Raw genomic sequence first — 72,089 nt, 5'->3', positions numbered from 1 at the left:
TAGCCCTCCGTTGCTCCAGGTACAATATATAACTTAGATTATGAGCATTATGGACAGTGCAAAGTACCTGCAATAGAGATTGTAAACCGCATTGTCACCTCAAGGATCACTAGCAGTATTATCAAGTGCTAAAAATAATGAAAATTTTAAAAATGAGCACATATTTTGGAGAACTGCCCCGCATGTGACTACCTTTCTTCTATATTCATGTAGTCATTCCAGGGGGTGGAGCACGGGTAGGATGGGCACTTATGCATGCCTATTATTAAATCACTATAAGCACTAGTTATGTGGTAAAAAAAATGCACATTCAAACTAGAGGGATCACAACTACTATCCCTCCACATAAGATTCTTTATATATTTGAATCCTCAGATGGTGAAGCTGATACAACTGTTATGCCAGCTGATCACCATATTCCTCACAGGTCCAAATTTACTTATATAGAGGGGTGTAACCAGATCTTGAAGTTTGGGGGGGTCCAGAGCCCAAATTGAGGGGGCACATTTTGGCCCTCCTGCCTGCCGCTCCCCGCCCCCTCCCCACCACAACATCACATAACTTGGCTGGCGGAGGTCTCCAACCTCCGCCAGCTGAAGTGTTTCTTCAGCGATGCTCTCTTTACATTGCCCCTCTCCTTCCCCTCACATTGTGCATGCCTGATTTTAATGGAAATGAACTCAGTTTCACTAAAACCAAGCATGCATGCAACATGAGGGAAGCAAGGTAGGCAACGTAAGGAGAGCAGTGCTGGAGAAACGCTTCAGCTAGCGGGGGGGGGGGGGGACCCCACCAGCCAAACCAGGGGCTTTGGAGCCATTTGGGGGGGTCCAGGCCCCCGTGGCCCCCTATAGCTATGATACTGCTTATATAGGGGGTATTTTACAAAGATGCACCAGCATTTTTAGTGCACACTAATGATTAGTGCACGCTAAATGTTAGAGATGTCCATAGGAATATATAGGTATCTCTAACATTTAGCACATGCTGATTTTTAGCGCACGTTAAAAATGCTACCATACCTTTGTAAACGGACCCCATAGTGACATAGTAAATGACGGCAGATAAAGACCTGAACGGTCCATCCAGTCTGACCACAGTGAACAACTGGCACATGAAACTGAAGTATAGAAGAAAGTGGGATGTTTGACCACGGAAATACAAAACCTGGAGAGATGGATCTTAAAAACACTTGTTTATTGATGAAAACAAGACTCAACACAACCGTTGTGTTTCGGCCGTTAGGCCTGCATCAGGAGTCTACAAAACACATATATACACATAAACATTAGATAAAAGCAAAAGAACATATGTAATCAAAAAACCAAAAGTTAAAAACGCTAAAAACAATTTGTAATGAATAATATCACAAGATAAAAATATCACAAGATACATGTTTCTTGATCATTGTATCATCTTATTAGTCTTTATCTTGTGATATTATTCATTACAAATCAGGGGCATAGCCAGACAGCAGATTTTGGGTGGGCCTAGGCAAGAAGTGGGTGGGCACCAAATGTTCTCTCCCCCACCCCCACATCAAAAAAACATCTCAGCTGGTGGGAAAATGCTTCTCTCCAGTCTCCACCTTGGTAGTCTGCAGCAGGCATGCGCTGAAAACTGAGCATGCAAAGGTGCCAGTATTGTGGAGAGCAGCATTTTCATTACCATGTGCTACTGTTGGATGGGCCTGAGCCCTAACTGGGTGGGCCCCGGCCCACCCAGGCCCACCTGTGGCTACGCCACTGTTACAAATTGTTTTTAGCTTTTTTAACTTTGTTTTTTTGATTACATATGTTCTTTTGCTTTTATCTAATGTTTATGTGTGTATATATGTGTTTTGTAGACTCCTGATGCAGGCCTAACGGCCGAAACACAACGGTTGTGTCGAGTCTTGTTTTCATCAATAAACAAGTGTTTTTAAGATCCATCTCTCCAGATTTTGTATTTTCGTGGTCAAACATCCCACTTTCTTCTATACCTGTGTTCTTCCAGGGGGCGTTCGAGTTCTCCGCTTGACGGCGGATCTTTTTGAACATGAAACTGAAGTGCAATAGATAAGACAGATCCCTTCAATAAAGAGCTTACCACAGATATGGGTGACCCAAAGATTTGAGGATAGGGTCAGGTCAGCTACAGGACTGATGTGAGAAGAAATCAGAGAAAAGGGGTATTATTAGAGCAAAGAAACATTGCTCTAAAAAAGTGCCACCCCCATCCTCCCCAGTACAGCCACATAGGTCAGATGAGGAGGGCTTTCCTGAGCGCCTGGCAGCACACCAAAGATACAATTTATTAGTGAGCAATTAGGGTATTAACTGACTCCATTAATAATTTGCTTTGCTGCTGTCAGCTGCCATAGCCTTTTCTGTGTTTCTGTTAAGGAGTTCGTTCATTGCCTCTCCTTACATATGCCTGCCAACCCTCCCTTTTTCTTGTGGTTTTGGAACCATAAAATTGTTTTCTTCTGCTGACTGTTTTTGCCCCTTATTTTCAGTGGATAATAAGCTACATAAAGCAATCTGAGTATTGACAGAATCTGACCCCAGAGTCTAAATACAAAATTTAAATGGCTGCAGGAAGAAAACTGTGTTTTATATAATTTATTTTAAAAACCTGGGGCCCGATATTCAGCCAGTGGTAATCAGCATTTTTATTTTAATTTTATTTATTTATTAGGATTTATTTACTGCCTTTTTGAAGGAATTCACTCAAGGCTGTGTACAGCAAGAATAAGTCAAACATAATCAATAGACAAATACAGCAGGAAAAATATTGAAACAACAATACAAAGTATGGCATAGTATTATACATCACAATGCCAACATAATACGCAATAAAACATTTTTAAAAACAGCATAGGCCCAAGGGTATAAACAAAGATGGAACATGGGACTAATTTAAAGAGAGTTTCAAATGAGTTCAGAAAGGTACTTGAATATTATCTTAGCTAGGGTAGGAGTAGATAAACATGTCCTGCTACGTTATGTGCAGCTGGTGTCATTCCGTGTGTGTGTGTGTGTGTGTATGTATGTGTGACTACCAAGTTAGTTACTTCTTCCATTAAAGGCCTGTTTGAAGAGCCAAGCTTTCACCTGCTTCCTGAAGTAAAGATACAGTAAAAGTCCAAAAATCCAGATTCCAGAAATCTGGACCTCTAAAAATTGTGAGTTCCACATTGCCCAGAAATCCGGACTCCCCCCTGCCCTGCCTGCTTGCTCTCCAAGCCCCCCCCCCCCCCCCCCCCCCCCATGACTGCGCCTCCCTCCCTCCCTCCTTCCTTCCTTCCTTCCTTCCCTCTCTCTCCAGTCATGCAGAGAGGGAAGGAAGGAAGGAGGCATAATCATGGGGGTGGGGGGGGGGGGCTTGGAGCTATTTTGCCCTCAGACAAACATTTTTACCCCTTATTTATTATTTTTTTTTCATTAGCTGTTGGGTTGGAAAGAATAAAAATTTAACAATAAATGAAGGGGAAAGTCAAGATGGTGATCTGAAGGATATGTCCCTTTCGAGCTCTGCATACCTTCTGCTCTGAGTTCTGATGGGGAAATGCAAGGCTGGCTAAAGTGATCTGTTCCAATGACCTCATCCAGAACACAGCTAGTTCATTAGATATATGGTGGGTGGTGATGGCCAGTTTGGACTGATGGGACACAATAAACCCAGGGATGCCACAGGACAGGCCTGTATCTATCAGCAAGCAATATACTGACCCAAATCTTCTATTGCAGAAGGGACTAAAGAGCAATAGCAGCAACTGCTGAAAAGTGGTGAATCTCTCCTTCTTTGCCCTTTTTCTTTTTCTCAAAAGTCCATGGTTAGGCCAATGTGCCATTAGCCCTGTGGCCACAACTCTTAAATCCTGAGCAGTAGTGAGTGCTGACAAACACAAGGGAGGCAGGAAGAAGGAGCTGGGGTCAATATCCATTGCTCTTTTCAATCACGTGCTCCCCCCTCTACCTTTCAAATGCCCAACTATTGAGTAGAGATTCCCAGAAATAATGCTGACATATGATGGTCAGCTGAGAGCACCAAATCTGGCAAGCTAAGCCACAAAATGCCAGATGTGGCCCCACCCCTTCTATCTCTGGCACATTTGCCTGTTCAGCTCTTTATTCCTTATTTTTGGATAACAATGGGATACAAGAATGCATAAATAAATTCTTCCATAAAATGTGAATTTTAAAAGTACTGCCTGAGAATCCAGAAAATCCAAAAATCTGGACTGACCCGATCCCCGAGCAGTCCAGATTTATGGACTTCTACACTAGTCTTGTGTTAAATGAAGCCTTTCAGGAAATGCATTCCAGAGTGAGGGGGCTACTCTGGAGAAGGCTCGCTTTCAGGTATCACATCCTGTGATGTCCTTTAGAGAGGGTTTGGTCAGGGATACTCCTAGTGAACATGGAGGTCTGTAGTGGGAGATCCTGTTCTTCAAGTACTCCAGACCATTTCCTTTAAGGGCCTTGAAGATCAAACATAGTTTTAAATTTGGCTGTGTATTGTACTGGTACCCAGTGAAGTTGCAAAAAATGGTGTGATGTCACGTTGCTTGCAGCCTTCTATTAGTCTTGCTGCAGCATTCTGAATCAATTGGAGCTGGTGCAGGCCCTTTGTAGTCAGACCAGTGTAGAGTGTATTACAGTAATCCAGTCTTGATGTTATCATGGCATGCACAACTGAAACAAAACTTGTCTTCTCAATGTAAGGAGAGAGGCAGCGTAGTTGTCGCAAGTGATAGAAGTAGCTCCTGAAGGTTGCTCGGATTTGGGGGATCAGAGTAAGTGTTGAATCTAACTGTATTCCAAGATTCCTGACTTGTGATTTCAGGGGGAGTTCATATTTCTGAAAAGGGATTTTGATGTCAGGTATGTGCCCACTTGTGTTAGGGATCCATAGAAGCTTGGATTTATTTGGATTCAAGCAAAATTTGTTGTTGTTTTTCTTAATTGATGTTAGACAGGTAGTCAGTTTATTCAGGGCTGTGGGTAAGTCAGGTTCAATGGATATGAGTAGCTGCACGTCAGCTCCATAGATGTAGAACTGAGTGTACATCGACCAAATCAGCTTGGCTAGTGGCTTGAGGTAGATATGGACAGGGGCGTAGCAACGGGTGGGCCTGGGTGGCCCACCCAGCAGCTGTGCACCATTGCCAATGCTGGCAATAGGAAGCAAACTAGGGAAAATTGTTGGGCATGGGGTGGACAGAAGGAAAGATGTTGCATGGGGGAGGGATAGGAGAGAAGGAAAATTGTTGGGCATGGGGGTGGAGAGAAGAGAAGGAAAGATGTTGCATGGGGGAGGGATAGGAGAGAGGTTAAATTGTTGGGCATGGGGATGGAGAGAAGAGAAGGAAAGATGCTGCATGGGGGAGGGATAGGAGAGAAGGAAAATTGTTGGGCATGGGGGTGGAGAGTTGCTTGGGGGAGGGATAGGAGAGAAGAAAAATTGTTGATGCTGCACGGGAGTAGAAGAGAGGGAAAATTGTTGGGCATGGGGTGAGGGAACAATTGTTGGACATGAGGGGGAGAGAAGGAGAGATAACTATTGGATGTAGGGTGGTGTGGGGAGGGAAGGAGAGATGTTGCACAGGGGAGAAAGGGATGAGGGAAAATGTTAGATGTGGTAGTGGAAGGGATGAAGAGATGCTGCAGGGGGGCGAGAGACGTTAGATGAGATGCAAGGAAGATAGAGAAATGGTGGACAATGGGAGAAAGGGAAGAGGAAAAAGAGAGGGAACAATGTTGGACATAGGAGGGGGGAAGAGTGCACCTAATCTAGATATACAACTCAGCCACCAGAGCAGACATTACAGGATGTCATGTTTGAAAGTTGGCCCAATAGAGCGGTGGTAGAGAGATTTTCAGTAGCATAGAGCGCCACTGAGAATTCCATAGATAGGGGACTTATACATTTAGCAGCATCTGATGAACGTATGTCCCTTTGAAAATTGATGTGACTGTTGGGTATTAGACATAAATATGTATACAAATTGTTATGTGAGCTTATTTTTTGAAAGAGTCCTTATGTATAACAGTTTGCATACTACCTTTCTGGATTAACCATTCAAAGTGGAATATATTGAACTTGAAACAATGAGAGCCCTATATACCCAAGCACTCTGGTCATGACTCTGGTGCCTGGAGAAAGTGCCACTCAGAGCTTAAAGGGCCAGTGTGCCATAGGCGTTGCTATAGGGTGGCAAGCACCACCCTAAAAATGGTTTTTGAAACCCCAGTTTCACTAAACATATGGTTCAGAATTTTCTACCTACCCTCCCCTGGACCAGCATCTCTCCTTCTCCCTCTCCTCCAAGTACCAGCATTTTCTCTCTAGTCCCCCACCCCACCAAGCCAACGGTTCTATCTAGTCCCTCCTCCCCCCAATGGTTCTCCAAAGTTCTGATACGTTACCAACAGCAACAGTGATTGAGGCACCCACTGCCAGGCTCCCCTAGTCTTCTTTCTGCCATGTCCCGTCTCATCTGATGCAACTTCTTGTTCCTACACAGGTAGGATGCAGCAGAGAGAAGACTTCAGGAGCCATCTGGCAGTGGGTACACTGCTAGTAATATATCAGAACTAGTGGAACCAAGCCCGTTTCCTCAACAATGAAACGGGCCCTTGGAAGGCTGTCTTGTAAGCGATTTTTTTTTTCTCTCTCCCGTGCCCTCCCATCCATGTCCAGCAATTCTCTCCTCTCCTCCCCTCCCATCGATTCTCCTCTGCTCTGCCCTCCCCTCCCTGCCCTTGATGTCCTGCTATTCTGTTCTTCTTTGTACCTGAACGTTCTCTGGATGGCTGGCTTAATTCCGTTTGTAACATCCCCTGATGTCAGCTCGCCTCCAGCGTTCCCTTCCTTCTCACAGTTCTGCCCTCTGACGTCATTACGTTTTGATGCGAGGGCGGGACAGTGAGGGGGAATGGAATGCTGAAGGCTGGCTGACGTCAGGAGATGTTATGAACCCAGACAGCCAGCCAGCCAGCCATGGAACATTGGAGGTACAAATTATTATATAGGATGTTGGATGACCACCAGGGGAGGGGGCCTACAGAGAGATATCAGACCATGCAAGGGTGAGACGGGAAAGATGCTGTACTTGTGGGAGGAAGGAAGGAAACAAACAGATTACTGACTACAGGAGTGGTGGGGAGGAAGAGAGATTGGAAGGTGTAGTGAACAGAGATTCAGATGAGAGGAGTGGGGGAGAGAAGAGAGATGTATGCTAGGGTGAGGGAAGGGGTAAGCAGACGGAAAATGTAGCTGGATAGGAGAGAGGAAGAGTGGGAGAGACTCTGGACCTAAAGATGAAGAGAGGGACAAATACAGAGAGGCTGGATTGCAGGGGCAGGGGAGAGAGAGGGAGAGATGCTGACCGTGGGATGGTGCAGGAGAAGGGAAAAGGAGGGGGAAATGGGACTTGATATTCTGCCTTTCTGTGTTTTTTGCAACTACATTCAAAGTGGTTTACATAGTATATTCAGGTACTTACTGTATGTGTACCAGGGGCAAAGGAGGGTTAAATGACTTGCCCAGAGTCACAAGGAGCTGCAGTGGGAATCGAGCTCAGTTCCCCAGGATCAAAGTCCACTGCACTATGAGAAGCTGGATATGATGAGGGACAGGGACGTAGGAGTGATGGGAACAAAAGGTGCAGATGCTGAACATGGGGGAGGGATAGGAACAGGGACACTGAATGATAAGTGCATAAGTATTGCCATACTGGGAAAGACCAAAGGTCCATCGAGCCCAGCATCCTGTTTCCAACAGTGGCCAATCCAGGTCACAAATACCTGGCAAGATCCCAAAAATGTACAAAACATTTTATACTGCTTATCCCAGAAACAATGGATTTTCCCCAAGTCCATTTAATAACGGTCTATGGACTTTTCCTTTAGGAAGCTGACCAAACCTTTTTAAAACTCCGCTAAGCTAACCGCCTTTACCACATTCTCTGGCAACAAATTCCAGAGTTTAATTATACATTGAGTGAAGAAACATTTTCTCCGATTCGTTATAAATTGACTACATTGTAGTTTCATCGCATGCCCCCTAGTCCTAGTATTTTTGGAAAGCGTGAACAGACGCTTCACATCTACCCGTTCAACTCCACTCATTATTTTATAGACCTCTATCATATCTCTCCTCAGCCGCCTTTTCTCCAAGCTGAAGAGCCCTAGCCGCTTTAGCCTTTCTTCATAGGGAAGTCGTCCCATCCCCTTTATCATTTTCATCACCCTTCTCTGCACCTTTTCTAATTCCACTATATCTTTTTTGAGATGCGGCGACCAGAATTGAACACAATATTCGAGGTGCAGTCACACCATGGAGCGATACAAAGGCATTATAACATCCTCATTTTTGTTTTCCATTCCTTTCCTAATAATACCTAACATTCTATTTGCTTTCTTAGCTGCAGCAGCACACTGAGCAGAAGGTTTCAATGTATCATTAACGACGACACCTAGATCCCTTTCTTGGTCCGTGACTCCTAATGTGGAACCTTGCACGACGTAGCTATAATTCGGGTTCCTCTTTCCCACATGCATCACTTTGCACTTGCTCACATTAAACGTCATCTGCCATTTGGACGCCCAGTCTCCCAGTCTTGTAAGGTCCTCTTGTAATTTTTCACAATCCGCCCGCGATTTACCGACTTTGAATAGCTTTGTGTCATTACTACTACTACTACTATTTAGCATTTCTATAGCGCTACAAGGCGTACGCAGCGCTGCACAAACATAGAAGACAGTCCCTGCTCAAAGAGCTTACAATCTAACTAATTACCTCACTAGTTACTCCCATCTCTAGGTCATTTATAAATATGTTAAAAAGCAGCGGTCCCAGCACAAACCCCTGGGGAACCCCACTAACTACCCTTCTGCATTGAGAATACTGACCATTTAACCCTACTCTCTGTTTTCTATCTTTTAACCAGTTTTTAATCCACAATAGAACACTACCTCCTATCCCATTACTCTCCAATTTCTTCTGGAGGCTTTCATGAGGTACTTTGTCAAATGCTTCTGAAAATCCAGATACACAATATCAACTGGCTCCCCTTTATCCACGTTTGTTCACCCCTTCAAAGAAATGTAGTAGATTGGTGACGCAAGATTTCCCTTCACTAAATCCATGTTGACTTTGAGGCATATTTTCAAAGCACTTTGGGAGGCTAAGTTCCATAGGTTTCTATGGAACTTTGGGAGGCTAAGTGCTTTGAAAATATGCCTCAATGTCTCATTAATCCATGCTTTTGAATATGCTCTGTAATTTTGTTATTAATAATAGTCTCTACCATTTTGCCCTGCACCAACATCAGACTCACTGGTCTATAATTTCCCGGATCTCCTCTGGAACCTTTTATAAAAATCGAAATTAAATTGGCCACCCTCCAATCTTCCGGTATGTAACCAGGTACCTCTGGGTGCAGCCAAGGATAGAATAATCTCCAGCCACAGGATCCCGGTACAGTCAAGAAATAAATGTCCACCAGCAACTTCAATCTTAAGGACTTTATTCCATGCAGGTTTCTAGTAGACCTGATACAGTTCCAACAGCAGCATTCACCTTCAATCTTAAGCACATATAAGCCACCTGAAAGTGTGTGGCAAATAGTCCCCTTTAAGCAGTAGGCTATCACCACATACCAGGATTCAATACAGGCTCACAGTCAGCTCCAGTCTAGGCTCTTTATCCAGTGCACAATAAACAGTAGTTCAATTCCAAATCGAAGCAGTTCATTCAGTTCATCATCACAGTTAAATCACAAAGCAGCAGTTTCTACCTTCTACTCTCTTTACCTTCAGGAGGGGTTCCATACTTTAGGGATTTCTCATACCCCAAGGGATTCCCCTTTACATTGGCTTCACTGGTAGATTCAATACTTTAGGGACCTCTATTACCCAAGGGTTTTCAGCCTGCAAATACTTTTGGGACTTTCTCACACCCAAGGGATTTCACCTTGCATCTGCTTCACTCTACCCTCTTCTCTCCTTCTGCTTCTCTCTTCTCTGGGACTCCTTCCCACCTGCCTAATCAATCCCTGGCTTCTGCTCTCACAACCAATCATTCTCCTTCCATTAGCTTCCCCCACACCCATACAAGCTACTACTACTACTACTTAACATTTCTAAAGTGCTACTAGGGTTATGCAGCGCTGTACAATTTACATAGAAGGACAGTCCCTGCTCAAAAGAGCTTACAATCTAGTAGACAAGTGAACGGTCAAATTGGGGCAGTCTGGATTTACTGAACAGTAAGAGTTAGGTGCCGAATGCAGCAATGAAGAGGTGGGTTTTAAGCAGAGATTTGAAGATGGGCAGGGAAGGGGCTTGGCGTATGGGCTCAGGAAGGTTGTTCCAAGCATAGGGTGAGGCGAGGCAGAATGAGCGGAGCCTGGAGTTGGCGGTGGTAGAGAAGGGTACAGAGAGGAGGGATTTGTCCTGTGAACGGAGGTTTCGGGCGGGAACGTAAGGGGAAATGAGGGTAGAAAGGTAATGAGGGGCGGCAGACTGAGTGCATTTGTAGGTAAGAAGGAGGAGCTTGAATTGAATGCGGTATCTGATTGGAAGCCAGTGAAGTGACCTGAGGAGAGGGGCGATATGAGTATATCGGTTCTGGCGGAATATAAGACACGCGGCGGAGTTCTGAACAGATTGAAGGGGGATAGATGACTAAGTGGGAGGCCGGTGAGGAGTAAGTTGCAGTAGTCAAGGTGAGAGGTAATGAGAGCATGGACGAGAGTTCGGGTGGTGTATTCAGAGAGGAAAGGGCAAATTTTGCTGATGTTAAAGAGGAAGAAGCGACATGTCTTGGCTATCTGCTGGATATGCGCAGAGAAGGAGAGGGAGGAGTCAAAGATGACTCTGAGGTTGCGGGTAGATGAGACGGGGAGGATGAGGGTGTTATCGACTGAGATAGAAAGTGGGGGAAGAGGAGAAGTGGGTTTTGGTGGAAAGACGATGAGCTCGGTCTTGGACATGTTCAGTTTCAGGTGGCGGTTGGACATCCAGGCAGCGATGTCGGATAAGCAGGCTGATACCTTTGCCTGGGTCTCCGCGGTGATGTCTGGTGTGGAGAGATACAGCTGGGTGTCATCAGCATAGAGATGATACTGGAAACCATGAGATGAGATCAGGGAGTCCAGGTAGGAGGTGTAGATTGAGAAGAGAAGGGGTCCAAGGACAGATCCCTGGGGAACACCAACAGATAGGGGGATGGGGGTGGAGGAAGATCCATGAGACTGAACTCTGAAGGTGCGGTGGGAGAGATAGGAGGAGAACCAGGAGAGGACAGAGCCCTGGAACCCAGTGTGGCAAGAAGTAAGTCATGATTGACAGTGTCAAAAGCGGCGGATAGATCGAGGAGGATGAGGATGGAGTAGTGGCCTCTGGATTTGGCAAGGAACAGGTCATTACAGACTTTAGAGAGTGCTGTTTCTGTCGAGTGTAGAGGGCGAAAACTGGATTGAAGTGGATCAAGGATGGCATGAGAGGAGAGAAAATCAAGGCAGCGGCTGTGAACGGCAGAAGAACATTAGACTAATGATGAGCTCCTGCACACAGGGTTTCCTATCTCTCTTTCCCCCTAGTGGCAGCCAATCCACACATCCTGCCAGCTTACACCCATGTCTTCCCCTATTGCAGCTAGGAGTCCAGTCCGGGTTCTTCATCTCACCCCGTGGCTCCTTGCCTGCAATGCCTTCTAGGACTTGTATTTAAGACTGAAACTGCCTTAACCCAACTATCCTGGATGTGACTCTATCACAGGTACCACGCTCAATTTTAAGGATAAATTACATATTTCTAACAATAGCTTCGCAAGCTCGTTTTTCAGTTCTATCAGTACTCTGGGATGAATACCATCCAGTCCAGGAGATTTGCTACTCTTCAGTTTGTAGAACTGCCCCATTACATCCTCCAGGTTTACAGAGTATTTATTAAGTTTCTCCGACTCGTCAGCTTCGAATACCATTTCCGGCACCGGTATCCCACCCAAATCTTCCTCGGTGAAGACCGAAGCAAAGAATTAATTTAATCTCTCCGCTATAGCTTTGTCTTCCCTGATCGCCCCTTTTACTCCTCGGTCATCTAGCGGTCCAACTGATTCTTTTGCCGGCTTCCTGCTTTTAATATACCTAAAAAAAAATTTTACTATGTGTTTTTGCCTCCAACGCAATCTTTTTTTCGAAGTCCCTCTTAGCTTTCCTTATCAGCGCTTTGCATTTGACTTGACATTCCTTATGCGGTTTGTTATTATTTTCAGCTGGTTCTTTCTTCCATTTTCTGAAGGATTTTCTTTTAGCTCTAATAGCTTCCTTCACCTCACTTTTTAACCACGCCGGCTGTCGTTTTTTAATACGCAGAATATATTTGGCCTGGGCTTCCAGGATGGTGTTTTTGAACAGCATCCACGCCTGATGTAAATTTGTTGACCCTCGCAGTCGCTCCTCTAAGTTTTCTTTTCACCGTTCTTCTCATTTTATCATAGTCTCCTTTTTTAAAGTTAAACGCTAACGTATTTGATTTCCTATGTATACTTACTTCAAAGCTAATATCAAATCCGATCATATTATGATCACTGTTATCAAGCGGCCCCAGCACCATTACCTCCCACACCAGATCATGTGCTCCACTAAGGACTAGGTCTAGAATTTTTCCTTCTCTTGTCAGTTCCTGTACCAGCTGTTCCATAAAGCTGTCCTTGATTTCATCAAGGAATTTTACCTCCCTAGCGTGTCCCGATGTTACATTTACCCAGTCATTATCGGGGTAATTGAAATCACCCATGATGGTGGCCATGGAGGGAGAAGAAATGTCAAAATGGAGTGGAAACCCTGGAAAGAGCAGAGAATGGATGGGTTTCAGGGGTGGGGAAACAGAAAAGAAGATGGATGGGTCTCAGGAAAAGGGGATAGAGGAACAGAGCAGAAGAAGGATGGGACTCAGAAGTGGGTGGTGAGTGGTAGAGGAACAGAGCAGGAAATGACTGGGACTTGGTGACTGAGTAGGAGAATGTGTGTGTAGGGGGGGCAGAACAGGGAATTATGGATGGGAGAGACGAAGAGGGAATTTTGAGAGAATAGTGAGGATCCGGCATTTAGTAGGTATGAGTGTGTGTGTTGGGGGGAGGGGAGTGTTGATGGGTTTGGAGAATGAGAGTGTGAAATGGGGAGTAAGAAAAATGGGATGAAGTGTGGAGAAAGGTTGAAATGTAATGCAAATGACCTGAAAGACTGGAGAAAGGATGAAAGGGAAGGGGTACTGGGGAGGGGTACGAGAGGAAGGAGATGGATCTCTGAAAGGGCTGAGTGAGGGTAGAAATGGCAATAAGAGATGGGGTAGAGAAAGAAGAATAGCCTAGAGGCATTAAGAGATGGGGTAGAGAAAGAAGAATGACCTAGAAGCAAGGGAAGGAAGGAGAGACAGGAATGGAGCTGGTGAGGGGATGAGAGGGTGAGTACAGAAGATGGAAATAGAAGACTGGGGAATGGGAGAAAGATTGGAGGGGGAGGGAATAGGAGACTGGAGAAGGAGACAGAAGGGGGCAATGAGAGTATTAGAGAGGAGATGAGAAGGAGATGGGAAAAGCTGGTAGGTAGATAAGAGGTGAAAATGAAGTGACTAAGAAGAGGGTAAGACAAAGGGAGAATTAGGGTAAAATCAAATGGGCGGAATAAATGCAGAGAAGAGAAAAATGGGGAAAATATAAAAAGAAAGATTAGTGGGATGTAGAAATGGAAAACAAAAAGGCAAAAGGAGAGAGAAGAAATAGAAAGGCAAATCTGGAGAATAATTTAGAAGACTGACACAAGGAAACTGGAAAAGAACCTGGGACCAACAGAATTAGAGAAATAAATTCCCAGAGAACAAAGGTAGAAAAGAAAAAATATCTTATTTAATACTTTAAGGACTGGAGCCTGTCTGCTTTGGGAAATTAACATCTTTTCTGTTTTTGTATTTTGTAGAGTACAGGAGAAAATTAAATTCTATTTCTCTTTTACCAGTATTGATTGCCCTGCTTACAGAGTCTGGCTTTCTTGGGTGGAAGGGAGGGGGTTTCCATTTTGTCTGCAGTCTTTTGTAGTCCCCTATTTTGTATCAGGTGAGGGTCTGTCCATGTTCTGTATGTGCAACTGAGGTGAAGGATTCTGCTAACATGTACTTTTTATTTAGGAATCTGTAACAGTTCAGCATGTTTCAGTTTCCCAGTAGTACATAAGTACATAAGTAATGCCATACTGGGAAAAGACAAAGAGGCTCATTTTCAAAGCACTTAGCCTCCCAAAGTTCCATAGAAACCTATGGAACTTAGCCTCCCAAAGTGCTTTGAAAATATGCCTCCAAGGGTCCATCGAGCCCAGCATCTTGTCCACAACAGCAGCCAATCCAGGCCAACGGCACCTAGCAAGCTTCCCAGGTATACTGGTGCTCTAGGACCTAGTGTAGCATTTATAGCACTGTCTTTTTATAGGTGGGTTAGGGCTGTTATGGTGTGATAAGCTTCCTATTTAGGTTTTGAGTGCCTTTATGTAGGGTTTTATGTTATTTTGAAAAGTGTCTGGCTCTATTTGAAAGCTTGCCCATGTTACCCAAAATAAAAATGCTTAAGGCTGGTGGCCTCCACATCCAGTAGAGTCACCATACAAACAGAAAACGGTCTGATTTTTAATCAAAGTGTCTGGCATTGGAAGGCGCATGTGCTGTTCCTGAGATAATAAATCACAAGTTGAATATTTTCTTGTATGATGTGTTGTATGAGGGATAGCTCCGTTGTTGGGGAATATGGAGTTTGTGATACAGAACTGGAGGTGCAGGGTTTCTATTGAGATTCTGTCCAGTCTTGTAGAGGATCCAGACTTCACTCCACACAGAAGATTTTATTGAATGATGCTATCAATTATAATGGTGGTTTTAACTGTTAGCAGAATCTAGCTGGAGGAGGGTTTCTTTATGTATAAATGTTCATATCTTCTTATATTGCTTATTTTTAAAAAGGGGTTGGAGAGGGGGGTGTGATGTGGTGGGCATGATATGCGTGGAAATGTCGCTTTGACTTGCCTCCCCTCCATTTCTAGCTTCCCCTACCCCCACCTCATTGCCACCCAAAATATTTCTATGTAGAGAAGCCACTATGTGTGCCGAGCCACGTTTTTCACCTCCAGATTTCCAGGGCACCTTGATTGAGTGTTGGTTTTTACCACATTACATGAAGAGATTTGAAGTTCCTTAAGAAAAAAAGCCTACCAATCCCAACAATGAGCCTGCAAATAGGCGTGGAAATGTGGGATACAAATGTAACAAATAAATAAATAAATAAATAAATAAATAAAACATGCAGAGGGAAAACTAGAACATGATCAGCCCAGCCAAAGACCTGGACCCAGTCAGCAATTCTAGACCAAGGGAAAGGGGTGAAAAAGGGCTAATAGCAGATAGTGTTTCTCCCCTTATAACTCCATTCCTGACAGCTGACACTGCTTAAATATACATCCAACTCTAAGCGGCCCCAGGACATATGTAAAGATGACTTGTCTGAGGCATATTCTTCCCAGTCGCTAACAAAGAGCAGGAGACTTATAACAGTGTTTACATACTGTCTGCTTCTCTTCCTTTGCATTTATTTGAAATAAATCAAGCATCTGCACACAATTCAAAGAAAATCTTTTTAAGGTAGATCTAATTTCAGCAGTCAGTGACTCAGCAACCAGATTCTGAATCATTTTTATCCTGTTTATGATTGCACCTGAGCTAAAATTCTGGAAGGCAGTAGCTAGACATTCTGCTCTTTAGTCACTTGATTGATCAGTCTCCTTGCAGCTCTTCTAAACTTCTTATATAACTGACACAACACTTCCTTATGGGCTGTTCCATCACTTTTTGAACTTCCTGTGTGGTCAGCAGTCACATCCTCTCTCTGCCCAGGGCAACCTTACCTGACTACACAGGAAGTGCATGTCAAGAAGCAGGAAGTGATGTATCAACTACACAAGTTTAGCAGTGCAATAACCAGTGTAACCCTGGTCTCACCCCACAATCTTGGATGCTGGCTAAACTCCTCTGGTCAGGCACCCGGGACCAGGATTCATAAAACAGGTTCAGATCTGATGTGCTGGGTGTGTTCCGGGGCCAGAGAGGGTAGGCCGGAGGTATTTGGACCCTGGTTTCTACAAAAATTCACTTTCAAATGATGACCAGCAGTCACAAGAGGTAAACTTCAATTTTTTTTCCTTTACTGGATCAACTCAAACCAAATAACAGTTCATAGAACAACCCTTCTAATTACAGTTCAAGTGCATAAGAGGCCAAAGTCATATCCGGTTAATGTCCAGTAAATATCCAGCCCATCCTAGATCAGGGGTCCTTGGGCAACTGGCGAAAGTCCTGCCAGGGTGGGGCTCCTCCGCGCTCACTTCCCTCCCGCCTGGGGTATCTTTTCCGGTCAGGCACTCCTTCCTTCCCATGATTCCCTACACCGAGGAATCGATCATAGATCCCCCTCTGCCCCCGGCAGAGGTTACGTTGGCCAGCCACACCAGGATTCACCCGATCAGCTCTGAGACTTCCCTTCAGTACTCAGGGCGGGGGTTGGGCAACCAAAGATCCCTTTCCAAACACAGTCCTTTTTATCATCTTGCCTCACCTCCTGAAGCTGGTTCCTCCCAGACCCAGTTCCACCTACCTGGCCAGCTTTTCCAACTCCCTTCAACATAGTGACCCCCAGGAAATCCTCCTACCTCCTGCATGGCAATGGCAGTAGAGACATTCTCCTGGAGGCGGGGGCGGGGGGGGGGGGGAGGGTGTCACATCAGTATCTAGGAAATGAGTGCTTCTTGTCCAGAAAACTGAAGACATACAATTTTGTAACTAAAAGGCATAAACAAAAAAGCAACACTGGGCCTTCAGGATTGAGATGATCAAAGTTTCTTGTTTATTAATTGACGGATAGTCCCAACACAGGCCGTGTTTCGGTGCACTGGCGCCTGCCTCAGGGGTCAGCTAATCCTGATCAAAAAATTGTAGGTGGTACTGTCACAGTGTAGCACCTTTGATGTGGAATGGAGTCTCAATTGCTCCGAGAGCCCAATCAGCATGGACAACGCTGTCAGTCTAAAAAAAACGCCAAATAGTGTCTGTGTAACTAAAAGGCATGGCAGCAGCCATATTTAAAGTGTTTTCCAGAATTATTTATGTAGCCATTTTTCTGCTGAGAGGCCAATAGAGTGAGTGAGTTGGAGTGTTGGGGCAGAGGATGGAAGATTTATTTTGAATTTTTGTGAGCTGCATGATTTTCTGGTTTTGCTTCTATTTAAATACAGGCTTTTGAGATCAATACCAATGTTTGTGTTTCTTGTCTGTGTGTATGTTAGTTTTATTGTGTCAGGGGCCTCTCACTTAACGGGAAGAGGGTATTCCTGGAGACATAAACTAACAGAAAAGGACACTGGTACTTAGAGATATTAGTGTGGAGGGGGGGGGGGGGGCAAAAATAACCAGTACAGCAAAAGTAAAATGGCCTGGTAAACAGGGGAGGCAAAACCTCAGGCCCTATGCAGGACAAGAAAAACATTCAGACGGATACTTAGGGGCCCTTGTACTAAATCGTGGTAAAATTTCTCGTTTCCGTAGCTTAACATGGGTATATACTGCACAGTACCTGCAAATTTTATTCAGCACCCAGTGGGGGCAGAACCAGCATTTTCTAATGCTGGTCCCACTTTAATATGGCAACTACCTGGCCACAGTTAATACAGGAGTACTTACTGCCTTCTGTTAGATGCAGTTAACTCTGCTTTAGCCAGTTAGTATGCGGTAAGTGTAACATGCTAGCTGGCTAAATCTTCCACGCCCCTTGACAGAAAAATTCAGTAACACATGCAGTTTAACACGCTGAAACACACAAACTACCACAAAACCACCTAACGTAGTCACACGGTAGCCTGTTTCCACGTGTTTACTGTGTGTTAAGCACTTAATGCACTTTGGAAAAAGCACCAGTGGTATCTCTAGATAAAACACCTTAACTGGTGATCCTTCAAATCAAGTATATAAACTACAACAGCAGAATAAAAACAGTAGTAATAAAAAAAGTAAAGTCAAAGTCCTAAGAATTCTTATTTCAAGTATATAAAGTACCTCCTCTGATACTCTTGTCTTCATCTTCCTGAGTTCTTAGCAGATACCTCAGACTTTAAGGTGTATCTGCTAAATACTTGCAAAAAATACCAAACTCCCCACTATTTGTCCCTTAGGCAGGGCAATCAATGTCTTGGGTCCGGAAAACCATTCAGAACTCCAAAAATTCTTCAAGAAAATATCACTCAACTAGAAATATCAAAAACGGGGAAATTTACTCTGCTTCCCAGGAGAGTAAAGGGCCCTTTTACTAAAGTGTAGGAAGATCATGCTTAAATGCAAAACTTAAGGTGTAGTAAGTGCAAAGCCTATATATTAAATGCAGGAAGTGTGACCAGCATCTATCTTGCGTTTAGCTCACGGGGCAGGCTTTCACCGCACAGGCCCACATGACAAGAATCAGCAGATAACATGGGTGCACTAATGCAGGCTCCAGTGCTTCCCTCAGTTAGGGTTACCATATGGCTCCAGAAAAAAGAGGATAGATTGAGCCAGTCCAGATTTTACTTCCATTGAAAGCAATGGAAGTAAAACCCGGACTGGCTTAATCTGTCCTCCTTTTTCTGGAGACATATGGTAACCCTACCCTCAGTGAAAATACTGAAAAAACCTTAGCAGCGGTGCAGCCTCCTCCCAGTCTCCCCCTGAGCAGCAAGACCCCCTCAATGGGACACTGACCCCCCAGGACAGACCAGGGCAGGGTGGCAGGGCAGGACTGGTCCCCCTCCACATTTGTACCTATGGCTCCTAGCAGTAGTCACTCCTTATATGGCTGGATGACCCCTAGCAATAGTATTACAAGACTACTGCTGAGGGTCAGGCGCCATTTTGAACCACTGCAGCCAGTGTGGCAGGAGTGGAGGGGAATCTACCACATTAGACTACCAGAGAGTCCCAGGGTCAGTCCCAGGTAGATTGGGGGATGGAGGGAGAGGTCTTGCTGGGGGGGGGGGGGGGATTCTTGGTGAGCGGAGATTCTACTCAAGGGGAAATTGGCACAAGTTGCTTCAGTTGCTTTTTGGGTGGCCGAAGAACAGAGTTGTGGTAATCCAAATGAAGCATAAGAAGTGCCTCAGCTGATAAGATGTAAGAACCCAGTTGTAGAAGACCTCAAAATCCTAGAGTGGAGGAGTGGCCTAGTGGTTAGGGTGGTGGACTTTGGTCCTGAGGAACTGAGTTCAATTCCCACTTCAGGCACAGGCAGCTCCTTGTGACTCTGGGCAAGTCACTTAAACCTCCATTGCCCCATGTAAGCTACATTGAGCCTGCCATGAGTGGGGAAAGTGCAGGGTACAAATGTAAAAAAAAAATGTGGTACAACTGTTTGTGACAACATGGAAATTCATATTTAAGGTCATTATTTTGCCATTCAGGGCATTAAGAGGGATGGGTCTTCCCTACTTCCTGGAGAAAGTTTTTTTTTTTTTTGTATATTCTTTGAAGGGCTTTAACATCCTCCTTTGAGTGACTCCTTGTGGTCCCAGACAGATCACAAGCTAGCTTAGTCCACACAAGAGATTGTGCCTGCTCAGTGATTGCTCTGTGTATTGGAACTCACTTCCTGACTGATTCTCCAGGAAAATTTATAAAGACTGGCTGTTTCAAAGATACTACATCAGTTAGGCCAGTTAGACAGCTCAGCTTTTATTATGCTTTTTTTTAATGAAGTGTTTAGCTTGATGTATGGTGTAGGTTTTATTTTCTATATTGTTATTATGTTACTTGATGAATTGAACATAGTGGATGGCACACTATGCATGGGGAAGAAATGCATACAAAGGAGGGATGCTACGAAGAGACAAAGAATCAAGGCTTTTTAGAATATGTTAGCGTCTACTTCTCTGATGTAAAAGTGGAAACAAATTCTCTTTATATACACTAGATTATTACTGTAGACTGTTGAGCACCATCAGTGCTTTCCTCCTGTCTGAGGTCATTGACTGGGAAAACCCATACTGAGCAGAATATGAAAGGAATTCACTTACTGCATGACACAATATCATGCACGTATAAAAATACAACTCATTTTTGGGAAGTACTCACAAGAGTAACTGCATTTTAAAGAGCAGTTGCTTTCTACTCAGCCTCTTAATCAAACAGATGACAACAGAATTGTGCAATAAAATACGAAGATATTTTTCAAGCTGTACACATTAGATGACATGGAAAAAGTCATTTTGTTTACATCTGAAAATCTTGTGTTTGAAATGGAAATGTGGTCCTCAGATCCACTTTCTCCCATTTGGAAAGGGATCTTGCCAGGTATTTGTGACCTGGATTGGCCACTGTTAGAAACAGGATGCAGGGCTTGATGGACCTTTGGTCTTTCCCAGTATGGCAATACTTATGTACTTATGGTTTTCAAATTATCCATATCCACAGTGTAAGAGGCTAGAAGGGGTACACATAGGAGCCTCCAGCAGGACTAGCGCTTATACCAGGAGAGAGAATCGCCTGGCCTCCCTGAGCAGCTGAACAGACTATGGCGACAAGGACTATAAGAAACTTTACGAAAATGCTGTTTCAGAGAATGAAAAATTAAAAGCAAAACTACGAGAAGCCAAAATGGAGCTGGCAGATATAAAATCCAAGCTGGAGAAAGCGGCTCAGCTTAGATTCCAGCTCTCGAAGACCTGCAGAAAGAACGCATGCCTGACCTCAGTTCTTTGAATAAATTCCATGAAGTTACCAGTTTTAGAGCAATGGAAATCTGCTGAATGTGTCCAGTGCCACTGCAGGGGTGAAAAAAAAATCCTCACTCTGGAACTGGGCTGTCAACACTGTTCTTTCCTGGTGTGGTCACAAATAAACAGTGATCTGTAATACCATTTAAAAAAAAAGGAGCAATATAAAGAAACAAGAGGGTGATGGATACGTGGAACATCCTCACAGTGGAAGAGACACAGACAATCCTCAGTGGTGGTGTGGCAGCGTGGCTGGCGGCTGGATGTAGGCCATCGCACAAATGTGACACACTCTCAAGTTTTAAATCATTATTTATTTATTTATTTGTTGCATTTGTATCCCACATTTTCCCACCTATTTGCAGGCTCAATGTGGCTTACATAGTACTGTGAGGCGATCGCCATTCCGATATGACAGATACAGAGTGATATTATGGTATAGTAAAGTTCATGTGTAACAAACACATTAGGGAATCGAAAGGAGGAAGAGTTAAGTTATGTCCATTTTGAGTATTAGTTTCATTGTGTTGCAGGATTCAGGCGTTTAAGTTGGATCGTTAGGGTATGCCTTTTTGAAAAGTTAGTTTTTAGTGATTTCCGGAAGTTTGGTAGGTCATATGTTGTTTTCACGGCGTTTGGTAATGAGTTCCATAGTTGCGTGCTTATATAGGAGAAGCTGGATGCATAGGTTGATTTGTATTTGAGTCCTTTGCAGCTTGGGTGGTGAAGGTTTAGGTATGAGCGTGTTGATCTTGTTGTGTTTCTGGTTGGTAGGTCTATGAGGTTTATCATGTATCCCGGGGCTTCGCTGTACATAATTTTATGAACCAGAATGCAGATTTTGAACGCAATTCGTTTTTTGATTGGGAGCCAGTACAGTTTTTCTCATAGGGGTTTGGCACTTTCGAATCTCGTTTTTCCAAATATAAGCCTGGCTGCGGTGTTTTGAGCAGTTTGAAGTTTTTTTTAAATTATTTCTTTGCATCCCGCATAGATTCCATTACAGTAGTCTAGTTGGCTTGTACCAAGTTGCGAAATATTTTCCTTGGGAAGAAAGGTTTTACTCGTTTGAGTTTCCACATTGAGTGGAACATTTTCTTTGTTATAGATTTCACTTGGCTTTCTAGCGTGAGGTTTCGGTCGATTGTGATTCCGAGAATTTTCAGGCTGTCTGAAATAGGAAGGTGTAGTCTGGGGTGTTTATGTTAGTGGGTTTGTTCGTGTTGTATTGGGATGAGAGGATGAGACAGTGTGTTTTTTCTGCGTTGAGTTTTAGTTGAAATGCTTTCGCCCATGAGTTCATGATGTTCAAGTTGAGTTTGATTTCATTGGTGATTTCTGTTAGATCATGTTTGTAAGGGATGTATATCGTGACATCGTCCGCGTAAATGTAAGGGTTAAGGCCTTGGTTGGATAAGGACTTGGCTAGTGGGGTCATATTAGGTTGCAAAGGATCGGTGATAGTGGTTTTCCTTGGGGTACTCCACAGTCTGTTTTCCATGGTGATGATATGTTCGAATTTGATTTCACTTGATATGTTCCGGTGGTTAGGAAACCCTTGATCCAACTTAGTACATTTCCACCAATTCCGAAGTATTCTAGGAAGTTTAGTAGTATTTTGTTGTTAACCATGTTGATCGCACTAGACATGTCGAACTGTAGAAGTATGCTTTTGCTGGTTGAAAACAATTAAATACGTGCTTATTTAGTAAATGTGTTTTAGGGATGTCTTCTTGATTTATAGAGATTATGCAGCAGCTTTTTTTTTAACCTTAAATGATTATTGGATGGAATATTAGTCAGAAGTTATTTGATGACTAGTAAAAAAGGGCCGTTTCCGAAACAAATGAAATGGGCACTAGCAAGGTTTTCCTTGTCGGAGTGTATGTTTCAGAAAGAGTGTGTGTGAGAGATGGAGCGTGTGTGTCAGAGAGAGAATGTGAGAGGCAGAGTGTGTGTGTGTGATAGACAGGGACAAAGAGATAGAGAGAGAGAGTGTGTGAGTGTGAGTGTGTGTGTGTGTGTAACAGAGTGAGTGTGTGGTCTGAGGAACCGCCTCACCCCCTCCCTCTCCCCTGCCCCCCTGCAGCCACCTATGTGCAGCGACCCTCCTCTCCCCCTGCAGCCACCCATGTCCAGCATCCCCCTGCAGCCACCCATGTGTAGCGACCCTCCTCTCATCTGCCCCCCCCCTGCAGACACCCATGTCCATCAACCCTCCTCTCCCCCTGCTGCGTCCCTCCTGTCTCCCCTGCCCCACCCAGAAATAGTGGCTTTTCCCCAAGTCCAATTTAATAACGGTTTATAGACTTTTCCTTTAGGAAGTTGTCCAAACCTTTTTAAAACTCTGCTAAGCTAACCGCCTTTACCACATTCTCTGGCAACAAATTCCAGAGTTTAATTACATGTGAAGTAAAGAAACCTTTTCTCTGATTCATTTTAAATTTACTACTTTATAGCTTTATCGCATGCCCCCTAGTCCTAGTATTTTTGGAAAGCGTAAACAGATGCTTCATGTCTACCCGTTCAACTCCACTCATTATTTTATAGACCTCTATCATATCTCCCCTCAGTCGCCTTTTCTCCAAGTGGAAGAGCCCTAGCTGCTTTAGCCTTTCTTCATAGGGAATTCATCCTATCCCCTTTATCATTTTCATCACCCTTCTCTGAACCTTTTCTAATTCCACTATATCTTTTTTGAGATGCGGTGACCAGAATTGAACACAATATTCAAGGTGTGGTCGCACCATGGAGCGATACAAAGGCATTATAACATCCTCATTTTTGTTTTCCATTCCTTTCCTAATAATACCTAACATTCTATTTGCTTTCTTGGCCACAGCAGCACACAGCAGAAGGTTTCAACGTATCATCAACGACAACACCTAGATCCCTTTCTTAGTCAGTGATTCCTAACGTGGAATCTTGCATGACATAGCTATAATTTGGGTTCCTCTTTCCCACATGCATCACTTTGCACAGTTCCCAAAAAGCACTCACAGACGCAACACACAAACCACCAGGATTCTTTATCAGTCCAGACAAGCAGGGCCAACAAACAATTATGTTTATTCTCATAAAAATATTGAACAGTGGACAGAAAAAGTGCAAACAATAACAGGTAACTGAAATATGGATCAATTATAACACTAACTAAACATTTGTTTACTATCTAAGTAGTACTTGGGAAGATCATCTAAGTAGTACCTGGGAAGATCAGGTCATATAACTGTTCTCTGAGCATCAGCAAAGGGATCCTGCTCTCTTTTCTTCCTGGCTAAGACTGAACTCAAAACCAGTAACTGCTAGTTAGCTTAAAACATCAAACCAATCAGAGCCCAGAACACGTTTCAAAAACATACTGCATCTTACCTTTTGCTTCCTGTTTGTGTTAAACTAAAGAAAAGATCATTCATTTCTCTGTAACAGCTTTACAGCAAAGAAACATCAGGTAGTGGAGCCTTCATGTAGCTTTTAAAGTTTAATGATAGCACACATGATATCAGTATGCAAGCCAATGAGTCATTATGTAGTAGGAGTGCAATGTCTTTTGGGATCTTCTATATGAACCTTAATGTGCCATTTTATTCCAGGACTGTATCGTGCCTTTGATGTTTGTTTCCAAGAGTTGGAGGGATACTTGAGCTCACAGGATGACACCTGAGCCCTTGAGAAAGTCCTTTGTGACGAAACCCACGGTCGGGCATTTGTAAAGTTTCAAGGGACACCTGGAGATAGCCTGAAGTTCAGCAAGGTTACTCATTAAAATTTAACTGAAATAACAGTTTTATTGACTGAGTAAGCAGCAAGACACGAAGAGCACATATCAGACAAGTGGTCTTTAAATATTTTGGTTTAACACAAGGGAGCACTATTTAAAAATTGGGTTTTACACACTCATTGTGGTACACTGAAATTGCCGATGAAAGAGAAAATAACTTATACCTCACTGTCAAATGTCTATTTACAGAGACGCTGTATAAGTGATTTAATGTTCTGAGGGCATTCATACTTAAAAAGGATACTGGTCCGTAGCAATTCTTCCAGCATTTTAATTCAGTGGTCGGCTTCCTACAACTCGTTAGCTAGATCTTGAGGTGGGTCCTGAACCTCTACCAGGTGATCTTTGAGGTGTTCCTTCTCTTCCCCTAGTTGAGACGCCATAGCAGGCAAACAATCCTGGTCTTCAGTCACCTCTTGGGCTGCACCTAAGGTGGGTACTCACCAGTTCCCTTTTCTTCTTTGGGGTTTCTAGACTTGGATTTTGGTGCAACCAGAACAGCTGGCTATTATAATACAGTTAACTGCTGGAGAAAAATACTGATCCAAGAGTTAAAGATACCATCCACATTTACGGTTGGAAAGGGATTTTTTTCATGGTGCTAGTGGTGGTTACAGATCAGGATCATCCAATGCCGGAATCATGCCCTGTGTGACAAGACCACTAGAATCCCTGCCTCACCCACTACAGGAAAGACAGTGGACAGGAAGCAATTTTTGCATCCGTCTCCCTTGTACCCTGTGCAGCTGGGTACACACATACACACAGTCCTTGGGATGGCCCTACTACAGATGTAGGATGACTTTCTTTGGCCATCCCCTGGATTCCCAGGCAGTGAGAGTCTGCCTGTTTGTCAACCAGAAAAGATTGGGCTGGAATATGAACCTCATCTCTTTTCACCCTAAACCAGACATGACAAATGGAAGTAGTGCACCTTCCAAACACTGCATTCAGGAAAGAATATAGTGTAAAAAGGATCACAGTAGACGTCGTGTCCCTCGACTGACTGACCTCTGGAACTTGACCGCTCCCGCTATCCTCATACCGGGGCCTCCTCTGGAGACGGACGCCTGCTCCACTCAGCTTTCTTTTCGAGTTCTCTAGTCCTCCAGAACCTTCCTGTAGTCAGTGGGCCTTTCTGCACCCTTTCCTGGGGGGATACAATTATTGCCTGTCCTTGTCTTCCTGGGGGTTATTCCACCCTCAGGACTCTCTAGGCTAGTGCCCTTTGTAAACCCCCCCTACCGGAGTCTTCTCTGGTGTGCCTTGGTCCTCTAGGGGCTCCTGCCTGGCCTCACCAGCCTTTTACCACAGGGAACCACCTTGAAACCAGATTTCTATGTGGTTGCATTCATTCCGGCCTCTAGGTTTGGTCTTCCCCTTTTCCTCAGGGTGACCTCTTCCTTAATCGGCAGTCCTGGTCCTGCCTCTCCGCTGTATCCCCTGGTAACCACCCCTCCCCTTTTCCAGCTCTCTAGGTGGGGCCCCCCAGGTCCCTCTTTTCTGGGGAGATAGCCCAGCTTCTTCAGCTGGCCCAAAACAATATGCAAATTAGCCAGTTACATGTAAATTCAGTTTATTAGCTCGGTTACAGTCTTTTCTTGGAACCTGGCTTTCCCATTCTCATTCTGACTGAGATTCACCCCCCTGAGACCATTCCCTGAGGACATCTGGGTCTCAGGGTACAACAGCCTCCTCCCCTGGATGGAACCTTCTTTTATTCACATTAACCTTACGGTCCCATCCTCCACCCCACGGCTGTTGGTTCTTCTAAACACTTTCCCAAGCTTAAAACAGTTCTTCCAGCTTATAAGTTCACTTCTTCCTACACAGGGCAATCTTCCATTTCAAACTTTTCTCCTTGCCCTGTTGCCTAAACACAGTCTATACTTCTTATCCTGGGACACACAGTACCTCTGGGTTGTTCTTGACTCCCCATCTTTTCCTTTGGGGACACACAGGGCCATAGGGCACAGCCAGGCTTTCTCCTGGGGGGAACCCTCCTCTCTTTCGGGCAAACCTCTCTCCTCTGCTAAGAGGAAGCTATTTATGAGGTGTCCAATAAACCTCCCCACCTCTTGAAACCTCGCCCCTCTGGTTCCAGAAAGATCTGGCCTAGAAGCCTCTTCTCACTCCCCACAGCTATCTCTCTGGAGCTCCCTCTACTGGCCCATACATGCCCATACTCAGCTCGATCCCTGGAGCTCCCTCTAGTGGCCAGAATGGGCATTTTCCCAATTTCAGTGGGCGAGCGCCCTCTGGCGGTCTCCTCCTGTAAGGGCAGACACTGTGGTTATCACAATAGGGAATGCCCTACCTACAGTCAGTTTTTCTAGTAAATGATTACTATGTTCTATAACATGTTGGATCTTGTGTAAGAGTGTTGTTTTTTTTTAACCCAGACATTAAACAATCCATCTTCTACTAAATTCTGTGTATTTCCTGTAACTCCCATGGGTGGCAAGAGGATCACTATTTCTTCCTGGGGTTTTCCACATCACCACTTCACACCCAGAATAAAATAAAAGGTGTGAAAATGAAATTTCAGTTGCTTCCGCTGCTTTGACTCATTTAAATGGCATTTCTTTTCTGTGATCTGATAAATGGGATGTTTTTTCAGGCAGCTGCTTTAACTATTTGTCTCATATTCATTCTGTGAGCCTTTTTGTGAAGGGGTCAGCTAAGGGATGACCAAATACAATTCATTCCAAGAAAATACCAGAAAAGTAAGGTTTTTCATGAGCTCACGCTGTGTTCAGAGGAAGAGTCGATAAGTGGGATCAGCCTGTGGCTCTCTCCATACTATACAGATGTAAGGTGTGTCCCTTCAGAGGGTTTTTACTCTCCGCTTGGCTGACTGGGGAGCAAACCTCAATAGAGGTAACTCCGCAGATGAGGGTTATTCTCTCTAGATAAACAGGTTTGGTGGGTCCAGGTCAGGGCCAGTATTACTGGGGGGGGGGGGGGGGGGGGGGCTGTTGGCAAATTAATCCATACTCTCCAGAAGTACTCAACTCAGTTCAGGTCAGAACTGGGGTTCTGAACTAAAGTGTTCAAAAACAATCTTTAAGCCAAAAATGACAAAATCACACAATAGTAAAACAAAACAGAAAGCAACAAAAACAACATAAGGCACTTACAAGCTCAACTCTCCTGGGACTCTCCAAATTCCAAGCGGCTCCTCTTTCTCTCTTTTCTCTAGTACTTATTCTGAACTGGTAGAAGTTGAAACTTGATCAGTGATGCAGTTTTCTTCCGATGCTTGACTCTTCTTGTGCAGATCTCAAGGGCATCCGCTGTGTCCTGTCTTTCTTCTCAGGCTGCTGCTGTTCTCCTGTATTCTAAAGCTTTTCTCCTTCTTCTCAGAACCAGTGGTGTGCTAGCGCCATTTTTAAAATACGGTGGTGCCAGGTGGGTGGAATAATGTCCGTCCCCCCCCCCCCCCCCCCCCCCCCCCCGCTGAGATCCGGGCAGATCCACTGGAAAACACAGTGGCACCGGCAGACAGGGAATAGCAGCAGCGCAGTGGGCAGGAAAAACATCCTCCCCCCATCAGATGCCACCATACTACTAGGTAGGACCAGGAAACGGGAGCAGTGGGGGCGTTGGCGGCTGCAGCAGCAGCAGCAGCCAGGTAGGGGGCCCAGACCACCCTCAGACCTCCCTTGCTCGCAAGGCCACCGCTTGAACTCTCGGCAGCTATATTGAAGTGGCACCGGGAGCAAGATAGTCTGTAGATGTGCTGGACAGGAAAGATGGGGCTCTTTCCTGCCCCAAAGAGGTCACTAAACCACTAGGCTACCACACTAAGGTAATGGAGGGAAGGGGAGGATAGGACACCCACCTGCCCACCAGCCAGAGAATGTGGTAAAAGCAGTTAGCTTAGTAGGGGTTTAAAAAGTTTTGGATACTTTCCTAAAAGAAAAGTTCTTAAGCCATTATTAAGATGGACTTGGGAAAATCCATTGCTTATTTCTAGGATAAGCAGCATAAAGTCTGTTTTACTTTTCTGGGATCTTGCCAGGTACTTATGACCTGGATTGGCCACTGTTGGAAGCTTGATGGACCTTCAGTGAGTCCCAGGTCTCTGTTTACTAAGCCACGCTGTTGATGCGCAAACGTTTTAGCATGCACTAATGATAGAGACACTCGTAGGAATATAGAATATACGCATGCTAAAAAGATTGTGCCCCTACAGCGTGGCTTAGTAAACAGGGCCCCCAGTATGGCAACACTACTTATGTATAACGGTTCATAAAACATATACGAATGATCATCAAGTGAAATTAAATATGTTTTAAAATTTTATTTACTTGTACATTTGTTGTACTGCATCCAAAATGAATATCAAGATGGTTTACAATAAGATAATTTAAACATTTACAAGGATATATTAACTGAAATTAACTGCTTCCATCTCCTCTGTGTCCATCTTAAAACATCTGGAAATAAAATTTTCCTTACAAAATTACAATCCTCAGACGCAAAATAAATCCATAACAAAGCATCTTTATCTTGGTGAAAAACAAGTGTCACTATTAGGGTAGATCTAGACACAATCTCTTCATTCAAACTCTTCAGTATTCCAGTCAAATCCAAACTATTAGAAGACATGTCCACCTCTGATTGATCTCCATCCAGAGCTGAATGCTTCTTAGGAATAGGCAAATAGAAAACCTTATGCAGTGACAGTAAACCTTCCTCAGAGTGGTTAAAAACTTCCTTTAAGAATCTATAAAAATTAATTCTTAGATATCTGTCAAAATCTGAAGGGCGTTTGAAAGTCTCATGTTTAAATATTGACATAATTCTCAAAGTTTTCAATTTTATGATGAAGCAATATTCTATCTTGTACCAAAGATGTTTGTGTTTGCTTAATCTGTTGTACCCAACTAGTAAGTTCTTCCGCTTTAATGGACTAAGAAGTGGCTGGCTCTTCAAGTTTTTGAATCCTCCACTGAGGGGAGTATCCCACAGCATACCTTGTACAGAGACTCCAGAGATGACCAAATAAGTGAATGCACCTCAATTTCACACCCCATGTCTGCATTCCAATATAAACCTCCGGTAAAGAGGTTGATCCAACTACTACTTCAGCTGAAATCCCTACCAAATAGACAGCACCATCCCTCCTGCAGCACAGCTAACTGTGCTTGCATCCACCACATTCTGCGGCTCCGATGCCACCATTGCTCAGAGCACCGAAGGTGCAGCTGGGCCAACCAGACTGACCGCCTTGCTCCCCAGTTCAGGGCTCTAAATCCCTCCCTGAACAGCAGATGCTATCAATGATGAGGCCTGTGGCTGGGCGAAGTTCTTAATCTGTTTATTTATTTAGATTTTGCTCACACCTTTTCCAGTAGTAGCTCAAGGTGAGTTACATTCAGGTACTCTGGATATATCTCTGTCCCAGGAGGGCTCACAATCTAAGTTTGTACGTGAGGCAATGGAGGGTTAAGTGACTTGCCCAAGATCACAAGGAGCAGCAGTGGGATTTGAACCGGCCACCTCTGGATTGCAAAACTGGTGCTCTAACCACTAGGCCACTCCTCCCTTGCGTTTAGGCATCGCAGGTAAGAGGGGAGGGCCCAACCCTAAAGAAACAGTAGCTGCAGAGACTCATTCAGCTTTCTTGCTAGGATGCCATCTTGGTCCCCAGCATCCTCTCAATTACTTCTGCTGGAAACTTTCTGGAAGTTGAGGCTGTAAAACTTCAGTTTCGTAAGATATCGAATTAATCCTACACTCATGTATTTATCATGACTGGCACATATTGTTCACAATTCCTAATATGTATAATAAACTCAACAGCTCCATTTTTATTGCAATTTGTGTAAAATTTCAATACACAATTTCTTAGACATTCCAAATGAGCAACAATCTGCTTTGCTGACTAGCTAGTTTCAGTTAAAGCACCTGTCCATTTATTCAAATACAGTGCCCTTCAGGCTAGTGTAGAAGAACACAAAGCTAGAAGTTAGACAGAGCTGTTTAAAGCATATGGCATGTCTGGCTACATTCACTCAACACCCATACAATGGCTTCCAGTTAATGGCATCTTTTCACGCTGTCATGAGCAGCAATGCCACTGGTTCACACATCATGCTATAATTGATTCCAGTCACTGTTTATATCAGTTGACTTACCTGGAATCCATGGCTAGACAATACCTTCAGTCTGAGTATCCTCTCATCATTCACTTTCATTATGTGTTCTCTAGTGAAGGGTTGCTTTCCATATGACTGGGCTGTGTGACCATCAGGCTCATTTTCGAAACAGATGGACATCCATCTCTGAGAGACGTCCAAATCGGTATAATCGAAACCCAATTTTGGACGTCTCTAGTGGAAGTCCGTCCAAATCTGAGGGGGATGTATCGGAGGCGTGGTGAAGGCGGGACTTGGGCGTTCCTAAGACTTGGACATCTTTAAGCCATAATGGAAAAAAGCAGAGACGTCTAAGACTAAAACTTGGACATTTTCACCCAGACCTGTTTTTATTACAAATAAGGCACAAAAAGGTACCCGAAATGACCAGATGACCACTACAGGGAATCGGGGATGGCCTCCCCTTACTCGCCCAGTGGTCACTAACCCCCTCCCACCCTCAAAAAACATCATTAAAAATATTACGTGGAATTTGGATGTCTTTTCAAAAGGTCCCATTCTTATCAGTGTGTGAGCCAATCACCACTCATGCACCAACAGGAATGAGGTCATTTTCCAATGAGCTGAAAATTACTAATGTGATGATAATGTGGCAGTGCTCATTGCTTAAAGCATGTCATGCTATTTTTTGCTCATTAATTTTTAGCAGTAGAAGCTGTGTGCTGAGCTGGCTCTACTGCATGGCTTTCTGCATCAACCCCACAGTAGGGCAAAGGCAAGCCCTTCCTGTTCTCTGCTGTAACCCTTCCCATCCTGTTCTTATACCCTTATCCCTAAACTTCTGAATTCTGCCTCTGGGATAAAGGAACTGGAGCAGCAACAACAGGGGATCTTTGCTCTGCAGTGTCTGCTCCAATCCCATTCTGAATGGCTGGAGGAGAGGGGCAAAGAGGAGAGGAGAGTACTGTTCTTTGCCCTCTCTATTCTAAGCTTACCGGCTCTCCTTATCTTTCTTAAGCGCTGCCTAGGAGGGGAGAGGCTGAGAAAGCTGTTTGCTGGGGCACTGTCCAATAGAGAGGGGGAAAGAGCTTCATAAGCCCATGCTTAGCCATGCCCATGACAGACTCTACCAAGGCACACCAAGGACTTTTTCAAGGCACATTGGTTGAGAAGCACTACTACGTGCAACAGTTTTTCTCCATGATGGCTCACGAACTAGTACTGTGGGAATACAAGACTTGGTGAAGAGCAGAGTGCATGTCAGACAGCTTGCTATCCTTTTTCTGGCACACCTTTTCTCAAAATGTACACAGAAGGACAATCCTCCTTGGTTCTCAGGGTCAGTTCAAACAAATAAATCTTGTCTCAAAACAAATAAAAAAATTAAAACTAGGTCTAATTATTCAGTAGATAGGCACGGCTTCTCTTCCAGCGGCGTGCTCAGAGTCCCTTGCAGTGTTTTGTCCTCGATGCGCCTAAAGATGGCGATGAAGTTCTTCCCATTGTTCCGCTGTACCTTCTTCCCTTCCTCTGTTGAAATGCCCAGACGCTCTATAATGACATCGTCTTTCTGTCAGAGGAAAGGGACATCACAGTCAGAAATTTTTTTTTTTCAAATGGCTCACAGTTTTCCAGTAGTAGTTCAAGGTATTTTCCTGCTCCTACAGTGTGTACCCGAGGTAATGGAGGGTTAATTGATTTGCCCAAGATGGTATTTTGAGCCATGGCTTCCCTGCTTCACAGCACATTGTTCTAAACTCTAGGCCAGTTTCCCCCCCCCCCCCCCCCCCCCAAATCCAATCCTGGAGTAGCCCTTGCCAGTCAGGTTTTCAGGGTATTCACAATGAATATGCATGAACTTCATTTGCATACACTGCCTCCATCTCTTTTATGCATATTCATTGTGGATACCCTGAAAACCTGACTGGCAAGGGGTACTCCAGGATTGGACCTGGAAAACACTGCTCTAGGCTAAGCCTCCTTTCCTAGTCAAAGTTCATCACCACCATCTTTGCATCCAAAACGTTAAAGTTTTTCTGGTTGTGGAATTTTGCAGAGCACTGCTGGCTTTGACCAAGGCATAACACAACCTTCTTTCTAAATAATAGTACTGGAAATGCACAGTTACATTTTATATTGCAAATATATATATATATATATATACAATCCTATCATAGTAAGAGGTGAGCTTCTGGTGTCACCTCATACGCACAATCCCGAAGACAACATGAGAAATCCAATCTTCGCCATCAATCACATTATAAAAAAATTCAAAAACTAGAATGGCCAAGATGGGGCATTCACAATTCTCCATGTATTTCACACAAGGTTCCACCCGATGGAATTTTGTAAAATACATACAAGGATGCAGGCAAACACGCATGTATCTGCCGGCACGTACAGAGGGAGCAGCCATTTCAGGAAAACAAAAAAGTGCAACATTGCTTGAGCTTAAAGGGGCAATTTAATACCTGGGTGCCCACAGACTTCCTGAGCCGGTACGTCACGCTCCATCTCTGGCAGTCTTCAAATCTAAGTTAAAACCCACCTTTTTGATGCTGCTTTTAACTCCTAACCCTTATTCACTTGTTCAGAACCCTTATTTTATCATCCTCACTTTAATATTCCCTTATCTCTTGTTTGTCCTGTTTGTCTGTCCTAATTAGACTGTAAGCTCTGTCGAGCAGGAACTGTCTCTTCATGTTCGAGTGTGCAGCACTGCGTACGTCTAGTAGCGCTATAGAAATGATAAGTAGTAGTAGTATGTGTGTGTGGACATGTACAGAATACCAGCATGTTCATGGTAAGTGTACACTCACTTACTGAGTGTAAGTGGCAGCAGTGTAGTTAGGTGGTGTAATGCCTAAATATAAGGGGAGCGTTCTTATGGGTGGATTATAGGCAGGGCTCTCACCTACAAATGATTTGTTACATGCCATTGCTGCATTTGGGTGCTCGCAGTTACAGCGGGTCCATGGCCGGTGTAACTGAACTCTCCTAGATTTTAGGCACCCTGCTACGGGGTAAAGCTAGCATTCTATAACCAAATCCGGGCACCATAATGCTGATATAAAATATGATCTCGTCATGCGGCATTGGGTTTACCTTCTTATAGAACTGGCCCTATATACATGCGTATGCCCCGGTCCTCATTTGCATTAGTGCTGGAATTTACAAAGCTACACGTACTAGTGGAGTCACTTAAGTAGCTGAGTGAAACAGCTCAACTGTCCCCCAATTGCTGGTGAGCACCCCAGGTCCAAATGATCAGACAGCTGGCATGTAAGCATGCCTCGTAGCAGGTGCAAAAGCCATTACACTATCTCCACACACACACACACACACATATATATATATATATATATATATACAAATGCCACCTAAATTAGGCCCCTTGCAACCCTCTGTCTCAGAGCACTTTTCTGAAATCACCATCTCCACATGGATGCATTCTATCCCCCAACTTCTATAAACAGTGTTCAAAACTGCGCACACGCTCAATTGGAGTGGAGGATTGGCCTAGTGGTTAGGGTGGTGGACTTTGGTCCTGGGGAACTGAGTTCAATTCCCACTTCAGGCACAGGCAGCTCTTTGTGACTCTGGGCAAGTCACTCCATTGCCCCATATAAGCCGCACTGAGCCTGCCATGAGTGGGAAAGCGCGGGGTACAAATGTAACAAAAAAAAAATTTGTTCACCAAATTTTGACCAACAAGCCATTAGCATCAATAATTGGGTGCTAACTGGCAACAATTTGAATTTATGCACACCTGTATAAAGATGCACGCGTACATGTTTTACTGCACAACTGAATTAGGGACATGGCCATGGGAAGGAAACGGGCAGGTAAGGGTCATTTACTTTAGATGCGCGTGGTATTCTAGAATATAGGCGATTCGCACTTAAATTTAGACGTGAGGATTTACACCAGGATTCAGTTGGTGTAAATCCTTTTGGGCACGGATTTCGGCGCTATGTGCTGTTCTGTAAATGGTGCCCATCTCGGAGCGCTGTTTATAGAACAGCAATCAGCCCTCATTTTTTTCAGCGCTCAAATTTGGGCACCATTGACTGAATCTAGTCCGATATGGCTAAATGCTTCTAAATGACTTCCTTACTGCAATGCTCTTAAGAGACCAAAAAGGTAGTAGTGCTTCCCCTTTAAATTATGCAAATGTTTTTACATTGTGTTTCATCCTGAGTGGGTGCCTCAGCAATAATGACATAGGGATGGGGACTCGCAGTAACAGGGATGGAGACAGAGCCTGTGGGGACAGGGACAAAGTTTGTCCCCATGTCATTTTCTACTTTGAAGGCTGTTAGTGGACAGTTATTTATGCTCAAGTGATGCAGGTGATGATGTTTTTCATTTTTTGGAAAAACAAGCAAAAGTGCTGACCACAACTGGCAAAATTTGCATTCCTGTTACCAGCACATCTTCTGAGAAGACATTTTCTATTGCAGGAAGGACTGTGGAAGACAAGAGAGCTAGACTGAATCCTGAGCTTGTTGATGACTTATTATTCATCCACAGATTTAAAAAATCATAAAAGTGCTTCATAGGGCATATTTCTCCCCCTGGAAATTTTAACAGGGTGGATTAGGGTTTCTTGGGTTTGTAGAAGTCAGCTATTGTTGGAGTTGGAAGGGTAGAGCAGGGGGGGTTATTATAGTTGCTTGTTGTTATTATTGTTCCTTTTAATATTTTAATAAAAAGATTTAAATATAAAATCATAAGGGTTTGAGGCTTCTTCAGATGAGGACAGAGCCCATGGGGATGGGGACAAAATCTGCGGGGACAGGACGGAGAAAGAACCGGCAGGGGTGGGCTGGGGACGGAGACAAACTTTATCCCCGTGTCATTCTCTACTCAGCAACAAGGCAGTAAAATTAGTTTCTAAGCTGAGGCAGTATTTTCTTTTAAAATGTTTGCGTTTTTTTTTCTGTTTACCATACCCTACCCTCTTCATTCCTGCCCATCTGGCTCTCATCAGGGCCTCTTATACACAGCCTCTCCTTTCCTGTTCCTTCTCGGTGCCCCAGCAGGTACAGGGCTACCTTCTCTGCCCCTGTCACCTAACTATTGGACCCTACCTGTCCTTCCAACTATCGCCCCAGCTCCCTCCTCCCTTTCCTATCCAAGATACTTGAACGTGCTGTTCACCATCATTGCCTTGACTTTCTTTCATCTCAAACTATTCTTGATCCATTTCAATCTGGCTTTCGCCCCCTTCATTCAATCGAAACAGCGCTTGCTAAAGTCTCCAATGACCTGTTCCTGGCCAGATCCAAAGGGTTCTATTCTATCCTCATCCTTCTCAATCTACCTGCTGCTTTTGACACTGTTGATCACAGCCTACTCCTTGATATGCTGTTCTCACTTGGATTTCAGGGCTGTTCTTTCCTGGTTTTCTTCTTATCTCTCCCAGCGTACTTTTAGTGTATACTCTGGTGGATCCTCCTCTACTTCTATCCCACTGTCAGTTGGTGTACCTCAGGGGTCTGTCCTGGGACCTCTTCTTTTCTCCATCTATACTTCTTCCCTTTCTACTCTGATCTCATCCCATGGTTTTTAGTATCAACTTTACGCTGACGACTCCCAGATCTACCTCTCCACACCAGAAATCTCAGCAGGAACCCAGGCCAAAGTATCAGCCTGCCTGTCTGACATTGCTGCCTGGATATCTCACTGATCTGAAACTAAACATGACCAAGACTGAGCTTCTTATCTTTCCACCTAAACCAACCTCTCCTCTTCCCCCATTCTCTATTTCTGTGGATAACACTCTCATCCTTCCTGTCTCATCACCTCGTAACCTTGGGGTCATCTTCGACTCCTCCCTCTCCTTCTCTGCACATATTCAGCAGACTGCTAAAATCTGTCGTTTCTTTCTCTATCACCAAAATTCGCCCTTTCCTTTCTGAGCACACTACCAGAACCCTCACCCACACTCTTATCACCTCTTGCTTAGACTACTGCAACTTGCTTCTCACAGGTCTCCCACTTAGCCCTCTCTCTCCTCTTCAATCTGTTCAAAATTCTGCTGCACGACTAATATTCCGCCAATGTCGTTATGTTCATATTAGCCATCTCTTCAAGTCATTTCACTGGCTCCCTATCCGTTTCCACATACAGTTCAAACTCCTGTTATTGACCTATAAGTGCATTCACTCTGCAGCTCCACAGTACCTCTCCACTCTCATCTCTCCCTACACTCCTCCCCGGGAACTCCGTTCACTGGGTAAATCTATCTGCACCCTTCTCCTCCACCGCTAACTCCAGACTCCATTCTTTTTATCTTGCTGCACCATATGCCTGGAATAGACTTCCTGAGCCGGTACGTCAAGCTCCATCTCTGGCAGTCTTCAAATCTAAGCTAAAAGCCCACCCTTTTCATGCTGCTTTTAACTCCTAACTCTTATTCACTGTTCAGAACCCTTATTTTATCATCCTCAATTCTGGAACAAACTACCACGAAACCTGAAAACGATCTACGAACTAACCAACTTCCGCAAACTATTAAAGACTCATCTCTTTGAAAAAATCTATCGAAAAGATCAAAACACATGAAGTCCACACACACTGTTAGCAATGCATCAATACATTCTCTTCTGTACTATTATCCCCCGTAACTTTAACACATTTAAACCTTAATTTCCAGGTAAAAAATATTATACCTGAACGTTCTCTTGCTATTGTTCTGTTGCCCTATCAATATCTGTTGTTCTTCTATTGTTCAGTCGTTCTTCTCCATTGTTTTATTCCCCTTAACGATACTTGAACTTTGTTTTAACTTAACTCCTCACAATGTAACCATAATTGTGTTGTAACAAATTGTACTTCCATCATTACAATGTATTGTAAGCCACACTGAGCCCGCAAATAGGTGGGAAAATGTGGGATACAAATGCAATAAAATAAAAAATAAAATAAATTATCTTTTATTTGTCCTGTTTGTCTGTCCTAATTAGATTGTAAGCTCTGTCGAGCAGGGACTGTCTCTTCATGTTCAAGTGTACAGCGCTGCGTACGTCTAGTAGCGCTATAGAAATGATAAGTAGTAGTAGTAGTTTCTCCCCTACCAGGTCTTCTAATGGTACAAGTTCAAACAGCAGATGCTCCTGGAAATGCTTCACCATCCATTCGTGGACCTCTTCTACATCTGTGATAGTGTACACCAGGCCCTGCATGCACAAACACTGCATGTGTATTAACAGCAAAGAAATTAGTGTGAAGACAAAACAAACAGGGAGGGAAGGAAGAGAGAGTCCCACATGTGTGACTGGAGAACCAAATTGGGGATAATGAGAGAGATGGAGAGGTTGATGGGTTATCAAAGGGGGAGATATGATAAGGAAGGGAAAGAATGGATTAGTTTGCACCAAATGTTGCAGGGGGTAGCCTGAAGGATCGGGATGGGAAGTAGCAAAGGGAAGGGGGAGGGAAAAAAGTTAGTAGTTTCTTGGTACTGTTTAATGTGGGAGTTTTGTATTAAGCCCAATGCACTGTTTTAAAGGTGTTTGAATTGTTCAAGCTTAGTGTTATAAGCTGTAATATTTGCAATAAAAAATATTGGGGAAAAAAAAAAAAAAAAAAAGACACAGAACTAGGAAGATTGCCAAAACAGAATACACACAGTAATTGGAAAAAAAAAATGAAACCTCAATAGTGTAAATTTAAGCAAAATTTGAGTAGTTTATACCAAAATAAACATCATGCAACGTTTTGCATAACTGGACTGCCAGAACTCACAGCTTACTTACTTTTTCTACTGTGCAAAAGTGACATTAATGCGATGTCACTTTTACACAAACTCTGAAATGGTGTTTGCTGAAAAAGGTAGAGCTGTTATCAAAGTTTTTGCAACAAAATAAACATTACAGTGCAAAACGATTTATTGCTGAATTCTGACAAAGAATTGGACTTTGGGGGAGGGGATTAAATAATTTTCTGGAAAAGACTGATGAAACTGGTACAACAGAGCATCAGAAGGGTAGTGACCACATGGGAAGAACTTGATCAACGCATGAACAGACAGCAGTGTAAATTTCGTGGCACTTGCGTGTCTGCTTGTGGAGGAATTCTGTGACTGAAATTAACCTGTTAATTTGCAAGAGTAGCTCTGTGTTCGTTATTATTTGAAAAAGGTCACATAAATTTTTGATAAAATGTATACAACCAACTAATGTTTTGTTCAAATTTTTAAGTCTTATATTTCACAGGGTCTGTGACAACAGCAACAGGGTGTGGTAACCAGGGCTGTGGAGTCGGTACACCAAACCGTTGACTCTGATTCCTACTATGTGTAGTAAATCTAAGAGAAATTTGATTACAGAAACATAGGATAATTTCTTTATGTACAAAATTAGGACTAATAGATCACAAAACATATTTGACAAAGAACCTGAACAAAAAAATGCTGTCAAATGAAAATATGCAATACACTCCTTCATGGATGCCCTCAAATCTAATTATTCTCAGAGCAGAGAACAACCTCTGAACACTAACTTGGGTCAATGGTAAACCAGGGCAACACCTCTAACAATTTCAGGATATAACTAATATTTACCAGTACTTTAATAGCGGTAAATCCCCAGTAATCCTCAGAATTACCGTGGATGTGGAAACAAAACCTTTTCCCGCCCTTTGGGAACACAGTAAATAGCCTCGTTCCCATGGTTTAAAAAAAAAAAAAAAAGTCCTTTGCTCCCTTCCTAGCCTTTGCCCTACAGATCTGTCAGTTCTTTTCTAGCCTTGTAACTTACATGCTTCTGTAGCCTGGAAGCGATTCACACAGGCTGGCTCCGTGGCCTTCCTTCTGCTGCATCCCGCCCTCTCTACAACTTCCTGTTTAGAAGTCAAAAGAGGAAGCTGCAGTAGAGAGGGCGGGACGCAGAAGGAAGGTCATGGAGCCAGCCTACGTGAACCGCTTCCAGGCCGCAGAAACAAAAAAGTTACAAGCAGCAGGTAGAAACAGATGCCAGACCCACAGGGAGGAGGGGGTATTTGAGGGAAGGGAGAAAGATGCTGGACCGATTGAAGGGGGATGGGGGAAAACTGGAGGGAAGGGAGAGAGGTGCTGGACCCATAGGAGGATGAGGGGCTGGAGTGAATGGAAAGAGGTGCAGGACCCGTGGTAGAGAGGAAGGAAGGGAAGTGAAGGGAAAAAGATGCCTAAGGGGATGAAGGAAGAGGGAATCAAATACTGAACCCACAGAGGGTAGACAGGTGAGCCAGCTGCTGAAAGGGTTGGGAAGGGAAGAGAATCTGGGTGGGGTTGGAGAAGAGACACACTGTTGTGGAAGAGAGGGGAAAAGCTGGACATAGAGAGGTTAACAGAAACAGTGGGAAAATGAGATGCTGATTGGGGATGGTATATACACTGCCTTCAGTCAATTCCTTCAAAAAGGTGGTAAATAAATCCTAATAAATAAATAAAATATGGACACAGAGGGACAATGCCAGACACAGGACTGCAAATGTTAGACATGGGAGAGAATAGAAACACAGAAGGGCGATGGGAGGGGCATAGGGATATATAGAGTGATATCTGACACAGGGGGAGAGGATAGGGAGAAAAAGTGAGGTGATGATGGATGCGGGAATATGAATATAAGAATAGCAATACTGTGTCAGACAAATGGGTCTATCTAGCCCAGTATCCTGCTTCCAGCAGTGGCCAACCCAGGCCACAAGTACCTGGCAGAAACCCAAATAGCAGCAACATTCCATGCTACTAAACCCCAGGCAAGCAATGGCTTTCCCCAGGTCTATCTCAATAGCACACTATGGACGTTTCCTCCAGGAACTTGTCCAAACCTTTTTTAAACCCAGATACGTTAACCCCTGTTACCACATTATTATTATTATTATTACTACAGTCTTATAATCCACAAAACACCACAAAGTTTGCTGCGGGTAACACACAAAAACTGAACAAACATCAGGAACTATAATGTTTAAACCAGATTACACAATACTTTCCAAAAAAAAAAACCAAAAACCTCATTTATCACAAATTAATAAAAATTTCTTAAAAAGAAATGTCTCAAGGGCTTTCCTAAACTGAAAATAAACCACAAATTCTTAAGAGAAAGAAGGAAAAGAATTCTGAAAAATTGTGCAGCCTAATAAGAAAAAGTAGATTGAAATGGTAAAATGAGGAAAACTTTAATAAAAATTGATTTCTGGTAGATCTAGAAATAAAATCATTTTTAAAAAAGCAAGATGAACACCTAAATAAAGCAGGGGTAGATCCATACAATGTTTGATAGGTCAAAGCTCATACTTTAAATTAAATCTTGCTTCTAATGGTGGCCAATTTCAATCTAAGGTATCAGCTTTGATCTATCAAGCACTGTATGGATCTACCCCTGCTTATTTCGGTGTTTATCTTGCTTCTTTAAATGATTTTAATTCTAGATCTACTAGTAGAGAGATGTGGTAGCCGTGTTAATCCACTTTTGAAGGTAATGAATAGAAATAGAATAAAATAAAACATAGAAAATAAAATAAAATAAGATGATACCTTTTTTATTGGACTAACAATACATTTTTTGATTAGCTTTCGAAGGTAGCCCTTTGTCAGATCAGAAATAAGCAAATTTTGATAAGTAACAGCATATTTAAGTGAAACATCAGTCTACTAGAAATCAATTTTTAAAGTTTCCCTCATTTCGCCACATAAAGGCAAGTGAGTTCCAGAGCTTAACTATTCTCTGAGTGAAAACATATTTCCTCCTATTGTTTTACAAGTATTTTCATGTAATTTCATTGCGCGTCCCCTTCTACTTTTTGAAAGAGTGAAAAAAAGAATGGTTTAGAGGGCTCTCCATTCTTTGTTTCAGTCAACTAGATGCAGAGAATCAGCATCAATCTTCCATAATAAATAAACACAAAGATTCCACTTAACTCACCCCAATACGCAAGACATAGGCATATTCAGCCAGGAGTGTATGGCTGATGATTCTCCATTTGTGTTTCGTTTTCTTGAAATGAGGGTCAGGGAATAAGAAAAACATCTTCTTCAGCTGAAAAACAAGATGAATGGATTACAGGTAGCAGCAGGAAATCCACAGTGGATGGGGTTGTGGAACAGAAGAGTTTCTAATCTCTAGAAACAAGCCATCTAGAGCAGAGAAGAAGCTTTTCTGACCTTTACTTGTAAGTTAACATGAGAAAAAGAACACCAGTGATAAGAGCTAACAAAGATGCACAGGCAGATTGAAACCGAAGATATGGGGCATCAGGATAGAACAGATGAGATAGGGTCTGTAGTGTGAGAGCACAGAGGAAAAACAAGCAGAGACTAGATAGCTCTGATGCTCATTAAATGCTATTACAGTCTATCCCTAAAGGAAATGACTAGAGAATTCCTTTATGAGGGTAACAAATGTTTGAAGATGCTGACATAGGAGTACTTTCAGAATACACCCTGTCAGAAGGACCTTAGCAACTTCAAAAGGAGGAAGTCTCAAACCTGTCATCTGCCTTGGAAAAGTATTGACCTGTCCATTGACTGTCAGTTTTCTAAGGTTGGTACTTGCAAACTACTGGACACGCATCCACCATACCAAGAAGAAACCTATACTTTATTGCACATTCCAGTGCAACTCTTACTAACTAAAGTAGCACCACATCTTTTTGTTTTCGGTCGGCCTCTAGTGCTTGCGCCTAAAAACAGATGCGTAAATGTGGACATAGTAGTATTCTATAACAGCACAGGGAGGCATAATTATCATTAAAGAATCTGTGCTTCATGCACTCGCTTTAGGTGACCTGTAGAGATTTACACCCTATATCAGCAGCTGAAAATGCCACATACGCACGGTGTTTCACTCCCCCCAAACTGAACGTGATCTCTGGAAAAACCCTAAAGGCACATAAGCAGTGAAAGCAGGCAGAGGACAATTTTTCTGGCTTCTAACCAGGCATGGGACAATTTTCAGCAGGACATAATTGTCATGTATGTACAAAATGAGTGGAAATGCTCATCCTTCAATGGCAAGAAAGAAACTGATGATGGGTATCAACTCAAATCTCCAGTACAATCCCTCCCCCCCCCCACCCCCCCGCCATTGTAACCTCTGCCACCATCACAGAGGGAATTCACCAGAGACCTCTCAAGCTTTAATATTTCCACCCACTGTTCAGAGGCCATGCTGCTACAGGATGGGAAGATGTGTTGTGTGAGCATGTCTGTGACAGACTTAACATGGGGGGGGGGGGGGGGGTGCACTAGGCGTATAGGTGTAAGTAGTGCTCAGTATACTCCCAAATAATGCCTTACAGTGCACTTAATGATGGATTTCTGAGTAAGCAGTCTGCCCAACAGTTGTCCTTCATCAACATAAACCTCACGCACACTTATGGAAACACTGACTTTTTAAAATAGTCACATTATCCCATAACGTAAACTTTGCTATTATGCTAGACTTGAGTCTGGTCAACAACCTACAAATTCTTCAACTTTGCTTTATAACAAATCTAACACCTTATTAAACTGTATAAATAAAACAGGTAAATACCTTTGAAGTGCTAGTTTAAATATGTAGCCTAAGAAACCTACTATAAAAAAAAATACCAACCCCTAACACTGCACACTGGACTGCAAAGCTGTTAATTTAAACATATATTTTCCATCCACAGAAACCTACCATAGCTTCTCCTCTAACAATGAATGCAAAGCAGAAAAGGGGCAATTTCCCCAGGAACTCACCTTTAAAAAAAAAAAAAAAAGTTGATTTTGGTTTAATCTCAGTAAAAACATAGACCCTCTCCAGTCCCAAGTATATTGTGAAGTACTGCATCTATAATACAAAGCCTACAAACATCACTCAAGACCTACAGAGCTAATCTACTCTACCATAACACCACTTACTTACAGAAGTAGCACAACAAGGACCCTACCTTGGAAAACGCAATAAAGTAAATATTGAAATCGGACCTCGAACATATCAATACATCTACTGGAAAACTGAACAAGTTGAATTATTAGAGATGCTGAAATAGAAAGTCCATGTAAACAGAGTTCCTGGTCTTGGTCACAAACAATGAACACAAATAGACCCTTGCCAGGTACATAATAAGTAAGCACGTAGACAAAAATTAAATTCAAACCCCAAGAAGCCACACTCTACAGTGCAACACTAAAGAAATAGAAACAGCACTCTACACTATTCAAAATATAAAGAAAATAGTGTAAATTTACTGTAAAATTGACATTTTCCATTCATCAACTTAAAATTCTTTCTGCCTTTGTTGTCTGGTTTAGTTTTTCTCCAATCATGTTTGTCCCAGTCTCTAGTTTCTGCTTCCCTCTGTCTTTTCTTAACTTTCTTTACAAGATCAGTCTATCAGCCACTTCTTCTCTCCCTTCCTCTCCTATATCCATCTTTGATATAAATCTTTTATTTCGGCTTGCCTTCATTTATTTTTCTGCCTAACAAGACTTCATTCATTCTTACTATTCAGTCTTCAATCTTTTTTTTTTTTTTTTTTTTTACAACATTTACCTACAGCTTTTCATCTCCGCATTGCAGCCCTCCCATTCTTCAGCAAAAACTGGACAATAATAGTATGAAGAACGGGAGGGCTGCGATGAGGAGACGAAAAGCTGTAGGTAAATGTTGTAAAAAAAAAAAAAAAAAGATTGAAGACTGAATAGTAAGAATGAATGAAGTCTTGACAGCCAGACAAAAAAATAAATGAAGGCAAAATAAATGAACTCTTCCCTTTCTTCCAGCACCTTCTTTCTCTTTCCTCCCGTCTATACAGCACCTTCTCTCTAGTTTCACTTTTCTGACCAGTATCCTCTCTCGCCCCCTCCATCCAGCATATCCTCTTTCCCTCATCTCCATCCAGTATGTCTGTCACCCCCTTGTATCCAGCAACCCTGTGTCCCCTTCCCTCTTCCATGTCAGTCTCTCTCCTATATTCCTGCTCCCCCCCCATGTCCAGCATTACCCTCTCTCTGTCCCCATCCTCGTCCAATGTCCAGCACTCCACACTGTTTTCTTACTTCCTACTTCCCCCATGCCCAGCATCCTCCAATATCCCTTTTTCCTCCCTACTTGATCTAGCCTCATCTCTCTTTCCCCCTCCTCCAAGCTAGCATCTTCCCCCCATCACATTATAGTACTCGCCCCTCCCCCATGTCCACCATATCCATTCATCTCTCCCTTTGTTGTCTGGGCATTTTATTTATTTTTTTTATTGAGCTGGTCCCAGTCTCTTTTCTACTTTCCTTGTGTCAATCTTCTCCTAAATTTTTTTCCAGGTTTGCCTTTCCATTTCTTCTCTCTCCTTTGTCTTCTTTTTTTTCCTTCTCTATATCTGTCTAGCTCTGATATTTTATGGGTTGTTTTTTCACTTTTCTCTTCCCTGCGTTTATATTTGCCCATTTTGCTCTCATTTTCCCTCTCTCTCCTCTGGTCATTAGTCTCCTCCTCTTCACATCTCAACTATTGGTTTTTCCCATTTCCCTCTCATTCCCTCCTCAGCACTCCCATTGCTCCCCATCTCTCTCCTTCCCTGTCTCCTACTCCTCCCCAGCTTTTACCTACTTCTTAATCCTCCATTTCTACCCTCTGTGCTCATCCCTTCACCAGCCCCAGCTACATCCCTGTCTTCTTCCTCTCTTGCCTCCAAGACCATTCTTCTCTTACCCAGTACCCTTCTCCTACTGCCTCTCTTTCACCATCTTTTTAACAACATTCCTTCCCTCCTCAACCCCTTCAGAGACCAATCCCCTTCCTCTTATATCCCTCTCCAGTACCCTCACCCCTTTCCAATGCCTCTCATCCTCTCTCCATTCTTCCAGATCATTCACACTATGTCACAACCTTTTCCCACACTTCATTCCCTCTCTTAGCCTCCACATCAAACTCTTATTCATTCTCACAGCCCATCAACATGCACACACTCATGCCTATCAATTGCCAAGTACTCACCATCTCCTCAAAATTCTCACGCCATCTCTCCCATTCAAAATTCCTTGTTCTGCTTCCTAGCACTTTCCCACTTAATCACTAAGTCCCATCCATCTTCTGCTCTGTTCCCTTTCTCCCCCCAACTGTTTTGATATTTCTTCACTGTCCATATCCCCTGTGTCCCTGTCTCTGGCCTTCCCCATGTTCAGCTTCTTCCCTATCTTCTGCATCTCCTACTCCAAGTCCTGCACCTCTCCCCCCCCCCCCCCCCCCCCCCCCCCCCCTCTGCAGGTACATGTACTCTCTCCCTCTGTAGGTTCAACATCTTTCCCACCTTTCATCCCACGCCTTCATTCCAGCTATCTCTTCCCACCCCCAAATCTGGCACTCCCCCCCTCCCCCGGACCTCCCCACCATGGGTGCATTCTCTTCCCACAAAGCTCGGCATCTGTCTCCCTTCCCTCCACCAACCTGTGGTCTAGCGTCTTCCCCTTCTCTCCCTGCCCCCCAGTGCTGTAGTCTTCCCACCATTCCAGTGGCGTCACAGATCAAGGCAGTCTCGTCGTCTGCTGGCCCCAGAAGCATTCCCTCTACATTATCCTGTCTAAGCGGGAACAGGAAATTGTGCAGAGGGAAGACTTCTGGGTCAGCAGGCAACAAGGCTGCCTTGATCCGCGACGCTGCTGGAATGGCTGGAAAACTGCAATGCTGGGCTGCAAGGAGAAAAAGAGGAAGATGCCAGACTGTAGGTGGAGGGAAGGGAGACAGATGCTGAGCTGCACAGGAGGGAAGGAGAGAGATACCGGACCACGTATATAGAGAGAGAGAGAGACAGAGACAGAGATACACACACAGATACCGAGCCCTGTGTCTGTACACCCGACTTTGGGGGGGTGGGGGGAGGCCTGAGCCAAGATTTGGAGGGGTGATCTGGCCCCTAGCTTGTGAGCGTGTGAGCAATATACCATTAACTCTAATAATTAGAGAGGGATTTGTGACAATAGTGACATTAGCTAACTCTTCTGTAATGTAATGTAATGTGCTGAACAAACAAATACAAAATTCCTAATGAATAACAAAATGTGTACAGAAGTCTGAAGTCAGATTGGGTTCCCTCCAAAGCACTGAACTACTAACCACATCATTATCTTATAGACACTGATTAACAAATATTTTTTCAAACTGACTTTAAAAAAGCCTTAACTATATATGATGGCCATTCTCTACCTTAAACTACTGCAAACTGGAACCTGGGGGACGGGGGGGGGGGGGGGACGGACCTATGAAATAGTTAAATCAGTGTATTCATCCAGCACCTGTAATGTAAAACAAACAACATATAGCCAGAGATAATCAGAGAATAATGAGAGGTGAGACAGGGGCATAGTGTTCATCCCACCCTCTCCGATATCTACATTAACCATCTTCCCACAGTAATGGAGAGATCTTCAGCCCCATGTCTAAAATTACATGACACAGAAATCAAATGCTTGTTATATGCAGCTATCTGGTCATCCTATGCTCCACCTCAGAAGGTTTACCAGAGACGACAGCAAATCCTGGGCCCTATGAGTAAACCCAGACAAAAAAGATTGTGATTTTCCAGTAAAGACCAAGAAACCTCCAACACAATTTCAAATGATTCCTAAATACACAAGTAGAACATACTTAAGAATATATGCACCTTGATCTTGGATTAAGCACATGAGAATTTTAAACTGGTTATAAAGACACGACAATAAAAAGCTCTGTGAATCCTTCATGCAGAAAAGAAACCCCTGAACAAATACAACCCCCAAGAACAACTACAGTTAAAATGATCTAATAGCACCATTTCACCTGTTATATGGGCGTGAGGTCTGGAGTCTGACATTAACCCAAAACCTCAATATAAAACCTTATAGCTCCAGTTCTGCAAACCCCCTGGGTTCATTGAAACACCCCCAACACTGGATGCATATGTGGCTTGGTGGTGGTGGTGGGGAGGGGGACTCACTATCTCTCTTGCTCTCCATTGTTTTCCTCTCCCATTTTCAGTGGCACCATCTGGTTAAGTGCAGCTAAAATTTCCTGGTTAGCTCTGGACAGGCGATTTAAATGGCCAGGAGCCTCTCCTGGCTGTTTAAATTGTTTTAAATATTGGGCCCTTAGTTTCTAGCCTGGCAATTCCTCCTCCAGCTCAAATCAAAACCAGCACCTGCTGAGACTGTGATACCTTAAACTTGTATTTATGAACATCTGTTTTTCTCCCTCTGTAACCTAGTCTTCATTGGGGGCCAAAGCCTATAGGTCCTTCTGAAGCCTGGTATATGCACACTTCATACCCTACTCATACACATCAGTATAAAAATCATAGCCAAGATTTACCTCTGCTCCATCCCCCTAACAAGGGGAATGTAATCATTGAATGCTGCTTCCTCACTTCCTGACGGCCCAGGAATGGACCCAGATCTACTCTGCCATCAGCTGGCCCAGAGTTTATATTCTAATTTCCAATACATTTTATAAGAATATATCAGTACTACTGGTTTAGCTGAAATCAATTCCACTGTATTTTGCTGACCTCAGGAAGGTGGCGTGAGGACTGCATGGAGTCATATTTCACACCTGGGACGTTTCCAAGAAAACTGCTTATTACAACAGTCGTCCAGCGCGCAGAGAGGTTGTAACAAAGCATGTGTGGCCTCCTGGAGACATTACATCACAGGATGGACATCAGAGGGCACACAGACACACAGCATGGTGTGCTGTGGGAAGCCAAGATGCACACACCCTGGTTAGTTAAACACGGTGACATGAAAATCTGGAGCAGAGTAATAGCAACTCCACATCAGCCTCCAAATAATCAATCACTGCCTCCTGTACAAAGTTCCCTCACTCACTGACACTGTCCTGGAGTAGTCTAGTGGTCAGAACAGCAGCTGAGAACCAAGGGAGCCTGGTTCAAATCCCACCACAGCTCCTTGTGACCTTGGGTGAGTCACTAAAAACTCTATTGCCTCAGATACAAACCTGAACTGTGAGCCCTCCAGGGACAAAAAATTACCTATTGTACCTCAATGTACACTGCTTTGATAGCTTTCAGGTTTGCAGACGGTATGTAAGAAATTAAATTAAAATCCTAAGGGTCAATATTCAAAGTGATTTAACAGCCAGAAACTGCCCCTAGCCAGTTAAATCGCTTAATCGGGGCTAAGTACTCAATTTCAGCCGCACTTAAGCCGGTTAAGGCTAGATTCTATATATCACACCTAAAAATCCATGTGGATAAAAAAAAATGTGCCTAGGCATATTCTAATAAGTATACCTAAATTTTGGCACAGTTTATAGAATAACCAGGTGGCCGCCCACGCAACTAAACTAGGTGCAGACTGGATGTATTCTTTAACAACACGCACAGATTTTAGAAATGCCCACGTCCCGCCCATTCCACAGCCACACCCCCTTTTCAGCTATGCGCATTAGAATTTATGCACCTCACTTTACAGAATACGGACAGATGTGCATGTAAATTCTAATTAATACCAATTAATGTCAATAGTTGCTTGTTAATTGGCAATTATCGACACTGACTGGCTTGTTAACTAAGTTGCGCTATATAGTATCCAGGGGTTAGTGCCAATCTCAAAACCAGCTATTTTGGGGGCGGAGTTAGCCCTCAACCGACTAAGGTAACCACATAAACAGGAGCACATAAAAGTCGGTCCTATCTTTATGTGGTGCCCTGTAGCTGGTTAACTGCTGAATATCGTACTTAACTGACTATGGCATAGATGATGCTGGAGCCTGGACACGACCTGGAATTGAATTTCCGGGCATAACGCCAGTGGCAATCAGCAAACCGACCCCCTAGAGGTTAAACCCTGCTTCTCCCCACTGATATTCTCTGATCTTCACCTTATATTACCTAAAGCATTAATTTAGGGGCCCTTTTATTAAAGTTTAATGTGTGCTAATAGACAAGGCCTAAATAAAATAGGATGTGCTGCCTTTTGTATGAGCTTAGTAAAATGGCCCCTTAGTTTGTAAGCCCTCTGGAGAAGGGACCTATACATTTAGGCATAGCTGATAAGTCACTTTGAATTCAGATTTGGAAAGGTAAGTAATTAAACCCAAAATTCAATCCAAATCCACCTGGGTAGAGATGTCTTAAACTGGGATTTCAGCATATCTGCCCAATAGGGTTTTGTATACTAGAAAGTTAAAAACTATGAGGTCCTTTTACTAAGCTGCACCACAAAATGGGCTTAGTATGCCCTTACGCAGGCCTTTCCTGCACACTAAGCCCATTTCCAATGCAGCTGTTAAAAAGGGCTTTTTTTCTATTTATTTTATTTCTGGTTGTATGCTAATGTTACCATTAGCATGCGGTCATTTAAAAACAATTACCAAGGGAGTACTCAGTGCTTCCTATTTAGGTGGCGTTAAGGGTTCCTGCGTTATGGATGAGCTAACTAGTTAGCGCAGTGGTAATGTGCACACACTGGCTGATTAGTGCATCCATTGCCATTCTCTACCCTGACACACTCCCACCCAACAAATAATGCTAATAATAACTGTGAAGATGGCAAAACTAATCTGGAACATTTTACCAAGTCCCAAGTTAGGCCACTTTAGCCGTGTTAGGCCTGTGTTACTGCCTAAAGTAGCTTAGTAAAAGGACCCCTACATTCGGTAAGCTCACAACAAAATTAGAGGCTGGCCAAACCTGGGGGGGGGGGGGGGGGGGTCCCAGTTTCAACCTAAACCAAAACTGCCACCAGAACTGTGAAACCTTTCGGCTGAAACCAAAAAACTGCAGCCAAAAACTCATTGACTAGTTTCTGCCAATGCTGAAACCAAATACTCAAGTTTGGCTAGATGAATGTGAACCAGTTAGGGCTGCTGGAGACTGTCAGAGCTTGCAGTCTGAGGGGCCTGTGCACAGCGTTAAATACATACAGGTGCCATGGGAAAAATGATTGGGTCGCATGTTTCAGGAGTGTTTTCAAACATGTGTAGAAGGGCAAGCTGGGAGATCATATTCTTGGAAAGCTGATGAACAATCAATTTCAGAACAATCTCTCTTGCTCCTGATCTCACAGCCACTGTCCCTCCAGGGCACGGATGTGTGTACATTTCATATAACTTTCTCCAAAACATTTCATTGCTGCCTGGAGACTGCACTAGGACGTGAGAAAGCTGTATACAGTGAAGTGAAAAAGTATTTACCCCACTCCTGATTTCCCCTATGTGTCACAGGTTTCTGATTTTTGAACAAAATCTAATATTAGACACAGCGAAACTGAGTAAAGACAACACAGTTCTAAAGTTATTATATCATTTATTTAAGGAACAAACTCTAATATCACACTTTGTTTAAGGATCAGTAACCATTCAATGTGACATATATGCAATAAAAGGGAAAAATCTAGAGGGGGGAAACTTTTTCACATCATTGTATATCAGCTATCATGTAATTTCTATGGCTGATTGCTCATTATTATCAATGATTTTGCATTACACACATCACCATTTTTTTTTTTAAACACATAGGGGGGCATTTCCAATATGATGTCCAAGTCCGAATTGAGACATTTTGCCAAAACACCTAGCTCACAGCCATTAATCGAACCGGAAAAATTTCTGGTTTGATTATGGCTTTGAGCAAGGCATTTTCATGCTTAAAATGTCCATCTGTAAGTACCATTAAAAAAAAACCCCCACATAGAAAAGCCATAAGGATATCTGTCTGGCAGCATTCCTAGTAAACTGACCACACAGACATCCCAGCAGTGCAGAGGGGTTGCCTAATGGTCAGTGCAGCAGACTTCACATAAAGGGACCCAGGTACATATAGATTTTTTTTTTTTTTTACATATTTTGACATCCTCCTTGGATCTGCTTCACTCTTTTGTTTTGCTGTTCACGGTTACATGAGGTTTTCTGCTTTTCCTCCTCTTTTCTCTTTCAACTTCAGGTGACACCACTTACACCATGTCAAAGGCTGTTGTAAATGTTCATACCTAAATGTAACCGTCTCTGGGAAAAGGCAGACAAAAGTCTCAGATCCAAAATGTTCAAAGTGGCCAGCTTCTCATGTCATGGGTCCATAAGCAGCCTGAAAAAGTTACGTTTGAACGTCTGTAACTTTTTAATTTTTTTCACATAAGAGGATGGGGGTTTGACTGTTGCATTACAAATTGTTTACTCTAACTGAATCCGTAACACCTCATTTTTTGTTTCTGGAGACTTTAGTCACAAATGCTGTCAGAATACTGTCCGTTATGCATATAACCTTGCATGCCCCTCCCCCATCCACACCCCCTAGCAGTTATGCACTAAAAGATTTACAGGCTAAGATTGCATAATCTTGACTAAATGTTGTTACGCGCATACTGCAAATTAGCAACAATGACCTCGGTACAGTAGCTGCTGTTTGCCAGCAGCAGCTCCCTCCTTTCTCCTCCTGTCTCTAATTCTTTCCCTTCTTCTCCTTCTCTTTCGCATCAGAAGTGTAGTTGTTTTCATTTCTGGCCTAGTGTGTTAACCACTTTGATTGATTTTATTGAAAGGCGGTATATCAAGAGCTTAATAAACAAAAACATTGGTAGCTAGTGCCAATTACTGCCTAATTTATCAATTAAGTTATGCTCATAACTGCCACTATTCTGTAACCTGAACATCCATACAAGATTATAGGATAAGGCAGTGATGGCGAACCTTTTAGAGACCGAGTGCCCAAACAGCAACCCAAAATTGAATTATTTATCGCAAAGTGCCGGTACTCATTATGGGTGGGGTCACCACATGACTCCACCCCTATGATAGCCACACCCCTTACACCAGCCATGGCGCATATAAACAGACATCATTGAAAATATTATACTAGTATAGGAGAAAAAAATAACATGATTTTCTTCCATTATAAATCATTTCTGTAAGCTGTTACAGCTCCAGTATACCCAGTGCAAAATAAGACAGCAGATGTAAATTCTCCAATTCGACATAGTCCAAACACTAAAATGAAAATAAAATGATTTTTCCTACCTTTGTTGTCTGGTGATTTTGTTTTTCTATCCATATTGGTTCTAGTCGCTGATTCTGCTGCTCTCTATCTGTTCTCGTAACTCCGTTTCCAGGGCTTCCTCTCCATTGATTTCTTTACTTTTCTCCTTTCTTCTTCATTTCTTGCCCTCCATCCATGTCCAGCAACCCTCCTCTCCCCTCCAGCCACAAATGTCCAGCAACCCTCCTCTCCCCTCCAACCACAAATGTCCAGCCACCCTCCTCTCCCCCCTGCCCTCCCTCCCAGCACCTGGCAGCACCCAGCACCAGGCCTCCCTCCCACCCAGAACTCACCATCAGGCCTCCCTCCCACTCAGCACCCACCATCAGGCTTCCCTCCCACGCAGCACCCACCATCAGGCAGGCCTCCCTCCCTCCCTCCCACCCAGCACCCACCCTATGGGCGGGACCAGAGCTTGAAAGACAGGAAAGGCCGAAGGTGCGTCGAGCGAAGCACATGCGCTTCGCTGCCGCTACGGACGCACGCCGCCTTAACCCCGACTCCGAGCCGAGGAGGTATGCTTTTTAAATTTTAGGAGGAGGGGGGTTCCTGGTGCTGGGAGGGAGGGAGGACGGGCCGAACTGGGAGGGAGAGTGGGTGGACCAGTTATGGCGACGGCGCGCGTGCCAAGGGAGAGGGCTCTGCGTGCCCTCTCTGGCACGCGTGCCATAGGTTCGCCATCACTGGGATAAGGGTTTTAGTGTACAGAGGAAAGGGTATTGGGGGGGATGTAGCTCAGTAGGAATGTGTGAGGGTTTTAGTGTGAAATCGTTGTGTGTTAGTGTGGTGTGGTCAGGTCAAGCGTGTGTATGTGATGTGCATATGTGTAGAGGTGCAGGTGCGTTTGTGTGTGGGGGTGTGAATATGAGGTGTGGATTGGGAAGTGTGTGTATATGTGATTTGTTTGGGTATATTTGACCCTTTGGAAATGTGGGAATTTTAAAAGTGTCTTTTGCTGCCATTCAACATCCCTTCTTTTGGTAGTGGCAGACTCAGGCAGAATATCCATCTATTAGCTCCAGAACCCCTTTCTCACCCCACTCTGCCCCCTTCCTAGTTGCTTAACACCAGCATCCCCCTGACCCTCTCAGTTCCTCCTGCCCACAGTGCCCACCACTTCCTTGTATCCCCTCATCTCTCCTCCCCCTTTCATGTCCAGCAGCATCCCCTTCTCCATCTCTCCTCTTCCTCCCAATAGCTTGGTCCTTCACCCACCACCACAGACAGAAGTTTCCCTCTTACCACTGGTGGGCTCACCACAGTGGCCCCGAGTCTACCATTATGCTGGCTGAATTCTCCACCTCTTGCATAGCATTGACCCTGCAGCAGGCATTAAGGGCTGCTCGTATCCACTGCATAGAGACGGGGATGATTCAGCTTAGACTGGCAGCAAGTTGCAGCCTGAAGACAAGGAGAGGAGGGGTGCGAAGAGAAGGACATTGGTGTGCTGTGCAATTGCACAGTTCACTCACTTCTAAGGCCAGCCTGTGGTTATATAATTGCTGTGGTTTCCCCCAAAGTGGAATCAGAGAATACAGCAGTGCACAGCACTGCCCCTGAGCCATCAGACTGGCTGCTGTATAACATGCTAATGCAATGTTTACCATGGGGAAACCTTTCACTTTTCCAATTGTCTCATTATATAGCAGATTATAACTCTGACAGAACAACACCGCACTTTAAAAATGTAAATGAATAGCAAAGACAGACCTATACCTGGCCCTTACGGAAGAAGTTGGGCAAATACTTCATGGCGTTGCTCCGGATGCAGGCGATGTTCTGATATTTGTTGGGATTGGATTCCCTCAGTGACCGGATTCTGTCCTGCACATAATCAGACACCTTAATCCGGATTTCCAGGCCCAGCATCAGCGTGTCAGGAAACAGGGGCGACAGCTCCACTGCAAGAAAATAAGAAAAAGTTACTACAGAATATTTCAGAGAAGTAATTCCAATAAACTTGTAAAAGAACAACAAAAAACAAAACTAGAAAGTCTGATAATGTCAGCTGTTGAGGACCAGGTGGTCCAGCCCATTTGCCCAATGGAGCCGTTTACCATACTGTCACAGGTCTTCCTCTGATCTCTAGAGCACTCCATCAGCGAGGTCTCTTTGGAATCTATCCCATGTATCCTTCCCACTGTTTTTGGCATCTATAACCTCCAATGAAATAAAAATATATTTTTGTCCATTCCTTTTTTGGAGGGAGAGGGGAGAGGCAGCAGTTTCTTCCTGTTTTCTTTGGTCTTCCACCTCAACTGAGACCAGAGCTGGGAGCCGGCACTATGAACCTTTATTCTACTTCTACAAATCATTTCCATAACACAAGACTTACATCTGTTTGAGCATATCTCCCTCTGTATTCTGCCCCATTTCAATTTGCTTATTCATGACAGCAACAGTCCATGGCTGGGACCACGTACCAGAGCTCTTGCTGCAATCCTGGACCCGGAATCTGTTCACTAACCCCCTCCCCGATTCTAAAAAATGACGCCAAAAATTGCGTGTGCAAGTTCAGGCGTATTCCCAATTTGTGCGCACAATTTAATAGAATGAGCCAATTAGTGCCAACTGGCTTTTTAACAAGCAATTATTGGCATCAGATTTAATTGGGACTTACCTGCCTAAAATTTACGGGCGGCCTGAACAAGAGCGCAGAAATGGAAGGGCCATGTGCGTTTCAGGGCAGATCCAGGGCATAGTTTTGAGTTATGCGCATAACTGTAGAATAACAGTGCTCCACATGTAAATTCAGGCATGGGCATTTGCAACGCATTTTCATTAGTGCAAATGGCGTGACCTCTCCACTTAAGCGTTAATTCTATAAACCACACTGAACTTTAGGTGCAGCTTATAGAATTCCGCTTAAGTGGGGGGTTTTCTGTGCCAATTTTTTAGTTGTCATATATAGAATCTAGCCCTAAGGAGTAGTGAACTTTAAAAAAGGTTTTGAAACAGTGTTTTACACACAGAAACAAGCTTTATAGAATTTAACTAGACATGCCTACAGACTATACGCACATAAATTCACCTAACCTGAGCAGAGGTGTTCCAAGGGAAGGGTTGGGAGAGGCTGGTGTTTATGGACATACTTTATATAAAATGCATCTTTATATACATTAAAGGACCCTTTTACTAAGCTGTGGTAAAAAATGGGCTTAGCGCATCCTAACTCAGCAGATTTTGTTAATGTAACTAAAATCTTTCTCCTGGGTTGTTGTCAGCTGAACACTGGATAGTGAATTCCAAGTAACCCTGGTGTGGAGATAAGTTAACGAAATCTGAGCCTGCCCAAGCTTTACTATTTATTACTATTACTACTAATAGTTTCTGTAGCGCTGCTAGACGTATATGCAGTGCTGTACACATTACATGCAGGTACTTTCTCTGTCCCTAGAGGGCTTGCAATGTAAGTTTTTACACCTGGGGCAATGGAGGGTTATGTGACTTGTCCAAGGTCACAAGGAACTGCAGGTTGCCATGATCAAAGCCTGCTGCACTAACCATTAGGCTACTCCTCCACTCCATTACTTATTTCTGTAGTGCTACTAGACGTACCCAGCACTGTACACGTGGAGGTGTATTTTCAAAGCACTTAGACTTACAAAGTTCCATAGTAACCTACGGAACTCTAAGTGCTTTGAAAATAAGCCCCATTATATGCAGGGACTTTCTCTGCCCCTAGTGGGCTCACAATCTAGATGTTTTTTGTACTTGGGACAATGGGGGGAGGTTAAGTGACTCGCCCAGGGTCACATGGAGCTGCAGTGGGAAATGAATCCAATTCCCCAGGATTTCAGCTCACTAAACTAACCATTAGGCTGTCCTACCTTTATGCAACGGGTTAACTGGATACTGGTCTGAATATCGGCCGATGCCTGCTTAACTTCCAGATCAGCGCATTCCCGGATATTCAAAGGATGGGAGCCGCCCATGCCCCAGCACTTGAACATTCAGGGTTATCTCCACCTGCAACTAGAAGTGGCTCGCAAGACGCTTATTGCCACAGGCCGAATAGTCCCTCCAAGGAAAACTACTGAAGGCTCTACTTTGAGCCATAAATGAAGAATTCGTATGCAATTTTTATATTTCCCACACTGATGATGATGGAGGTTTGCGATGCATTGTGAAGGCCAGAATAACAAATTAATAAACGAAATCAAAACACTCTGTGGTTGGCAGCTGGTTTAGCAGTGTGGAGAGGACCCTACATAGAGCGGCATGGCGGTAACCTGCACAAAATGCCAGTTACAGCCCTGAACACTTTGCCAGTCAGACTACATGGGCCATTTCGTTCTTTACCTACCATCATTTGCTATGCTACTGTAACTGGATAGTCCTTGTGGTCTATTTACAAGAATTTTTCTCAGCAATATTAGACCTTGGTAAGATTAGTATGGATGGTGGTCGAGAGCACCAGAAGTTGTTGGGAAAATGTTCCAGACCTACCATATGTTTAAATTTTGAAATAAACAAACATAATGTATCGCCCATCTGCAGCACTGACAAATCTAGGCGATTTACGATCATAAAATAACAGAAAAGGAACTCCATTCAAACACAGGAAAGAATCAATCGTACAGACTACACAAAATTAAAACATCAAAAACAATTAAAAAACAAAACAAAACATGTTATTGCCCCTCTTAACACTGCCTCCAACATCACCTAACTCCAAAAGCCTACAAAAATATACGTGTCTTCAATTTAGTTTTAAATACTTAAAAAGATGATTCTCACCGAATATTTAAAGGCAAATTATTCTAAACAGGGGGCCAAAACAAACAAACAAAAAAAAGCACTATTGCATGTAGATTCCCTCTGGGCTAGAGATGGATCAGGTAAAACCAATCTGTGGTCATTTAGTGAACGCAAGATCCAAGGAGGAGCATAAGGAACAGCCAAAGTGCCTTAAAGGCCAATGTAAGGATCTTAAATTGGATCTGAAATTTAACAGAGAGCCAGCATAACTTCAAAAACAAAGGGGTCATATGAACTTCCGCAAACTGCTGAAGACCCATCTCTTTAACATGGCATACCAAAAAAATCAACCAACGTGAACATACACAACTCCTCCACATATATTCAGAATTGTTTTACAATATCTGCTTATAATACTACTATCATGCTTATCATTACCATGTTGCTCAAGATCCTTCTGTAATATTAAATGTCCTTCTCTTTTATATTTCCACTATTCATGATCTATTGTAAGCCACATTGAGCCTGCAAAGAGGTGGGAAAATGTGGGATACAAATGCAATAAATAATAATAATAATCTCTGTGCCTTGCTCAACAAAGAAAGCGGGCAGCTGTATTCTGCACAGACTGTAAATGTTTAAGAGCGTCCTGTGGAATCCCTGCATAGACCACATTACAGTAATCTAGGTGGGAGGTCAGTGTGTGTAAAAGTTCATTGTCAATGAAGCTACGGATACTACATAATTGACGCAATATGAAATAAACCTTTTTTAAAACTGCCAAAATGTGTTGCGTGAAAGTCAAGTAGGAGGCGATTATCACCCCTAAGTAATGAAAAGACGAGGCAGGAGACACCTGTTTAGATTAGACTATAGAATCGAGAGAGAGCCGTGATTACCCATCCAGCAAACAATAGTCTTGTCATCATTCAGGACTAGACGATAATCCTTTAACCAGACAACAGCTTTATCCAGACATTTTTGAAGTGGCTGAAGATCAATGTTTAATGGATCCACATAGTAGACTAACAGAGTATCACCTGCATACTGATAAGATGAACTAGAATATGACTGGATCAAGGCAGGAAGAAGGTTCAAGAAAATGTTGAGTAATGAAGGGGACAAAAGCGAACCCTGTGGAACTCCACAGTAAATCTTGTAAGTAGCAGAATGTTGACCAGATCTGTAAACTGAAAAAGAAATATTTTCAAGAAACAATGTAAACAAGCCCAATACTTTATCTGGGATGCCAATGGCCTAAATCTATTCAATAATAGAGTATGATTGACTAAATCAAGCGCAGCAGATATATTAAAGCTACCTTCCCATTGTCCAGTTTGCTACAAACCTCATTCAGTAAAGATGCCATAATAGTCTCAGTACTGTGGCCTGCTCGGAACCTGGATTGACGGGGATGTAAAACATGAGAGGCCTCTGAATGAGAAAGAAGCTGTTCATATATCATCACCTTCTCAGCCAATTTAGAAAGAAAGCTTAAATATAAGATGGGACGATAATGAACTGGGAGTGCAGGATCAAGTTTAGAGTCCTTAAGAAGTGAGCAAACCACTACCATGTGTTAGGGACGCCACCTCAGAAAAGACTATTAAAAACCAGCTTATATGCAACGGGCAGTAGCTCGAGATTAGGACATTTTATCCATGTTGATGGAAGCGGATCTAACTTAGAAGTAGTTGCATTCACAGAGGACAAAAGTTTTGAAAACACATTGAAATGTGGGGCATGTTAAACTTCTAGAAATCGAGTAGGGTAGGCTGTCGAGTCTTCTGGCGTTTTCCAATAAATCCTTACACACAGAATTAGTTTCTTCCTTGTCTTCTTTAGAAGAGCCAGCCTGCCCTACTCCTTGATGTGTGTCCTACAACACATAGGGACCGAGTGTTCCTCCACTTTCAGTGGTTGCTTCCTGCTGATATTAAACTCCTGTCATACAGAAATTCCCGTAACTACACCTGGAGGAGCAAAAAAAAGATGCCGATAATGGTAAAGGAGGAAATGAAGATTCTAATAATGACACCTTAACCAGAAAATACTGCTCCAGGACATCTACAGAAGGACCAACGTCTGAATCCACTGACGTTTGACCAGGGGATTGCAATAACAACGAAAATACCTGAAAAATCTGTTGGAAGGATTTGCAGAGGATGTAATTAGCTTCGAGAAATACTCCTTTTTCATCTTACGAAGCTGAGTGAGAAAACATCTTTGTTTGATCTTAAAAGTCTCTAGGTCAGGTGAAGTCCTCGACAGACACCAGCGCCGCTCAGTGCTACAGACCTGTTTTAAGAAATCAAATCTCTTGTTTATACCATGGATGTTTAGCCCGTTGACAGGGACACTTACGACAAGTATCAAACCAAGCATCCGCCTGCTCATCTGCCTAGTGGTTGTGCTTCACAATACAAATCTACTGGAATAAGGGTTATAAAATGGATTTGAAGGATCAAGGCCAGGTAAATTCCTAGCGATTCCCAGTGAAACTATTGGGATTGCCAATTCATGGTGTAAGTCTAGTCACACACTTTCTGGAGAAAGCTGGAAGAAAGGGAAAAGACCACATAAAGCCATCAACTGAATCCTGGTTCTACCCTTTGCATTAGAAAAAAAGCTAACCTATAACAGTATGAGTTAGATACCACAAATAAATCATAGGTCCAGTCAATGCTCCCACCTACTACCTGTCCCAACATCACATGCACAGACCTCCACAACTTGTGCAAGGAAGGACATTCCCTGTCTAGAGTTTATGTCTTAGGAAAGCCCAGTCAGACAGTCACAAACCTACCTTTCTGTCCTCCCTAGTAGTCCACCAAGAGATGTGTGAATGCACTGGACTCCAGGAAAGTGGAAGGGCACATACCTAGTGTGTTTTTACACTGTAGGATACATTTTTCATGCAAGAAACAACTAGACACGAAAGCATGAAGGAACAGAAAACAGGAACAAGTAGTGATGCTTCTTTACTGTTTTTTTTATGCTTTGATTAACGGCAGGATGGCTGGAGAGTTGCCCAATAAGAAGGTAGAAGCATGGTGTTTAAAGGCTTATTTTCAAAGCACTTAGACTTACAAAGTTACATAGAGGGGCATTTTTGAAAGAAACGTCTAAGTCAGAATTTGGACGTTTTACAAAGACATCCAAATTCCGAAGCAGGAAGGAGGTCATTTTCGAAAAAGATGGACGTTCATCTGTTGTGTTCGAAAATACCATGGACGTCCTGTGAGTTGGACGTCTTTGATTTTCGGCCATTTCTGAAAAAAAGACGTCCAAGTCTAAAACGTCCAAAGGCAAGCCATTGGGACGTGGGAGGAGCCAGCATTTTCAGTAGATTGGTCCCCCTGACATGCCAGGACAGCAATTGGGCACCCTAGGGGGCACTGCAGTGGACTTCATCATAAAAAGCTTCCAGGTACACAGCTCCCTTACCTTGTGTGCTGAGCCCCCCAAAACCCACTACTAAATTGAAATAAGCACATGTAGAAAATCAAACTGGATGAGGAGAAAAGGGTTCTGAAGTGTACCTAACAAACCTCCGTAACCACACCCAATATCAGCAAATTCCACTTGAGCTTTTGGTATGCTTGCCTCCGCCAGGTCCTTTTCATCATCGTGCTTAGCATCTGGATTAAGAGGTTTGAAAAACTCTGGATAGTATTCTGCCCAGTTCATGTCTTCTGGTCTTGCTGGACTGTGGACACACCAATAAAGAGCAGTTACTAAAGATATGGACACCCATGTATACGAGCAAAACATCACATAATGAATTTTATTTGGGCCATTAATCGGTAAACTGCATGAATTTCAATTACCTCACTTTTTAGCATTTCCCTAAAATCAGAATATAGTAATGTATTTATTTTAGATTTGGTCCACACTTTTTTGCCATTGGTAGCTCAAGGCAAGTTACATTCAGGTACAGCAGATATTTCCTTATCACCAGAGGACTCAATCTAAGGGCCTAACTCAGCGGTTCCCAAATCTGATCCTGGAGGCACCCCAGCCAGTCAGGTTTTCAGGACATCCACAATGAATATTCATGAGCGAGATTTGCATGCTGTGGAAGCCACATTGAGCCTGCAAATAGGTGGGAAAATGTGGGGTACAAATGCAACAAATAAAATAAATAAATAGATAAAACATGTTAACAGGAGTAAAAAAAAAAAAAAATATATGGGACTAATTTAAAGAAAGTAGCAAATGAAGTTAGAAAGGTGCTTGAACTTTTATGAACTCTTTATAAACTCTGTGCCTAAAAGAGCTTTTCCAGTGGCAAATATGGTAATACCCATAAGGTTGGAGAGAAGCTTCAGTCCCCCTGTTATTGGCACTGGAGGAGTAACCTTCATATTCAAATGGACAAGTTTATGAGTGGAGATCACTCTCAGCCAGACCCTTCTGGCAGTGTGGAACTTGTGTAAGCAAAGTTTTATGCACAGTGAGAAGCAAAGTGCTCAAGTATATTGTCCTGACAGAGCATGGGCTGCAGTGTATAGGAGCGGGTGGCTTTTCTTCTTTTGTCACCTCCTAGGAGGATGGGGGCCTTCCTAGGTCTGGTTGATGGAGGAGCAGAGTTGAGATGCACAGAAAACAATGCATGTTGAAATGTGTGGGATAAAATTGACCATATTGGGAAGCTGTATAAGTAAAAGGATCTCCCACTCTCTTTAATGGGCAGGAATGCCTTGTTTAAAATGGTGTCCTTACCAAAAATCTTGTATCTATTGCAGATGGTCCCATTTTGGATCACGCTTAAAGATGAGTGTTGGTTTTGGAGTATTCTTAGACGATTTCTTTGGAGGAGCAGGGTGCCTTATGTTGGTCTCGGTAGACTGTATTTGACAGGGGAGGGGGTTGGGGGCTCCGGATGTCCGCCTATATAACGTGGCAATGTTTATGCACTGGGTGCATGAACTATATAGCAAAATGCCAACGTTTTTTCCCCCAAGAATATTTCCATGGTGTTGGTGGGGGATTTGGATCTCCTGACCCTGCTTCTCAGTGGGCAAGGTAGGGATTGGCGACAGAGTATGGTTTCCTTTATTCTACCATTGTGTAGAGCATGGAGTTGGTGGCGGAAATTTTGGAATCGTTTCACCATGATTTCCCCTTTTCTGGCTTTGACAGGTAACTTAGATTTTGGACCGGGGATTTCTGGGGGAGTGTGTCATTCCTGGGTATCAAAAGAGTGAAGAAGGTGGGACCTTCACCTGCGGACTGTGAAACAATGCAGGAACACCTTATGAAATTGGAAGACTGGGCATCCAAATGGCAGATGAAATTTAATGTGGACAAATGCAAGATGATGAACAATGGAAAGAATAAACCGAATCATAGAAGCCTGATGCTAGGGTCCACCTTAGGGGTCAGCGCTCAAGAAAAATATTTGGGTGCCATTGTTGATAATGCACTGAAATCTTCTGCCACTGTGCTGCGGGGGCCAAAAAAGCAAACAGGATGCTAGGAATTATTAGGAAATGGATAGTGAATAAGACCGAAAATACTATAATGCCTTTGTATTACCATAATTTAGTAATGCAGCCGGGAGGAGCAGAGGCTCTGTGTATGGAGGAAGTGGATGAAGACTTTGAATCTTTGCCTGTTCATTTTAATAAGTTCTCCATTTATTTATTTATTATTTGTTACATTTGTACCCCGCGCTTTCCCACTCATGGCAGGCTCAATGCGGCGGGCAATGGAGGGTTAAGTGACTTGCCCAGAGTCACAAGGAGCTGCCTGTGCCGGGAATCGAATTCAGTTCCTCAAGGACCAAAGTCCACCACCCTAACCACTAGGCCACTCCTCCGTGGTATGGGAACGGACAGATGGGGCGTCTAGAAAAGGTTTTAGATCCCCTGGCCTTAATTCGGTCTAACAAATTGGCAATATCTCTTAATGGCATGGAATTGTCTAAATTGTGGGTTACAGGCTGCAAATTATTGGCAAGTGCCTCAATGCAAGAAACTTTATTCAAAATCCTCCATAGGGCTTATCTTACTAGGGTGTGTGGCTGTCAAATGGGATTGTGGACGAATGACTATTGTTTGCACTGTAAGGTTGGTGCGGGGACTTGGGTGCACACCTTTTTGGAATGTCCTTCTTTGCACGAGTTGTGGAGGCATGTGCGTGTAGTGTTGGAACAGTTGGTAGGTGGAAGCATTGACTGGACCTATGATTTACTGCTCTTGGGCAGGAAAGAGTGGCCACCAGGAAAAGGAGGATCATTATGTGTGAAGCCTTCACCCTTCATAAACTTAGTTTGCAATATCGGATTAAGGAAGTGCCACCATCCTTTGTTTCCTGGGCTTGTCAAATGCATCAGGTGGCTCAATTTGAGATTTGGCATCTGACCTGGTGTGGTAGGCATAATGCCCTTGCTCAAAAACGACTTTAGACTCAGTTGTTGAAACTTACCTGGTTGGAAGACTCGGTCCTTCTCCCACCTGATATATATATATATATATTGGATTCTTTCGATCAGGGGGTTTCTTGTTGTCAGCTTTGCTACATATAAGTTGTTCTGGTTTTGGGTTGGAAGATGGGTTATGAGAGTGGTGTGTGTGGTTTCCTACATACAGAAAAGGGGGAAAATCCTTCCAGTGGGCTTGCCAAATTGCTGTAAGTTTCCTCTGGATCAAACACAACCAGAGGATTATCTGTTATTTGTTGGCATTGACTTGAACATGCTTTGTTTGTATTTGTTTGCACTGTAGGCCTGGCTCTAGGTCAGCTCACTGTTTGTATAAATAAAGGTTTTAAATAAATAAATAAAAAAGAAAACAATGTGCATTGCAGATGAAGTAGAACAGATTTGTTCAAGGTTGTGTTGGTGGGGGATTGATATTGTGACCTGGATAAGACGTGCAATGTCAATGTCAGTATTCTGTTCACATTAAAGAGGATTTCAAATAAAATTACCTACAGGTATTGAAACAGGCTAAAGCCAGCAGGGCTGGTTTAGCATTAAGCAAGACTAGATGGTCACTCTGTCAGGACAACTTATTCATCAGCTTCTTTTGTCTGGGTCCCCTAAAAGGCAATGGCATATCTGGATCAAGGCTGGAGTGGGCTTTGATGACAACTCCAGTATTTGAGAAGCAGGACCAGTGCTAATCAGACTTCTGCAGTCTGTGTCCCAAAAGTGGCAAGGAGAGATAGAGACTAAGTAAACCCATTTTCATTATGTCTTTATCTGTCAACATTTACTATATGGGGTGTCAGCAATAATTAACAACAGATCTCAATAGTCACACCAACTCAAAGTATGTCTGTGCATATTTCTACCTGCAGAAAAGATGGCACCTTTCAAATAGTCCATTTACCCTGGTAAACAGCTTTTGAAAATTGGTGTGTACGTACACGCACACAAATGTATTTACAGGCATACACACATACAAAGCAAAGTTTCAAATTTTAAAAGTATGGTACACAACCATACAAAAAAAATCTGAAGGGGAGGGGAGGGCTAAGCACCTGAAAGTCAACTGAAAGTGGGGGGAGGGGGGGGGTGCAAGGATGAAGGTTTATCCAGGGCCAGCCTTACCACTAAAGATCAGGATACAATTTTTTAATGCATTTTAAACATTTATCAATTAATAACAATACTGAAGCAAAATGTAGAATCTTAATGGGATGGGCTTTTGGATTTGGCTCAGGCCTTTTCAACTGTAGCTCAAAGCGAGTTATATTCAAGAAGAGTAGGTATTTCCTTTTTCCTAGGGTCTTATAATCTAAGTTTGTGCCTGAAGCATTAGAGGGTTAAGTGAGTTGCCCACGACCACAAGAAATAACAGTGGGATTTGAACCCGGCTTCAGCGATTATGAACCCGCTGCTCTAATCATTAGGTTAATATTTTGTGCTGGCTGGGGCTTCCTCTTAAAAATCTCTCTATGTGCAGTTTAAGGCAGAAAATTATCATTTTTATTCCACAATAAGTGATGCCATACCCATACACGAACGAAAAATGTCATAATCGCACAAGGCGTAATCCGGTAGAAACATTTGTAGTTTACTTGTTACATAAACGCAAAAACGGCAAATAAAGAACAATTTTAGGTATATCACTGAAAACAAGAAACTTACTAATGAAAAGAATGATCAGCCATGGGGTTGGAGTGAGCTCTCTGTCGGTAATAACGCTTCTGAGGGAGTGAGGCCGCCATCCTGAGAACAACAATAAAAGAAAACGCCAAAAAAAATAAAAGAAAATATTACTTGACTTTATCAGCTTACTGTCTGTACCAGAATCGTTTTCCCAGCCATGTGTTTATGTCGCAGAGAGATGACGTCATAGACAGCTCGCCAGGCTGAGGGAGGCGTGGTTCTGGCTAACGTTTTTGGCTTTGCTTCGTTGTTCTCAAATCACACACACAGTCGTCATAGTGAGTGGAAATTGAGGCGCTGACTTAATAGGGCTTTATTGGAGGTACCCTGTGACGTTTTCAGCTGTAGACAGAGCCGCCTGGGGTTTTCCACTTCTCTTCGGAGTCTTCGTGTTGCATTTTGTTTGAGCCTTAAGTTCTGTAACAGTTTTCTGCCACTGCATTTTGCCAGTGTGAAAGACCAGTTACGGTAGATTTTGACTTTTTTTTTTAACCTTAAATTTCTGGGGTGTGCTGACATATCCAGAATCTCCAGATTCTATCTATGTATTTGATTCCCAAGGCTCCACCAAAATCAGTAGATGCCCAGCAAAAGTTTTGCAAGTCTTCAGCAGAGCTGTTAATTAGAGAAAGTGAAAGAATGCAATGATAGGCATCCAAAAGGGGTGGACAACTGAATGGTATTAGAAGTAGCTTTGAAAGTAGATAGCTTCAGGCTTGCAAAGCTTCACTGAAATCCTTTCCAACATTACAAAGCCATAATGAAGGGGCAGTTTTTGTTCTTCAAATCTAAGCTAAAAGCCCACCTTTTTGGTGCTGCTTTTAATTCCTAACCCTTATACAAAACCAAACTCTTATCCCATAACTGACTAACCTCTTTGATATTAATGATCAAGCAATACCACTTTAAACCTTATACTGAATAGGGTCTCTCTATAGTCAATGACCTAATGTATGTTACAACCCAATTTATTACTCAGGAACCTTCATGCAATACCATAATTTATTCTTCTGTACCATATATGTATGCACATGGCGTATATATATATACCATGATCTGTTCCATATATGTTATGTTCCCTGTTTGTTACCTTGTATGTATGCACCTTAACACAATACCATTTGTAATTCTGCTACCCGGAAATGGCAACCGCCATTACGGTAAATGTAAGCCACATTGAGCCTGCAAATTGGTGGGAAAATGTGGGATACAAATGCTACAAATAAATAATAATAAATAAAAATATTCCCTTATCTCTTGTTTGTCCTGTTTGTCTGTCCTAATTAGATTGTAAGCTCTGTCGAGCAGGGACTCTCTTCATGTTCAAGTGTACAACACTGCGTACGTCTAGTAGCACTATAGAAATAAGCAGTAGTAGTGTTCTAACCGCTCTGTAATAAAGTCCATGGGTACTCTGTACCTGCAGACTTTACGCAGAGGCCATATCAGGGCACAGACAGGAGAAGTCTGCCCAGTACTGACTTTGCTTCCCAATTACTGGTGTTACCATCTAATCACCACTAACCTTGTTTGATTTCATACCTTCTGTACAGGATTCCTTTGTGTTTATCCCATGCATTTTTGAATTCTGTTACCATTTTCATCTCTACAACCTCTCACGGGATGGCATTCCAGGTATGTACCATCATCTCAGTGGAAAAGTACTTCCTGATGTTATTTGAAGCACGCACTTCAGTTCTTGTGTCAAAAGTATTTTGCTCACTCTGGCAATTACGTAGATTAAGATTTATTCTTAAAACCTATATTCCACACAGTAGTTCAGAGTTTATTATTGCCTGAAATGGACTATTGCAATGCTGTATATATAGAATGTAGGGATTATATCTTTAAAAACTACAAACACAAAATAGTGGTGCACATTTTATTTGTTGAACAGCCCGATATGATCATGCTACTTCTTTGTTGCGATTATTGCATTGGTTGCTGGTTCGAGAGTTACCCATGCAAAATGTGCTGGAGCAGATGTGGGACCATTTATTCTCCATTTACCAGGTTGCAAGGGATTAGTGTATAAATCAATGCATGATACTGGTTTTTAATACAGTCTGACTAAATGGTGGAATGCTCTACCTAAAGACATTCAATGCAAAAGGTTTTATGAGAGATTCTGATCTAAACTGAAAACTCTGCTGTTTCAGAAACGTTTGCTAAAGGAGTAAAGTTATATGATGTGAAAGACCACATGAGAGATTTTCAAACCAAATTGTAAATGTGTTTCAGAAATATTTGCAAATGGATAGATGATGCAGTACCCAATATGATTTTACTCTTGATGCTATGTAACTACTGCCTGTTTAACTTTTGTAAGCCATATAGAACTAGATTTTGATATCTGGATGTTTGTGGGATATCAAACATATAAACGGCGAGTGACCGACTCACTCGCAAATGCGCAGTAGAGACTTCCCTCTCTGTCCCGCCCCCGCGTCAATACGTGATGACGAGGACGGGACAGAGAGGGAAACTGCGCCGCCGAGGTTGATACCGCTCCCCCCCACCCGCCCACCCGAGGTCGCCGCTACCGTTATCCCCCCCCCACCCACACCCAGCCCGAGCCCTCTCTCCGCTACTAAACTTACACATCCATTCGCCGGAACGCAGCACGCACATCAGCTGAGCTGCCGTCGGCCTTCCTTCCCTGCCTGTGTCCCGCCCTCGCTGACGTTACGTCACAGGAGGGCGGGACACAGGCAGAGAAGGAAGGGCCGACGGCAGCTCAGCTGATGTGCGTGCTGCGTTCCGGCGAATGGATGTGTAAGTTTAGTAGAGGAGAGAGAGAGGGCCCGGGCCGGGTGGAGGGATGGCGGCGACTCCGGGGGGGGGGGGGGGGGGAACGGTAGCGGTGGCGACCTCGCGGGGAGGGAGGGGGAAGGAAGGAAGGAAAACCCCAATACCAGCCCGTTTTTACGGGCTCAACGGCTAGTAAGTTCAATAAAATGAAATGAAATTCCTGAGTTGACCCCCCCCCCCCAACCTTAATTCATGTCCTCTAGTTCTACCACCTTCCCATCTCTAGAAAAGGTTTGTTTGTAGATTAATATTTTTTTAAATATTTGAATGTCTGTATCATATCACCTATGTCTCTCCTTTCCTCCAGGGTATATATGTTCATGTCCTCAAGTCTCTCCTCATACGTCTTGTGATGCAAACCCCATACCATATTCATCGCTTTTCTCTGAACCGCTTCAAGTATTTTTGCATCCTTAGCAAGATGTGGCCTCCAAAACTCAACAGTACTCCAAGTGGGGCCTCACCAGTGACTTGTACAGAGGCATCAATACCTCCTTTCTTCTGCTGGTTATACCCCTCTCTATGCAGCCCAGCATTCTTCTAGCCATGGCCACCGCCTTGTCGCATTGTTTTGTCACCTTGAGATCCTCGGATACCTTCATCCCAAGGCCCCTCTCCTGAGCTGTATTTATCAATCTCTCTCCTCCTATCTGGTACATCTCCTTTGGATTCCTGCACCCCAAGTGCATCATTCTGCACTTCTTGGCATCAAATTTTAACTTGAATCACTATACATAGGAAACCTATTGCATACACCTGCACCACTTCAAAATCAAAAATGCTACAGAATATTATATCCAATCAATCACATCAAGCCCTCACATCACTAGCACACACATACTCAGAGTGATTTTGAAAAGTGCTCAGTTCACATGTGCAGTCACCATTAAAATGAGACCGACTGAAGGAGAACCATCATTGCACTAATCCGTTCTCTATAATTACACATGGTGCACATACCTGGACTGGCACCCCCAATGCCCTGTGTCTTCTAAATAGTTCTAATGATTACCCGCACCTATGCTTTTATAATCTCATTAATGCATCACATTAACAAGAGGAAAGAAGCAGGTGAAAGCTTGGCTCTTCAACCAGGCCTTTAATGGAAGAAGTAACTAACGTGTTGTAGTCTCACACACACACACAAGGAGTGACTTGGGCTGCATATACTGCAGCAGGACATGTTTACCCACTCCTACCCTAGCTGAGATAATATTTAACCATCTCTCTGACCTCATGTGCAAATTTCTTTAAATTAGTCACCTTACTTTCTAACTCTTGTTACTCTCTTACCTATCTATATGTTACATCTTTGCTTTACCCTTTACTATCAATTATAATGTTCTATTACGTATTGTGTTGATATTGTAAGTAGTATACTATGCTGTACTTTGTATTGTTATTTGAATATTTTTACTGCTGTAGTTTCCTATTGCTCATGTTTGATCTATTCTTACTGTATACCACCTTGAGTGAATTCCTTTAAAAAGGCGGTAAATAAATCCTAATAAATAAGAGAAATCCCTATTCATATGTACATTTACCAACCCAATACAATAACTTATCTCAATTAGAAATGATGTTGATCCTCCAGTCCCATGCGTCCATATTCATTCAAATGTGATAATCCCATCAAACAAGCAATACTTCACCCTTCATTTCCTCCCCTCCACTCAGAACTGAGTTTCACATATGCTTCTTCAGAAGGAAATATACAGACCCTATAAACTACACAGTGAATTTGAATAATAAACGCCATCACCCAACCATGAAATCGACATACTTCATTTTACACCATTCATCAAGTTAAATACATATAATTATGACACATTAAATACTGAACACAATGTCCAGCTGCTCACCTTAGGGTACTGCAAAAGTCCACGCATTACCAGTGGTGTAAAACTGACAAAAAAAAACACCAAGTATATATATTCCTTTATAAAACATATGACATCATCACGTCCAACCTGCTTTAAACTATCAACATCCATACAGACCCACACACAGTGTCCCAGCCTCATTCCTATTGGTCTTATTCTACCTCACTTAAACCCCCAAGGGTATACCGTATCCCACCAAAGAATAAATTGTTGTTCTTTGCAGAGCAATATCTGAAAAATATTGCTCCTGTCCTTCAAAGATATTTGTAGAAGCACAACAAAACGTAGATCTTCAAGAGCCTGATTATTAGTCATCCAATGAGTTGTGAGAGGGGCTTCCTGTTTACAAGTACGAATGTTGCTTAAATGCCCACCAATGCATTGTTTAATACAGCGACGTGTTTGCCCAATATAATATAGTCCACATGGACACCAAATGCAATAAACAGCACACTTGCTATTGCAATCTGTCCTACTATTTAAGCTGAATTTCTTGTTGGTATAAGGCAGCATAACATCTGAGCATTCCTACCTACCATGGTTTAGTAAAAGGGCCCCAAAGTTTGTTGTGGTTTATAGAATAGCGCTTATGCCCAGGGAGTTGCATGTAAATTTAGACACCTCCGTTTGCACCAGTGAAAATGTGGTGCTAATACCCGTGCCCAAATTTACATGTAATTGCATGTGTAACTCAAACCCATGCCCCCAAAACGCCTATCACCCTCCAATTTCTGCACCCCCTTTTTGGGCTGCATATAAAATTTGGGTATGGATTCTGGAACTAAATTTATGTGTGTAAATCCAGCTCATTTTCGAAAGTGATCGCCGGACATCTTCCAACACAAATCGGGAGATGGCCAGCGATCTCCTGAACCCGGCCAAATCGGTATAATCAAAAGCCGATTTTGGCTGGGTTCAACTGCTTTCCGTTGCGGAGCCAGCGAAACATCAAGGGGGAGTGTCGGTAGGGTAGTGAAGGTGGGATGGGGGCATGCTCACGAGATGGTCGGCTTCGCTTGATAATGGAAAAAAAAAGCCAGGCTTGACAAGCATTTCGCCGGCTTTACTTGGTCTCTTTTTTTTCACGACCAAGCTTCAAAAAGGAGCCCCAAATGACCACCCAAAAACAAAATTTTGCCAGCCTCTATGCCAGCCTCAAATGTCATACCCAGCTCCCTGATAGCAGTATGCAAGTCCCTGGACCAGTTTTTAGTGGGTGCAGTGCATTTCAGACAGGTGGACCCAGGCCCATCCCCCTCCCTACCTGTTACACTTGTGGTGGTAAATGGGAGCCCTCCAAAACCTACTGTACCCTCATGTAGGTGCCCCCCTTCACCCCTTAGGGCTATGGTAATGGTGTAGAGTTGTGGGGAGTGGGGGGCTAAACAACCAAGGAAAGGGAGCTATGCACCTGGGAGCTATTTTTATTTTTTAATTTTTAGAAGTGCCCCCTAGGGTGCCCGGTTGGTGTCCTGGCATGTGAGGGCGGCCAGTGCACTACAAATGCTGGCTCCTCCCACGACCAAATGCCTTGGATTTGGCTGGGTTTGAGATCGCCGGCATTATTTTCCATTATGGCCGAAAACCGATGCCGGCCATCTCAAACCCGGCGAACTCTGACATTTGGCCGGGCCCAACCATATTAGCGGGCCATCCTTTTTGAAAATACGGTTGGCTCCGCCCACTTAAGGCACCGGCCCCGAAGATGGCCGGCCGGCCAGCTATTTGGCCGGCGCCATTCGATTATGCCCCTCCACGTCAGTTAACTGTAATTAGTGTCAATAATTGCTCATTCAGATGACAATTATTGATGCTAATTAGCTTGTTACTCAATGAAATTGCACGTGCAATTTGGGTATGCACCCAATTTTTATTGCTTTCTATA

At 43.3% G+C, this 72,089-nt stretch overlaps 1 protein-coding gene across 1 annotated transcript; it reads right to left on the bottom strand.

The window, feature by feature from the left end:
• Positions 1-31,186: 31,186 nt before the first annotated feature.
• On the bottom strand, positions 31,187-65,670 carry METTL1 (methyltransferase like 1). The gene is made up of 6 exons (XM_030195465.1): positions 65,490-65,670; positions 60,931-61,097; positions 54,404-54,588; positions 41,626-41,739; positions 37,792-37,893; positions 31,187-32,279 (listed from the first exon to the last, which is right to left on the bottom strand). Exons 1-6 carry the CDS (start codon positions 65,567-65,569, stop codon positions 32,109-32,111), a joined length of 819 nt encoding a protein of 272 aa, XP_030051325.1. The 5' UTR covers positions 65,570-65,670; the 3' UTR covers positions 31,187-32,108.
• Between the last annotated feature and the right edge of the window lie 6,419 nt (positions 65,671-72,089).

Source organism: Microcaecilia unicolor, chromosome 3 (genome assembly GCF_901765095.1).
Source record: "Microcaecilia unicolor chromosome 3, aMicUni1.1, whole genome shotgun sequence".
Taxonomy (NCBI): Eukaryota; Metazoa; Chordata; class Amphibia; order Gymnophiona; family Siphonopidae; genus Microcaecilia; species Microcaecilia unicolor.
The sequence above is the reverse complement of the archived record's forward strand: the minus strand, read 5'-3'. Positions and strand labels throughout refer to the sequence as shown.

Coding starts and splice junctions, on each gene's coding strand:
- METTL1 (XM_030195465.1), bottom strand. CDS start 65,569: ATGGCGGCCTCACTCCCTCAGAAGCGTTATTACCGACAGAGAGCTCAC. Junction 54,589..60,930: donor TGGTTACGGAGGTTTGTTAG/GTACACTTCAGA, acceptor ATTTTCTTGCAG/TGGAGCTGTCGCCCCTGTTT. Junction 41,740..54,403: donor ACTTCTTCCGTAAGGGCCAG/GTATAGGTCTGT, acceptor CTTGTTTTTCAG/CTGAAGAAGATGTTTTTCTT.